This window comes from Bidens hawaiensis, unplaced genomic scaffold (assembly GCF_021521415.1).
Source record: "Bidens hawaiensis isolate Kalapana, Puna unplaced genomic scaffold, B.hawaiensis_p1.1 tig00038185_1, whole genome shotgun sequence".
Classification (NCBI taxonomy): domain Eukaryota; kingdom Viridiplantae; phylum Streptophyta; class Magnoliopsida; order Asterales; family Asteraceae; genus Bidens; species Bidens hawaiensis.
The window spans coordinates 61,112-133,200 of record NW_027496705.1 but is presented as its reverse complement, the minus strand read 5'-3'; the positions used below and the strand labels follow the sequence as shown (position 1 = coordinate 133,200).

General features: G+C 37.5%; 1 protein-coding gene across 1 annotated transcript; it reads right to left on the bottom strand.

Moving 5' to 3' along the window:
- Positions 1-29,908: 29,908 nt before the first annotated feature.
- Positions 29,909-40,764, bottom strand: LOC143590150 (putative LRR receptor-like serine/threonine-protein kinase At1g53440). The gene is made up of 19 exons (XM_077070721.1): positions 40,497-40,764; positions 38,525-38,711; positions 38,181-38,255; positions 38,029-38,097; positions 37,859-37,930; positions 37,710-37,781; positions 37,557-37,628; positions 37,171-37,242; positions 37,028-37,099; positions 36,865-36,939; positions 36,724-36,795; positions 36,423-36,448; positions 31,721-31,763; positions 31,531-31,617; positions 31,351-31,413; positions 31,220-31,261; positions 31,046-31,137; positions 30,773-31,004; positions 29,909-29,993 (listed from the first exon to the last, which is right to left on the bottom strand). Exons 1-19 carry the CDS (start codon positions 40,588-40,590, stop codon positions 29,909-29,911), a joined length of 1,602 nt encoding a protein of 533 aa, XP_076926836.1. The 5' UTR covers positions 40,591-40,764.
- Positions 40,765-72,089: the final 31,325 nt, after the last annotated feature.

Below are 72,089 nucleotides of genomic sequence, written 5' to 3'. Positions count from 1 at the left end.
GGAGGTGCCAGGTAAGAAATCATCACCATTGTTTCGTTGCGTCGTCGGGTCGTTCCAAGGAATCATCACCATTATGGAGAGAGGAATCTACGAGAATTCAGGAGGTGCCAGGTAAGTTTTATACATTGAAATTACATAAAATGAGCATAGGAAAGAGTTGGTAATTTTCTAAAATTTTTCTAAGGCAAAAAGAGGCACCCAACACTCAAAACTTTATGTTAAAACACCCCGTCGCGCGCGCGACGGGGATAACTTTTGGCCTTGGCGCACGCGAAGGAAGACAAAAGAAAAAAAAATTGCCCAGCTCGCCCTAGGCGGCCCGCGAAGGGGAAGGCCAATTTGCCTCCGCGGCCCGCGGCGCCCCCACTTGCATAATCTGAAATTTTTATTTTTCTTGCATTATTTCACCATTTTACACCATTTTTTCACCAATTCCTGTTTTATCATTCAGGAGTGATTCCTTGTGTTCAGTTTGGTTTTTCGAGTCATTTTTTTTGAAGTTTAGTTCCGAGTCTTTTACGAGTTATCGAGTCGCTAAGGTAGTTTTTGTAGTTCGACTTTGTTTTGTGGTTTTGAGTTTTGCGAGTTTGAAGATTATATGAGCTAAAGAAATGGTCCCCAAGGAAGAATTTATTGAAAAGATAAGTGTGAGGATGGAGCAGCCGAGCCATATACTTTTTATTTATTTATTTGCTGCTAATTATTCACGTTTTATTTGTTGGGTTGGTGAAACACTTTGAATGCTTAATATCTATAATTTTGATAAGATACATTATTAGAGATGTTTGTTTTGTTTTGCCGCTTGCGTTTGTGTGTGAGATAAGGAGTTACCATTTGCTGCGCACGTTTGTAGTTGGAGGGCATTCATGGAAGAAGACTTTGGCATCATGTTTCATGCGCATATTACCAGCTAAGTCTTTTCCATTATCTAGCTTATTAACTTTTTTCTTTTGCTTTTGTTTTTATTTTTTTTAGGTTTTTAGTTTTTTATAGTCCGACTTTATTTTTAATTTTATTTTTATTTTGAGTCGTCCTTATCCTTGCATTGAGGACAATGCAAAATTTAAGTGTGAGGATAGGATATTTGAGTCATAGTTTAAATTGAGTCTTTGATTTTGCTTTAAAAATAATAATAATAATTATAATAATAATAATAATAAAATAAAAAAATTGAAAAATGTTTAAAAATGTCCCTTGAAGTTAGTTTTTGCGTTAAAGTGGGAGATGATGATATTTATCGAAAATTGGTTTTTCAAACTACTAATAATATGAGATAAATAAAAGAAAGCGCACTTAACTTGGGATGTGTCGGTAGGCTCAGCCTTGAAAATGAAAGGGCAATTTGATAAAATGGGTCGGAAATCTCTTGTGGGTAAAGCGTTTTGTCCGTAGAAAATAAGTAATGAAAGGTCAGCCATACTCAAGCCTCAATTCTTGGTATGAAAAGTGGAAATATTATAAAGTTTGAAAAGTTTAAAAAATTGAATACGTTATCATAAAATGCTTGGGTAGGTTTAACGTTAGAGTATGTCTTGTAGCCTGTGATATAAATCTTAAACTGCTAGTTTTAGTGTTTTACACATCATTGGCGTATGGTTTTATAACCTTAAATCTTGTATTGATGGGATGCCCCGGGTCCGGAGACCATGGGTCTGTATGCTGACTATTCATCTGGGTATTCACGATTCCAAATGGAGTTGTGAATATTTAAAATAAAAGCTAAAAAAAGAGCAAACCCTTATAAGTATAAACATGATCACAAAAAGTACAAATACATTACAGACTTGATCATCCACGCTGTTAGTCATGTGGGGTCCCCTTGCTCGCGTCTCATTACCATTAAGAAACGGACCACAAAGGACACGCTACATGTAAGCCCTACAGATGAAATTTTGCATACTCACCTATGGTGATGGTTTCGGTGTATTGCTTGATAACGGGGTATGTCATGTTGTGGGGAACACTAGCTATAAATTAATTGAACCTTAATAATATCTAATGGCTGTTTGGTAGACTTTGATGCTTAAGCTTAGGTTGATAAACAATACCCTTAATCGTCTTAACTATTCATGAAAAAATAGAGCAACAAAAAGTTTTAAATCTGCTAATTTTGAGGTTTAAGTCAAGTTGGGGTGGTCTGGTCCGGTAAAAGCTGAAAATAAGTGGGTCTTAATTGTGTAAACCACTGAGTAAAAATTGTCGGATCATATTTGTCCCGGTGAAGATTAAGGCATGGGTTTAAGTGGATAATAATATCGGTGATTGCAGTTTTTGCGTTTTTCTAAGCTTTAAAATTTAACCTATATGTTTGTTAGACTGTAATTTTCCGATTCTGATCCAACTGCATAAGACTTTTTCAGGGACGAAAAAAGAGGAAGTGTGGGTATATTTGATATACATGTATTTATACATCTCGAATCCTGTGTAAAGTTATGTTTATTTAATGTTTCGAGTTCGGTTTAGTTCATGTTTCGTTTATATTTCTTTAATTTAAGTTTTGAGTTAAGTATGTTATGTTTATCGTGTTTTATATCATTTGATGTCTTGCATGTTAAGTTCTAATTATTTCTATCATTTCATGCGAAGATTATGTTCGTTTTACTCGTCAATGACTACATGATTAGTACACTTAAAGTTTTGATTTGTTTTCATGTAGATGGTGGTTTGGTGGTCAAGGGAAAGAAGGCCTAGAAGGTTCTTTTCGTAGCTTGGAGTTCAAGAAAGATTTAGCGACGATTAAGCAACAAATAAACAATAATTAACATCAAAAATCCCCCCCTATGGCACGCCGCGCCGCGCGACGGCAAAGGGGCAAGGGCCTCCGCGCGGCGCCTAGGCCCCCTGTTCCATCCGTTTTGCAAAGTCCAAGCCTGATAACTCGTTTATATAAACATCTTTACATTCCCAGCCGAGGGAAGACATATTGCAGCCGAAATTGAGAGGTTTTACAAGGGTTTGTGAAGGTTTTGAAGCTAGGAATCAAGGGAGATCATCAAGCTTTCATACGGGTGTTCAAGGATCGATTAAGACGGGTTCTTTCGTTCTTTATCTTTTCCTTTGTTCATTAATTTTCATGATGTTTCTCTTTGTTCTTTTGTTTAGTTATTTGTCTTTGATTAAGATTATGCTAGGCTAGACTTCATGTCTACCTAGGTTTGATGAACATGTTTAAGACTTGATTCTTGCTTTGGACTTATGCTTTGATTATGGTTTCGTTGATTTAATAGTAAAAGACTTGATTTTGCTTTCATGATGCGTATAAGTGTTTATTATCTTGGTTGATTATTAAATATTGCTTCACATGGATCTTGTTTTCTATTGATTGTGTTCTTTAGATATTAGGGTTCATGTTTAATCTTTACTTGGTGTTTTGATTATTATGGTTGAATAGGCCTATTAGATCATAGAAGCTTCTTGATAGTTGGTTAGGGTTTTAAATGCTTTGCTAAATTCCAATAGCTGTAAGGTGACGAATTGTTCATGTGTCTTGGTCAATTACATGCTAGGATAGTTAGTGACAATATTCTTGCTTATTGCGTTGATCCATGTTCATGATGTCATGTTAGCTTATCAAGTTATCTAGGGTTTAGTGTTTCGTAAGATTGCTTACTTTAGATACTATTAATTAACCCTATTTGATGAATTTGCGGAAATCAATAATACGGATTGCTTAATAATCTAATAATTGTTCTTTGGGATTTCGTTTGACTTAGTCAAGTGTCCTTAGGGTTTTGTTAGATGAATATGTTTAGAAATCAGTTTCCATAATCATGTTATTTGTCCATTGCTTGATGATTGTTGATGCATGGGATTCTTACCTAGGTAGATTCCTTCTCTTATTGGTTTCGATCTTGTGATTAGTTGCTTGTTTCTCGTTTACTTGTTTATTTAATTTCCTAGTTTAATTTTAGTTTAAAATCCCCCTTAAAACATTAATAATAAATAGTTGTGTCGTAAGTTGAGTCTAATTAGTTAATTAACGTAATTTATAGAGTTCTGTGGGTTCGATATTCCGGACTTACTTAGCTTTAATACAATCGATCGGTTCACTTGCCGGTGTTTTGTTTAGTTGAGTCTTAGGTCTTGTTTTTATTACTTGTTTAATTTAGTTAATATTTATTGACTGTTTTTAGCACATCATACAACGTATCGCAAAACTTGTCTTTTTTCTTTGTTGTTAATGTGTACCTTGCAGGAGGAAGCCTAATGTTATTGCCGTCTCTCTTAAGTGTTAACTCTGGCCATAAGTGCATATCATCCAAATCGAGTCGAGCCTCCAATCCATCTTTCGTCTTTCCCGGAATGTTTAACAGTGTTCCAACTAGACTCTCTGCCACATTCTTTTCAATATGCATAAAATCTATTACACTGGTTAACAGAATTCAACCGCCAATATCTAAGTTTCAGATGCCAAATATTATATTTCTTCCAGTAGTGTTTACCGTTGCTGCCTTGTCACACCCTCAAAATCCACTCACGGAGTTTTACCGTCAGAGGGTGTGAACCGGCAGAATCGGAATCATCAGTTATAATCAAACCATAAAAACGTTTAAATGCAAATAAGTGCGGAAGCGTAAAAACCTTAATTCAAAAGTTGCGTCACGCATGACGACTTAAAACCAAAGATAACTGTTAAAAATAAGTTTGCAGAATAAAAGTGTTTTCATTTAATGCATGCTCCTAAACCGCGCGCCCGCCTCGGCTACCTGAGAATAACATACTAAAAGTGTCAACACAAGGTTGGTGAGTTCACAAGTTATATAAGATAAATCGTTTAGCGTTTGCATTCAGCGTTTACGTTAAGTGTTTTGCGTAACCTCGTTACGGCGTTTAAGCGTTTTGCGTAACCACGTTACGGCGTCTTGCGTTTTGCGTAACCACGTTACGGAGTTTTGCGTTACCAGATAATGTTATGTCAAATTATATATCGATAGGTAGCTAATCTATACAACAAGTATTACTAAGTGGTTCGACACCGAAGCTGACTGTTTATCAAGTGCCCGTCACCAGGTCAATCCAGACCATGGTAAGTGTTAGCCAAAATTACACCCACTCAACCTCCAGTTGAGCTTAGCGTCGGGTGGGGTTTGTCAAACCCAGTAGTACTACTCAACAGTGACTCGCTATTCTAAATATTAACCGGTTCGATGTGTGGGACTTCAAATGTTACGTTTGCCGCTTAGTCTTTACAAGTGATATATAATTTATAACAAAATCTTAAATATGCGTTTATCTCAAAAATGCGTTTATCGGAGTATGTTATCTCCCCCAAGTGAAAAACGTTTGAAAACAGTTTAAGAGTGGGGTAAGTGAACTCACTGTTTGCGAAGAATATCCCGAATTAGATCACCAAGTGATGCGCGTCGTAGAAACTCTCTAGCGTTCTAAATAACAAAGAGATTTTCTAACTATCGGTATGTTTAACGAGTCTCTAGACTCGGCACATAATACCTATGCACGTAACATGTTTCGTGTTTCGTTTGTGAATCGTGTGTGACTTAAACAAGTACAATTGTGATACGATACGTGAGTGAACAATTACTTTTGTGTCATGTATTAATAACATACTTTACTAGCAATTATCCCCGTAAGGGCATTTTGGTCAACAAATAACAATTACTAGCCATTATTCCCCATAAGGGCAATTTGGTCAAATCATGGCAATCAATTTGCAACTATTCCCCGCAAGGGTATTTTGGTCAAAACATAACAATTATATAAGAAATATCATATTTCATGCATTTATACACAACTCAGCAGCTAGTTTCACTGTGACAGAATTTCTACTTGAAAGATTGTAATATTTCACCGATCATATCATCTCAATTAATTCACCAAAAATCACCACTGAAACATACATGTCTTAGGTTTCCAGAACATATTTTATCTTATTTTTATTACATATAGATTTCTCATAATGATCAAAACACTACAGTAAACTCATATCAGTCAGATTCATGCGCAACAGAATGTTATTTGCAATTCCCGTTAAACGAAAAATCCAATAAATGCAAGACTACTTGGGTTTGGTTCCTAACTCAATGAGTCAACTTCCAGAAGTGGAACCAACCCAATTGGTCTCGTAGTTCATGAGATATAACATTTACAACATAACCTAACAGCAGGTCTAACAGCTCAGCTTTGCACAACGTTTTTGTAAAATCATAAAAGTAAACTTCTACTTATCCAAAAATTACAAACTTATACTTTATAGAAACTAGACTCAACCTAGTTTACTGCAGTACCCACAATCTCAACCAATTTTCACGTTTACACTTCGTTACAGTCACTTAAACATCGTATACACATTCTGTCCAGAATCTGTTCACATCAAAACTCAACAATTTAACTATCTATGGACCATAAATCAATCATATAACATGCTAGACACTACAACCACTATCCATGCATATCAATTACACCATACATACAAGATTAGGGTTTGTGTTTTAACTCAAATCAAAGACAACAATCAATCAAGCAACAACATCAATACTAGTTATCAATCATCATGAATTCAACAACCATCATGTTAACTCATACATACATATAAAAATCGGCTGCCTAGGGTTCTTAATTAACCCATTAAACATCAAAATTAAACAACAAGAAGGTAAAGGATGATCAATTATACCTTCCTAGCACCTAGTTCTTGGATTAAACACTTGATTAGGGCTTGTATGTGTGTGTGCTTGTGGACGGCAGCCAAGAGGGAGCAAGGGAGGGGCCGATCGGAGCTTGTAGGTTTATAATAATAAGATAGGGTTAAGTGTTAAGGTTATATTTATAGATATACAAGTTACACTCTAGTCCCTCTACTTTCAAGTGTTGTTTTTCTAGCCTAACTAGCTTGTTTTCGTCTTGAGTTAACGTTTATAATCATGTTATCACATAACACATAAGTCTAACACATAATTATCACATAATTATTGTTTTGACGTTTTTCGTTTATTTATCAATCGTTTGCGTCAACTCGTTTGCGTTTCGGTGCAAATCCCGAAAGACTACACATGTAGTAAGTGTTAAGCGTCATTTAAACCCTAGTTTAAATGTAATGATGTGTGCGTTATAGATTCAATGATCTTAAAGTTTGAATTGACGGAGTTGAGTTAACGGAGTTAACCTGAAATTGACGATTGTCACATGCCTTCTTCTGTTGCATCTGATTCTTTTGTTCCCCTTAGTTTTTTTATTTTCCCACCTCTCCCGTTTGAAGCTTGTTGCATGGCTGATGCATTGTTCTTGTGGCCCTTACCCCAAATGTTTATACAATGTTGCATCTCGTTTATATTTCTTCCCCGTTCTTAGGTATTGGTTCACTTCGTAACTCTTGTGTTTCATCGAATCCCTTCTTTTTCTTTCTGGACGGATGGTCATAAGGTATATGCCGTCTGTGGCCACCATAGCTTTGCTTATTTGATCTTCTAAGTCTAACACAGTTTGTTTCTTTACCACAAGCTACACAACCAAAGAAGCCACTATGTGGACAACCACAAAGTGTACCAAGGGCGGGATAATCGTTTATGGTCCATAAGACAATAGCCCATAGCGTAAACCTTTCTCGGGCGTATGCATCATATGTTTCTACCCCCTTATCGAATAATTGTGGTAGATCTTTAATCAACGGTGCTAAAAAAACATTAATATCGTTACCCGGTGTCCCCGATATCAATAACGATAGCATGATGAAATTCCTTTTCATACAAAACCATGGTGGAAGGTTGTGAAGGACATCTAAAACTGGTCAGACACTGTGGTGTCGATTTCCTTTATTAACATCCACCCCATCAGCTGCAATGCCAAGCCGCAAACTTCTTGGATCTTGTTTAATGAATTCATATATGTCATCTATAGCAGCCCATATGGGTGAATCCGTTGGGTGACATAAAACACGTCCTTTATTCTACTTTCCCCGTGCCATCTCAAATGTCGTGCAGTCGTCGGTGACTGAAAAGGTCGTTTAAGCCGTGGAATTATAGGAAAGTAACATAATACTTTTGCTGGAATTCTGTTGTATGTTACTTTTTTAATATCATCCACCTTCCATTTTCATTTTTCACAAGTGGTACATACTTCATATTGTTCGTACAATCCCCTCTAAAGAATGCAGCCGTTAATACAAGCGTGTATTTTGTTATAACCTATCCTCATTGCTTTCAATGTTCTCTTAGCCTCATATGTACTACTAGCCATTTTATTACCTTCTGGTAGCATCTTCTTAAAGACAAGAATGAATTCTATAAAGCATTTATCCGAAAATCCGTACTTGCTCTTCACGTTGAAAAGTTGTACTAGCGCAGGAAACTTCGTGAAGTCAGGACAGCCTTTGTAAAGTGGCTTCTCAACATCTTCAATTAGTTTTACGAAATTTTCATAATCACGGTCATCCATGAAGTTTTCTTATGTAGCTTCAACCATATTTACTTTTTGGGCGACATCAGTTGGTAATTCCGATGTAAAATTGGTTGTGTGCATTTCATAGTTGACTTCCAAAACCGGATAACTAATTTGTGGTTCATCCTTATCTCCATGCTTAGACCATATGATACAGTTTTGATCTATGCCATGTTTGAATAAGTGATGTTTCACATCGTCCATAATGAGTGATATGTGGTTTAAACAAGTCTGACATGAACACAAATTTTTTTTTATTGGCTTATTGCTCGATTTCTTTAAATTGCTGACTGCATAATCTAGAAAACTTAGAACTTGTTGGTGCATAATGCCAGTAGTTCATTTATCTCGTGTTTAATTGTGTCTGTAATCATTATACTGTTCTGATTGTATTGAACTTGTTAGTTTGTGTTTGTGTTTAACCGAAATTGAGTAGGTAGCGAAGTTAGGACAACTTCGCCTAGCATGTTAGGCGAAGTTGTCATGATATATATTCCTAACTTCAACTTACATAGACATAACTTTTGATGGCTGTTCTTATGTGATTCTCTGGGTCACGTGTTTGGTTTTGGTTATTACTCTTTGTAATATAACTAGTATTCTCTTATATACTTGTGTGTTGCGTGTGATTTACGTGTTCATCGTCTTAGCACTCGTATCGTATACGTAGGGGATTCCGCACCCTAGTGTTACGAGATACTCCTGTGTAGATCCGGCAGGGAACCTACAATTGGTATCAGAGCATTGTGCTTGTGATTGTGTGGTTCGGGATTATCACACGAGTGTTAAAATTGCTCCGTTCGACTATTCATGCAACTGTTTTTCGTTGAAATACCGCTACTCTGTCAGTTTCTCTACAATACTCATCAAATACACCTACCCATCATCCCCGTTACCTTCAAAATCAGCTGTTTCTAGCCTACAAGAACAAGCCGTTTATGCAGCGAAGTTGTCGTCCCACAAATTAGGGTTTTTAGCGAACATATAGGGTTTTGGCGAAGTTGATAATAAGCGAAGTTGCGTCTAACATATAGGGTTTTGGCGAAGTTGATAATAAGCGAAGTTGATAATAAGCGATTTGTTAACTAGCGAAGTAGTAAGCGGAGTTGTAGACAAGCGAAGTTGTACTAACTTCGCTACTCACCGTACACAGAATTTTATTTGTGAGTTCTAAGTCTTGTCTCGTTCAAGTATGACTTCGATAAACATCACAGAACTGGTAAAGATGGAGGTTGAAGCTGGTTCAGCAACTAAAGCCCCAAAACTGCTTAAAGGTACTGGTTTCATTGCTTGGAAAGATAGGTTTGAACAGTATGTGAAGTATCAAGATGCAAAGATGTGGGTCTGCATTCAAGATGGATACATTCCACCAATTACTGAGTTTGAAGGTCATGAACTGATTAAAAAGTACAGTAAGATGGAGGATGATGAAAAGAAAATGTATGAGGCAGAAAGTAAAGCACATGAAGCCATTACAATTGCACTTCCTCAAGAGATTCTCCATACTTTCAAGAAGTACAAAACTGCTCAAGAGTTGTGGGAAGCACTTGAAAATCGCTATGAAGGAAATGTTGGGATACGTACCTCTAAGACAAAGCTGCTGAAAACTCAATTCTCAGTATTCAAGTATCTAAAAAATGAATCACTTGATGATATCATCACACGATATTATCATCTGATGATTGAGTTGAATAACTACTCCATTGAGTACAAGGAGGAAGAGATAGTGGAAAAACTTCTCGATGCTCTCCCACCAAAATGGGAGATGTACACAGTTCTGATGAGTGAAGTTAAAGATTTGAGAAAATTGATTTGGAGACGGTGGTTAATAAGTTACGTAATTTTGAACTAAACATGGCTCGAAATGAGACTCCTACTGATCAGGTTAGGATCCGGGAATGTATGGTGCTAAAGTCTCTCCAAAATCGAGTTCAATAACAGAATCGACAACCTACTACTCAAAGGGGGAACCAAACTCCACTCAAGATGCTCATGTGGTACTAAATATGGATGGTGACGTATGTTTCGTAGCGGGTGGAAGTAACTCTTCAAAATCTCAGTCCTCAGCTAGTAATTTCTCAAACAGTACACCTAGTAAGAATTACACACAGATGCCGATGAGTGTGAAATCAGCTGAACAACAATTTTCTCTCTATGCCTCTTTCATTGCCTCTTATGAGAACTACATCAAAGGAAAAATAGTCGACCATGCAACCTTGGATGAGGACTATGATCAGATCGACGCTGATGACTTGGAAGAAATGGATCTGCAGTGGCAGATGGCTATGATAGTAAGAAGGGTAAAGAGATTTATGAAAAAAACTGGTAGAAAGTTTGTTTGAGAAAGACCGGGATTTGACAAGTCAAAGGTTCTTTGTTATAACTGTCAACAAAATGGTCACTTTGCTAAAGAATGTACAAACGAGAGACTTGAACGAAGTCAGAACAGGCCTTCTCAACAGAATGGAAGTGGAAGTGAAAACAAGGGTATGGTATCTCAACAGAACGGTGGATACAACTGGAATATACAAGTTGAAGAGGTGTTCGAACAGGCATATCTGGTAAATATCGAAATTGTAAGATGCGACAAAGAGCCGGTGGAGGATCAAGCATACATGGCAGAAGTAAACGATTAGCTCTCAGAGGTATGTTCTGAATCTCATTGTGAACAATGTGAAAAACTGTCTAATCAATTGAAAGCATTAACTGATCAGTTTGTTAGTTTGGACGTTGAATTAAAAAATTTAAAAGAAGAACATCACTATTCTAAAACTAAAGAAAATAGCTACTCGGTAAAAATAAAAGCTAGTGAAAAGGACATCAGAAGTCTTAAAGCCACCATAGCTAAAAAAATATAAGTAATTGATCTTAGCTATGAAGTATTAGAAGAAAAGACCAAACTAATAGCTGAAAAGGATAAACAGATAGTTGATTACCAGGTAAAAGTGGTGGAACTAAACAGGAAAATTGAACAATTTAGAAATTCTTCTGCGATGCTAGACCACATTCTAAGTGTTCAACGTTCCCCGGTTAACAAAGGGGGAATTTGTTTCACAGAAGTTCCACCACCATATAACAATAACTATAATTATAATCCTAGTAATCAGCAATCCGTGAATGTTGAAATTAGTCAGACGGTTTCAATCAAAGTCTCTACTAAAGAAACTAAAGTTAATGAGAGTGATGCGAGTCAGACAAGTTCTAATGTCACGAGTTCTGTCTCGTCAAATTCGGAAAAATCGTCCGAATCGGGTGGGATAAAAGAAGAGGTCGAGTTACTAAAACAAGGGGAGGACTATCAGTTTGATGAAAAGAAATCTTCCCTAAATCCGTTTGTTTCACCGTATGTGAGACAAATTGATAATAACACAACCTCATCATCTGGAACAACTTTTGAGACGAATGTTCAAAACAACAAGAATAGTTCGAACAGAAGTTGTTTTAGATGCAACAGGATAGGATACTTTGTTAGTGACTGTCCTCTGAAACAGAGGAAATCTAAAAATATGAGGCCGACTGAAACTGAGAATAAAACGAATACTAAATATGATGCTGGTATGAATGCTAACACATCAAATTTCAATAATTGGACTAATCCAAGATTTCAAAGAAACCAGTCTCGTGTTTCCCAGTGAATCACCAAACCAACAATTATAATTCCATCAATACTAGAAATTCTCGAAGGTTTGTATGGCCTCATAGCCGGTCATCTAGAAATTTTCCTTTCAGAATATATAGAAACTTTCCTCAAACTGACTTTGGGCAACCAAGGTACTGGATGCCGGATAACAGGTTTAATCAACCCAAGACCAGAAGGTCTTGGGTCCCTAGATTTTAATCTATTTCTTTAATTGTGCATGAACAGTCGAGCAGGGCTGTAAACAATATGTGGGTTGTTGATAGTGGCTGTTCCCGGCACATGACTGGTAACAAGAAATTGTTACGTGATTGGAAGACTGTTCAAGGAGGAAGGGTTAGTTTTGCAGGAGAAAGTGGAGGAAGAATTACTGGTATTGCGACTGTGACAAATGGAAGAATAAAGTTGGAAAAGGTTAATTTTGTGGAAGAGTTGAAGCATAACCTGTTGAGTGTCTCCCATATTTGTAACAAAGAATACACTGTTCACTTTACTAAAGATGAGGCACTCGTGCTTTATCCTGGTTTCAAGATACTAGAGAATTGGATCGTGATGAAGGCTCCAAGAGAAAAGAACACATATGTAATGGATATGCGGTCAACTGACATGGTGACGGAAGAATCGTGTCTTCTGTCAAAAGCAACAGAATCTGAGTCAGAATTATGGCACCGAAGAATGGGTCATATTCAACTTCGCAAGATGAACTACATTGTCAAGAATGGTCTGGTACTTGGGGTTACATTGAAGAACTTCAATTTTGAAGACCAATGTGTGTCCTGCAAGAAAGGAAAACAGCACAAGAAGCCACATCACTCCAAGAAGGTTAACTCAATTGTCAGCACCTTGGATTTGCTTCACATGAATCTCTTTGGTCCTGTGAATGTAAAAAGTCTAGGAGGAACCGTCATACTATTTGGTGATAACCGATGATTACTCACGATACTCTTGGGTCTATTTTCTGAAGGCAAAAGATGAAACAGTTCAGTTGGTAATTAACTTGATTACCAAGGTGGAAAATATTGTTGGGAGAAAGGTTAAGTACATCAGATATGATAATGGTACAAAGTTCAAGAACTATCAGATGCAGATGTTTTGTTTGCAGAAAGGGATAGAACATTAGTACAGCGCTCCATACACTCCACAACAAAATGAGTAGCTGAAAGGAAGAATAAAACTCTAATCGAAGGCGCCAGGACCATGCTGGCTGATGCTAAACTTCCCGTGGTGTTCTGGGCTGAGGCTGTTACTGCCTGCTATATTCTTAATCCTGTTTAAAACTGTTAAAAGATTAAATAAAACCTAATATGAACTTATGCATGGTAGAAAGCCAAACTTGAAAGGTCTTGAACCTTTCGGGTCCCCTTGTTCGATATTAAAGACTAACTCGAAATTTGGTGAGAAAGCTGACGAAGGTATCTTAGTTGGCTATGTTGTTGGGACACCCAACAGAAGAGTCTTTAATCTATCAAACAGCAAGGTTGAGGTGGTCTGTAACACTGACATTACTAGTTACAAATCACCAAGGCCTAGCATGGGACCAGCAGAGGCTTTCGACTATGATAGGCTATTCAAATCTTTTAATGTGCCTTACTTGGATTTTGCCGACATTGATGAGAAAATGGCCACACAGATGTTGTACGACGAAGAGGAGGCCATTGTACAACGTCAGTAATATAATGAAAATCTACCAATCTCGTCAAGTGCGGTTGTAACTCCAGCTGTCTCGAATGAAGATGAATTCTACAATCCATTTCACACTCAGCATCACTCTGACGAACTCTCTTCAAATCTTGAGAATGATCTGGAAGTCGGTCCGGTACAGACCACCAAAATTCATAAGAATCATCCTTTGGAAAATGTGATTGGTAATCCTTCTGATGGTGTACGTACTAGAAGAAGTTTGGATGAAAACACATGTGTGTATGCAAGCATTAAGGACACGGGTATTATAAATGAATGCTTGTACGCCTGCTTCATCAGTCAGATAGAACCAAAGAATTATCAAATGGCACTGAAGGATAGCTCGTGGGTTGAAGACATGCTGGAAGAACTGGCACAGTTTGAAAAGATGGAAGTATGGCAGTTAGTTGAAAAACCACAAGATGTGAACGCTATCGGTACAAAGTGGGTATTCAAGTGTAAGAGAGATGAGAAGGGGGTAATCATTGGCAAAAAGGCAAGATTAGTAGTCAAAGGGTTAAATCAACAGGAAGGAATTGATTACAATGAAGTGTTTGCTCCCGTGGCAATATTGGAGGTAATTCGACTGTTTCTGGCCTTTGTTGCACACAAAGAGATGAAAGTGTTCCAGTTGGATGTGAAGAGTGCGTGTCTTAATGGAAAAGTCGATAAGGTGGTATATGTCGAACAACCTCCGGGTTTCCCTGGCCCAGATTTTCCTGATCATGTGTACAAACTGAGCAAAGCATTATATGGGCTACATCAGGCACCTCGAGCTTGGTATGCAACTTTGTCAGATTACTTGCTAGAGAATGGGCTTGAGAGAGGGAAGATCGACAGTACTTTGTTTGTAAAACGGAAAGGAGATGATTTTCTACTACTTCAGGTTTATGTGGACGATATCATCTTTGCTGCCTCAAGAGTTTCTATGTGTCAGGAGTTTGAAGCATTCATGAAGAAAAGGTTTGAGATGAGCGCCATGGGTGAATTAAATTTCTTTTTGGGTTTACAGGTAGATCAGAAGAAAGATGGCATGTTTATTCATCAAATGAAATATGTCCATGATGTGCTTAAGCGCTTTAAGATGGATGATAGTACCCCGTTTGACACTCCAATCTGCGTCAACCACAAACTGGGTGCTGATTCCGACAGTGATGAAGATGTGGATCCCACTCAATATCGGGCAATCATAGGTTCTTTAATGTATCTAACTGCATCTAGACCTGACATTATGTTTGCAGTTTGTCTTTATGCTCGTTTTCAGGCCAGCCCGAAGGAATCGCACATGAAGGGAGTGAAGAGAATCTTGCGGTATCTTAAAAGAAAGCCTAAGTTGGGACTCTGGTACTCAAAAGGGGGAGAACTGGATTTGGTAGCATACACCGATTCTGACTATGGAGGTTGCAATCAGAACAGGAAGTCAACAACCGGTGGATGTCAGTTTCTCGGAGGAAGATTGGTGTCGTGGCAGTGCAAGAAGCAGACCTCTGTAGCCATATCCACCTGCGAAGCAGAATACATGGCAGCATCGAACTGCTGCTCCCAGGTTTTATGGATACAACAACAAATGCGAGATTATGGTCTGAATTTCACTCAAACTCCTATTTGTATTTATAACACTGCTGCTATCTCAGTAACTAACAATCCCGTTAAACATAGTAAAACTAAAAATATTGACATTCGTCATCATTTCATACGGGATTGTGCTGAGAAGAAATTAATTATGCTTGAAAAGGTTGATTCATTGGATAATTTTGCCGATCTTTTTACAAAAGCGTTTGACCGATCCCGTTTTAAAAACTTTGTTGAACTTAGTGGGATGATCAATCCTGAGTAACCCTGTTTTCTTTTTATAAAAAAAACATCACTATCGCTTAAAATTTTGTCGGTTTTTCAAGTTTGAAGGACATATTCCAAGGATATGTTTGGTCCTTCCATCTACGTGTAGATTATAAGGATAGCCATTAACCAGATGACTGAAAGTGACCGGGGCGGTTTATGATGGGTTTTTATTCTTTTGCTTAAAATTAGTCGTTCATACTTAGTCAGAGGGACACATATTCGTATGTGGTCGGTCTGGCTGATCCACTGGATCTTCAGGATATCCGTTTACCTAAAGACTTTGACTTGATCGGGGCGTCTGAATTTAAATTTTTTTTGGGGAAATGATATAATTTTTCAGTCTATAACTTCGCAAGAAGTTTCAATATTGGTGTTAAAATGAAAATTGATCCAACCTTGGAAAGTGATAGATAAACTGATTTTGTATGCTTAACCGGTGAAGTTATTAGGCCTAAAAAGACTCTAGAACAGTCATTGTATGTTATGGTAGCTTTCTATGGTGCGTAAAAGTAGAAGTGATACAAACTAAATCTTCTCAATTTACAGTGGAGAGTCATTTTGAGCTGTGCATGTCTCCACATACATATCTCCGAATGATAGGCAGAAAAGTGATTACCCAGTCATACACGAGCCCGTAAGTGTTCTGATTCCCGCGAAGATAGTGTTATGTATCTGCAGTGATCCAGATTCGGGACTTGCAATGGTATTAGACTTGCAGTTGTATTATTGTTAAAAAAAAATTCCTTGTTATTATCCTTAAGCCTTATGAAGATTATCTAGTTACAAATATCAAGAAAGAGGCAAGAATGCATATTTCAAAGTATAAGAAAGTTCGGGAAGACGACTCGGAAAGTCGACATGTGAATATTGATTGATCAGACACTACGGGTCGAAGTCAACTTGGGATGACTCGGGGAAAGCCAAATACGCCTTGAGAATAGATAGGAGGCACACACTCTCTCATGTGATGTCCATCTAAATTTTGAGCTTAATTGAACCTAATTCATATCACCGAAGCAATGAAAACCATACTAAGTTTTATACCTTCTTACAACCTGTTTCTCTATGTCATAATACCGCTGAACATAGATCTGTGTGATAGCCTCTTAATTAGTATGATTCCTGTTCGGATCTTTTCTAAAACATGCTGGGTTTCTGCGAGACTGAAATTTGATCCCATTTATTTAGTTATTTAACTTTTGTTATGTATTTTGGCTTATGGTTTAACTTCTTAAACTTTTGGTTACTCATTTTTGATCGTTTATTTTTAAACTTTGTTTTAATTAACTTCACTACTGGCGAAGTTAGATGAAGAGCGAAGTTGACTATGGGTTGACTGAGGGGAGAAGTTGGATAAAGGGAGAAGTTAGGTTAACTTCGCCCCTGAGATTTTTCAAAACTATATAACGCGAAGGGAGGGTCAAACCTAGTCAAACTTTGCAAACATCAAACCCTCGGTGAATTTATCCTTGAATCAACGTCTTCCGAATCCATTTATCATCTGCTTTTAAGGTTTCTAATGTTCTCTTGATACATAATTCGTGTCACTCGGGTATCAACGTATTTTAGAATGTTATCTTGAAGTCGATATTAGTAAACCCTTAACCTTTTTGTTTTATCAATTTGTGTTAAGATTGTTTTGGTAAAAATATGTGTTTTGGAATCTTAATCGGACTACCATATTCATATTATCACACTCTGATCAGTCATTCTTCTTATTAACAATATGTGTTGATACGAAAATTACAGTGGCGAAGTTAGGGTTTCAGCGAAGTTAGACGCAACTTCGCCAATGTACTAACTTCGCCTTGGTTTTGCAGTTGTGCTTAAGTGTTACAGCTCTGTTATATTTTGGGTTTAAAGTTCTATACTCAGCGAAGTTCTTTATCCAGCGAAGTTACCAACCTTGCTACAGCATAACTTCGCATCTGGTAAACAGCGAAGTTATGACCTATTGATGCAGAAATCTAACTTAATTCGTTTGTTTTGCAGATATGGCTGTAGTGGCTGGTGCTAGAGGTACTGGTGGTGACGAAGGAGGAGGTGATAAGAGACAGTTTTTCCCGAGTCACAATATGTATATCACCTTGGATCCAGATGCTCGAGGAACTAATGACTTCCGTGAGATCATTATGTTTCTCATTCGCTCAAGCATTTTTCACGCCATTACTACTACTCTTCCGATCTCACTACCGAACATTGAAGATTTCTGGAACACGGTTGAGTATGACTGTCGTGTTGACCCACCTGTGATGCGTGCTACTGTTAACAATCAGGTGGTACAGTTCTCAGCCAATCAAATCAAGGAAGCTTTACAGTTTGGGGTTGAGACTACTGACGACCCTACTGACTTTTCAGCTACTTTCTGAAATGGTGCATTTGTTCGTATGGGGTATTCAGGTCCTTTGGGGGACTCTCAGAGGCGAAAGGGGTTTCTGTTAGATCAGTGGAGATTTCTGATGCACGTGATGATTGTGTGCATGTCTGGTCGAAAAGCTGGTACAGATGGTATGGGTGCGACAATGCAATCGGCGATGACTGCGTTGACTTATAACAAGCCTTACAGTTTCAGTCAAATGATATTCTATGAGATCGATCGTCAGCGCCGCGCAGTGGCAAGGGAAAGATTTTTGATGTACCCGAGATTCTTACAGATGATACTAAATCATATAGCTCCCAATCTGCCACAACGATGTCCTATTTCTTATGTAGAGAGTGTTTCTAAGAGAATTTTTGCTCAGTGTCGTTCATCGAGTGCACGTAGCAGGGAAGAGCTACGTCCTAGGCACACGGCATTGTTTGGGTACTTAGTGAATCCTGCTTATGTTGCTCCTCCAGGAGATGAATTTCTTGATCCGGCACCGCAACAGGCCGATATCCCTCAACCACCTCCTATGGTTCAACCACCACCTCCTGTCGGTCAACCACCCGTGGTACAACAAGAACCTGTTGTTGACCCTGTTGCAGATCCAGAAGAACAAGTTGATCTTGAAGTTGCCTTTGGAGGGCAAGGTTTCTTTGATATGGAAAGGCTTGATCCAGTTGCTGAAGTTCAAGCCTTAGTAGTTGATGTGTCTGGTGTACATGTTTCTATGGTCGGTACATCTGTGGCGGATTCTGAGGGAACTGTTTCTTATTCCTCTACTGACGATATAGTTGAAGCACAGCGAGTTCTTGCCAGACAAGAAAGAATCCATGGCAAACGAAAGAAAGACTCAGATGATAGTGAATCAGATTTTGAGGAAGATTTGTATCGGTTGGTATGAAGATCAAAGAAGGCAAAAGTTGGTGAAAGTTCAAGGGTTGGTGAAAGTTCAAGGGTTGTTCATTTTTCCCCACCATCGTTATCAGGTATGACTATGTTACCTGCTTCTTCAACTGTCACATTGCCGGTAACCTCGAGTGTACCTTTGGTGAACGTGTCGTCATCATTTGGTATTCCTTCAACTACGTTCCAGTTTACAGCACCAGAGATTGTTTCTTTACCGCCTCCTACACTTACTCCGTCAGAGGTGGTTGCTAGATTTGTTGAATCGACGCTGGTAGTGACTGCTGGGTTACCTGTCTCTATACCACCCATGGTTACTATTCAGCCTACTTCTGATATTCCAGCAAGTTTGGGAATTCCACCGCCGTATGCTCAAGATATTTCCCATATGCGGTTTGACTTTGATGCTACTCTGTCTGACTCTGAAAGGATTGCGGCTCTTGAACGGGTTGTTGCTGAACAGTCGCAGATTAATCTCATTCAGACGCATTTATTCAGCGGCTTGTGGCAGAAAATCAGATACAATCATTCTCATTGAACACGGTAAACTCTTTGACGCTCTTAAACAGTTCTTAGCATCTCAGGGGGGACGAGCTGCAAAGGTGATGAATTGAGGACAAAGAAGAGGCAAGACAGAGACGATGATCCCAATGCATCGAAAGATGCAGGTGGTGAGTTTCCAAGAACTGAACAAAATCTTAGGACTTCCACATCTCAGGGGGAGTCTGCTTGTCCGTCAGGCAGTACGGGTGGTGACACAGTGGTGGTTGTAGACGATGAGGAGTTGTTGGGTAATGATGAAGATGATTTAGTTGATGATGTATTGACGGCTAGTGAGATTGAAAAGATTAGGGAACAGATAGAAATTGATAGTGAGTTAGAAGAAGGGGAGATAATTGATGATGGTGTAGAGCATGATATTCCAAGTGTGGATGAGGTAAAGCTGGGTCAAGATGAAAATGTGTTGGGTGATTCTGAGTGGGAAGAACAGCTAAGATGGAAAGAAGGCTGTGCTCAGTGGTTCTTCAAGACAAAGAAGCCTGCGGTACCGACAATGTTCAAGAAAAGTTACAATATCAAGGGCTATGCTGAATCAAAGAAAGGGATTATCTGTTGGTTGTATGATGAACAGCTAAAATTGTTTGTGATAAAGCGATATGATGGGGTTCAGTATTTTAAGAAGGCTTTGAGATCACTCAACACCTTTCCTGAGTGTGAGGTGAAAGATTTGGCTCAGTTGAGATTGATTAATAGAAGTGATGACAACTTTGCGAGATGGGTTGGAAAGATCGTGTGGAAGGAAAGTGTGAAAGAGAAAAAGTTTGAGTTGTTGAAGCCTCAAAAAGGAAAGTTGGTTGAATATAAGGAACGGGGTATGCGGGCTGATGTAAGCCCTGGATGGTGATGAAATACAAGCCGATTCGATGTTTGAAAGAGGTTCCGATGAAGCTGATGCCCAAGGATGTGTTGAAGGATCTCAAGTGGTGGTATGTTGACTGCCAGACTGCTGAAGCCGTGATGGAAGATGAGGATGAACAGGAGATCCTGAGAGTGTATGATCCAGTGCACTTGGTTAATTTGTCTCAAGCTGATTTGCAGGTACTTAATGATAAGAAGATTTTCTATATTCCTGCGTGGAAGGATGAAGCAAAGAAGTACCAGAGGGTTGTCTCTGTCTGTGTGGGACAGGGCATTCATGCTTGAAGACGGTGGGTACGTGATTTTTGGATTACAAGACACGAGAAAGAAGATAGAGAAATGAAGCTACTGCCAAGGGGGAGTTTGTTGGTGCATGATGCCAGTAGTTCATTTATCTCGTGTTTAATTGTGTCTGTAATCATTATACTGTTCTGATTGTATTGAACTTGTTAGTTTGTGTTTGTGTTTAAGCGAACTTGAGTAGGTAGCGAAGTTAGGACAACTTCGCCTAGCATGTTAGGCGAAGTTGTCATGATATATATTCCTAACTTCGGCTTACGTAGACATAACTTTTGACGGTTGTTCTTATGTGATTCTCTGGGTCACGTGTTTGGTTTTGGTTATTACTCTTTGCAATATAACTAGTATTGTCTTATATACTTGTGTGTTGCGTGTGATTTACGTGTTCATCATCTTAGCACTCGTATCGTATACGTAGGGGATTCCGCACCCTAGTGTTACGAGATACTCCTGTGTAGATCTGGCTGGGAACCTACAGAACTCCATCCATATAAACCTTTCTTGTGAGAACCGAGCCCCCGTGCGGAAGCGTGAATAATCGGTATTAACGGTGGAGCTGGGATCCGGGTTAGGATCGTAACATATATTCCTCTTGAACGATAATAATGGACGGATGTGGAGAGTTCGTTTCGATTAACAATAATTAATAAAGTAGGATGGACAATTGTATGTAATCGAAACACAATAGATAGATGTAGTAGTATAATTTCATTAACCGAATGATTGTCATGAAGAACACTCATACATACATTCATACATACAAAGGAACGGCCACCCGGGGAGATCTCTTCCCTGGGGCAAACTCTCCTAATACAAAAAATAAATCTCACAATGCACACATGACCTAAATAAATGACCTAAATCATCTATTTATACTAGTCTTGTTCCTTGGTCTTTACTCCACCGCCACTTGGATAAGACAAAGGGATAAAATATAATATAATATTTAACACGATAAATGCTTCAACTACTCGTTATAATATCTTGTTGTCTTTCTTTAAATTCTTATTATAAACAAGTAACGATTCGATGCGTCGGTCTAAAATATAATACCCAACAATCTCCCCCTAGACCGATGCCATCGAATCACTTTCACAATCTCCCCCTAGAAATTCTCCCCCTCACAATAAGCGTCTCCCATTTTTCGTTTCAAATCATCTTCTCTTTATCTCTTTCGGATATAGTTGTATTGGCATAAGATCGAGGATTCAAACTTCAATGATCAACTGTGAGTTAATCCGAAACCACCAAACGAAATAAACTCAGAATTTTCTTTAAAGTGAGTCTTTTACTTGATTCGACAAAAATTTGCAATGAAATTCCATGTAAATTTTCTCCCCCAATTTCGTTGCAATGTCTTAAACGATTGTGTCTTTAAATCAAGTGCGGGTGAACATATTCAATTCAAACAATCTTGACCATCCCTATCAAGAATTGTTGATAATTATTCAAAATAAACGAATTAAAAGATACCTTTTGTGGTTGAAAATTGACATTTGAAATGATCAACTCTTGAAATGATCCGGATAAATCAACCATCTTGTTCTTGTAAGCACCTTGTTGAAGTTGTGAAATTTTTGTGATTTTTGCCCAATTTTTGCTCAAAAATATTCAAAAATGACCAAAATACCCCTCGTGGACCCGATACAGTCAACGACTGAGTTGACCAGAAAAGTCACTTCCAAACGATCACTCATACTTGGGCAAACAATTTTCATTTAGAACTCACGACCAAAAAGTCAACGGATAAACGAGTATACGTTCCTTTCTTCATCTTTAACCGTTTGACTTTGAAAGTCAACATAAAATAATCAGCCCGTTAACAGCACGTTTATACAGCAATTCCAGCACGTTTTAACAGTAATTTCAGCATGTTTACAACACATATTAACAGCAACTTCAGCACATTAACAGCACGTATTAACAACAACTTCAGCACGTATTAACAACAACTTCAGCACGTTAACAGCACGTATTAACAGCAACTTCAGCACGTTAACAACACGTTTTAAGAGCAATTTCAGCACGTTATCCACAAATAATCAGCTCTAACAGCACGTTTTAATAGCGGTTTCAGCACGTAATAACACATTTTAGCAGCAATTTCAGCACATTAACATCACCTAATCAGCTCTAACAGCTTGTACATTCAACAGAAATACTTGCAACAGCTTGAAACCCCTGAGAAATGTGCAGCAGTATCAGCTCAAAACAAAACAGTGCAGCAACAATAGGTATCTATTCGGGATTAGCAAACAACTTGTGAACTCGTGAATAAACTTTAGCAACATTTTGCTGCCCGTGTAGAATTTTGCAGCCCTAAACAGCTCGTGCAAATCAGATCAGCAGTTGTAACAATAGTAAAATCCCCATAATGCCCTTGTTGTATCAGTTTGTGAATTAAGATATCAGCAGCTGCAGTGTACGTAAATAACCATATCAGCAACATTTTGCTCATGAATACGCATATCAGCAGTAAAATGACAGTTCTGCCCTTCATCTCAACAATCTGATTTGTGAACAGCAAGGTTAAATTTTAAACGAATGTGCAGCAGCAGCAAGTTGACTCAGTCCCAAACCGTTTAATTTTTCGATCATACAACAAGCAATACGGTGGTATAACATATACCAACAGCAAAATAACCTTAACGTCCACGCGAATCAACAACGACACATGGCAAAATAGTGCAGCAGCAACAGTAACCTACATCTGCTCTTGAATAATTTGTACGAAAACAACTAGTATTATCTGCATATTTACACAAATGTCCCTACTAACTTCTTCATGTTAACTGTTCATGTAGTCTTCAGAAACACTGTTGCATTTGTTCGTGTATTATCCTGATTGACTCGGTTAATTATTCCAATTAAGCTCCCATTCAAACCAATTCAAACAATTTTCAAATCCGGTCTACTCTTCCAGAGACAGTCAGCAAAACATTCAATTCTACAAGCACATACTCGTGACTTTAACCATATCAGCAGACAGTTACTCGATCACTTATACTAGAAGTCATTGGCTAGAACACTTATCAAACTACTTTTGTACTATTCAAACTCAGCCGAAATAGCAATCCATAACCAGCAGAAGCGACTCGATATTGTTCAAACTCGTTAGTTGAACTAATGTTCCAACCCATTGATTGATTAACTGTTCGATACCAAACTCGAGACAAATTCAAACTGTTCATAAAGAAAACATAGCAGCAGCAAAACTAGTTGTTAAAAACTGATTTATTCCTAGTGAAAAACCATATCAGCAGCTGCTGCTCGAAAATAATCTAATAGCAGCAAAACTAACTGTTTGGCCCCTGCTATTATCAACTTGTAATCAACAATTATATCAGCAAACTGGTCGTTTATAACCACATATCAGCAGCCATATAACATTTGCAAAACGACAAATCTGCCCTCTTCTGCTGAACCACTTGTACTAGCAGCCAAAATTATGAACCCGTCCTTAATATTTTGCACCAGCAGCCGTATATATTCGTGAATCAGCTGCAAATCAAGCAAAAATTACAAGACTACCCCTAGCTTTAACTGTTCGTGTTTAAACATCTGCTGCAACATCTTCGAATCTGAAACTATCAATTCATGATATAATCTGTTTGCATCAAACTTATCAGGAATTAACATTATGTATCAGCCGCAGCTACTCAAACAAATAATGAATATGCTCGTGAATGAATCCATTAGTGGCAACGTTTTCCCCAAATTTCTACCTAATGAACCCTAATTTCAAAGATCTGCAATTGTACCCTGATTACACAAAATTGGTCATTGAAATCAACCCAAATCATCTAGAAATCATCCTTCTATTATCAAGCATTCATCAATTTCAACAAATAGTCAGATTTATAGAATCAAATAAAAACGGGTTCGAACAAAAAACAAACCGAATGTTGTAGATCTGGACAAAACTGAATACATAAACATGAAATTGATGTTGAATCTCCGAACTAATCATCAACCCAAACATCAATTCACATATATCATCCTTCAAACATCAAATTTCGTCCAAAACTCTCAAAAACTTCAACAAACTTAAGGTTTAACGTCCATGGGGGATTCAAGAGCGAATTGAATCTAGTTCAGCGGTTAGTCTGAACGATTCAAGGTCTAGCCTATCCTAATAACATCAAATGATCAGATAATACACATAATCAAGCAATAAGCTTACATATTCAAGTAATTCAAAACAAAAAAAATACTCATCCTAACATCACATACACACATCAACTAATAAACATGCACAAACATCAATCATATCAAAATTTTGCACTCAAAATAAGTTAAAGCACATATCAGTCAACAAATCAAGTAACATAATCAAGCATATTCACTCAACATTCATTATGTGCAACCTCTAACAATATAATCAGTTAGCACATAGAGGTACACAACTAGGCACATATCATCAATCAGATTTCATCAGAGTTGATCATTCCCAGGGCTTTCAAAAGAAAGTTGAATCTGGTTCTATCAAGTGGCTTGGTGAATAGGTCTGCCAAATTATCACTTGTATCAACTCTTTGCATTTCAATCAAACCTTTTCCACTACAATCTCTTATGAAGTGATGTCTGATTTCAATGTGCTTAGTCTTAGAATGTTGAACTGGATTCTTAACAGTAAAATATGCAGCAGTATTATCAACAAGAATAGGGGTATTCAGAAAATTCAAACCATAGTCCAGCATCTGGTTTTGAATCCATAGAACTTGTGCACAACATGCAGATGCAACAATGTATTCAGCTTCTGCAATTGAGATTCATGCAGTGGTCTGCTTCTTGCACTGCCATGACACTAGCCTGTCACCCAAAAATTGACATCCACCTGAGGTTGACTTTCTGCTCATGTTACAGCCATCATAATCACTGTCTGTGTAGGCAATAGATCAAAAGATTTATTCATTGGATACCAAATTCCCAAGTCTGGTCTTCCCTTCAAATATCTAAAAACTCTTTTCACAACATTCATATGGGAGACTTTTGGACTTGATTGGAATCTTGCACACACACATACAGCAAACATAATATCTGGTCTTGTTGCAGTAAGGTACATCAGGGATCCAATTTTGGCTCTATATTCATGTTCATCCACAGGCTTCCCATTTTCATCAGCAATCATCTTTTCTTTTGTGTCCATTGGAGTTGAAGCAGTCTCGAACTCATGACAATTGAAGTTATTCAAAATGTCCTGCACATATTTGGTTTGATAAATGAAAATCCCTTCAGCTTTCTGTTGAACTTGCAGTCCAAGAAAGAAGTTCATTTCTCCCATAGAGCTCATGCTGTATTTGGATTTCATTACCCATTCAAACTCCATACACATTTGTTCATTTATGGATCCAAAGATGATATCATCTACATAAACTTGTAACAGAAGCAAGTCTGATCCCTTTCTTTTATAGAAGAGTGTCTTGTCAATGGCTCCTCTTTGAAAACCATTTTCAAGAAGATGATTTGACAGCTCATCATACTAAGCTCTAGGAGCTTGATGCAATCCATATAAGGCTTTATCTAACTTATACACCCTGTTTGGATACAAAGGATCCTCAAAACCTGGAGGTTGAGTAACATACACCTCTTCATCAATCTTTCCATTTAGGAATGCAGACTTGACATCAAGCTGGAACACCTTAATTTTCTTTGAGGCAGCATATGCAAGAAAAATACTGATAGCTTCAAGTCTTGCAATAGGTGCAAAGACTTCCTCAAAGTCTATTCCTTCCTCTTGAAGACATCCCAGTGCCACAAGCCTAGCTTTATTCTTAATCACCAAACCCCTCTCATCCCTTTTGTTTCTAAAATTCCATTTAGTTCCAATTGCATATCTGTCTATCGGCCTATCAACAAGATCCCACACATGTAAATCTCTGAACTGCGCCAAGTCCTCCTGCATTGCTTCCACCCAAGTATTGTCTTTTAGTGCTTGAGCAATGTTCTTTGGTTCTATTTGGGATAGAAAACAGGAGTATAAACAAATATTTTCAATTTCAGAATGGCTTCTTGTGACTCTTTCATATACATTTCCAATGATGTTTTCAGAAGGATGATTTTTCTCAACATAAGGGGTTTGAACAATCATATCAGCAGACACATTTGTGTCTTGATTCATTGAGATCTGGTTCTTCAATGATCAAATCAGTTTCTGCATCATGAAACTCCGGTGCTTCTTCATTATTCTGTCTTGAAGTGGATGCACCATTGTTGTCCATAGTCAATCTTTCAAACAGATCTTGAAATCTTGCAGTTGTCACTCCTTCTTCATTGTTTGGTTGGTTGCCTGAGTTTCCCTCATCCTGAACTAGATCATTGTTTGTTTTTTCATTTTCTTGATTCAAACCTACATGATCTTGTTCTGGACTTTGATTGTTCTCCTGATTGTTGTCTTGAACTTGTTCAACAATATCATTTGAGGGAACTTTTACAAATGTATACTCATTTAGCAACCTTCTTCCACAATCCTTCCAAGTCCAATATTTTCTTCTTTTTCTCTTCAATTACACTGGTCTTGTAGAATGAGTCATCAAAGTCTTCAGGATAAATCTTGAAGGACCTTATCAATTTCTCATGATCAAACAACCATGCTGCACCATCAATAGTGTTGAATTGATTCTCATTAAAGATGATGTCAGATGATTCAATCACACTCAAATGGTCTTTCACATATACTCTGTATGCTTTTGAATGTATAGAATATCCAACAAAGAAACAATCTAGGGATTTTGTCTGAAACTTGTTCAAGTAATCTCTAGTGTTTAGAAGAAAACATTTGCATCCAAAAGGTTTGAAAAACTTGATATAAGACTTTCTGTTAAAGAAAATCTCATATGGAGTTTTTGTTATGACTTTTGTTGACAAGTACCCTATTTTGAACATAGCAGGCTGTATTTATGGCTTCAGCCCAAAATGTAACTGGTAAATTAGCATCTGCTAACATGGTTCTTGCAGCTTCAATCAATGTTCTGTTCCTTCTTTCTACAACACCATTTTGTTCAGGAGTTCTAGGAGTTTAGAATTGTTGAATGATTCCCTTTCCTACACAAAATTCTTCCATAACTCCATTTTTGAACTCTGTACCATTGTCACTTCTCATCGTTTTAACCTTCTTACTCAATTTGTTCTTAGTCATTGTTACACAGCCCTTAATCAACTCTGCAGTCTCATCCTTGGTACTTAGGAAATAAACCCAAGTATATCTTGAATAGTCATCAATGATCACAAGACAATATCTCTTATTCCTTATACTTGGCACACTCACAGGACCAAAGAGATCCATGTAAATTAATTCAAGTACTTGATCAATTGAATTGATGAGCTTTGTCTTATGAGAGGATTTGTGCTGTTTGCCTTTCTTGCATGAAGTACAATGATCTTCCAATTTGAACTCTCTTGTAGGTAAGCCAATTACATGCTCACATTTGACAAGTCTATTCATGTTCTTCAAGTTCACATGACACAATTTCCTATGCCATAATTTTGACTCATTTTCAGTGGCTTTAGAAACAAAACATGCACGTCCTCTTGAAACAGCTTCTTTCATGTTCAACTCATATAGATTACCATTTCTTGGGGCCATCATCATAATCATTTCTGGTGGGATAACGAATTCAGGTTTTAGGATGAAACAATGTGAGTCATCAAACCCAACTTTGTAACCCTTATCACACATTTGTGATATGCTTAGCAGATTGTACTGTAAACCTTCAACATGAAACACATTATCAAAGGAAACTTTTCCATTTGTTAAAAAAATTCCTTTCCCAACAATCTTACCACCATTTTCATCACTCCCAAAAGCCACAAGACCTTCAAACTTTCTTCATAATTGACAAGTGACCTTCTGTCACAAGTCATGTGCCTAGAACAACCACTATCCATGTACCATATGTCATTCAGAGGAGTGGACTGTTCCTGCACAAAAGAAAGAATTTGATCAGTTGAATGATAAAGTGCAAGCTATATCAACTTGCAGCTCATCAGATTCAGTTTCAGTGTAGGCTTGGAAAGTGAGTGTTGTTGGTTCAGGATCTTCATGAGTGACTTCAATATTTTCTGAATTGTCTGTCTCATAACCACTCTCTCTTGGAGTTTTAACAAATGAGGTTGAGCTCTGGCATTCTTCTGGTGTAGTGTCATACTCTTGTACCACATAGTCTTTCTTTTATGAGTATTCTCTTACATCAGTAACTGAATTCACTTTAGCTTCAACCTTAGGTTTCCATAGGAATCCTTCAGGTTCATATCTATTTTTCATTAAGAACTTCTCATCACCAGTAAGTTCAGTTGGTTTCTTTCTAGGAAAGACACCTCAGATTTTTGTCTTCTCACTGTTTGGTGATCCTTGAGAGCTATCAGGTTTGACTGATTGTGTATCCCTTTTAGGAATGATTCTCAAGGGTTGAAAGTTCTTCTTGACAACTTTCTCATGCTTCATAGGAGACTTACTCCTTTTAGTTTGTTCAGCCACATATTTCTTGGCTTTCACTGATGGTTTCCTATCCTCATTCAGTGTCTCCTTCTGATACACCTTTCCCATTCCTAGGTATTTGTCATACTTTTGCTTGTACATAACAAAGTCTTGTCCATACATTGTTTTATCTGGGACATGAAAATGATTGAATTTGAGTCTTCATTACAAGAATCTGTGTGATGGCCATACTCATCACATTTCTTTCACCAAACTTTTCCTTCGTATTTCTCATGATCACTTCCCTTTCTGAACCTTTCACTTGGTCAAGGTTCTTTGACACCAATTGTCTTCTGATTTTTTTGACTATCAAAATTAATTGAGAAAGGCATAAACTCCTCAATCTTGATGTCTTGTCTTTCAGTCTTGCTCTTTACAAACACAATTTTTTTCATATTCAGTGGTTCTTCATCTTGACTCTCTTTATGTCTTGATTGCCTCTTTTTATATTCTTCCAAGGTTTCCACTTCTCCAATGTCAAACACCTCATGACTAGAGAAAATAGGGTAAACTGGGATAAAGTTCTCAATATTAACTTCTTCAGTTGCTCTTTTCTTTTTGTTTTTACTTATCCTCTCCAATACATCCATACTAGGTGGCTTGACTGCATTGTAGTTTACCTTCTTTCTCTCATATATATCAAAGGATACATGTTCTCTTCTGATTCTTTCATTCATTTTCTTCATCTTGGGTGTCACTGGTGGAAGTTGTGGCAGTTTCTCAATTGAATCAGGTTTCTTGTACCTTCTTCCTCTTTCAGCAGCTTTAATTTCTTCATAAGTGATTTGATCACTCAAATCACTTAAATCATCTTGATTCAAATCATCAGAACCAAAGTCATCTTCAGAGACTTGAACTCCAATTGACTTGTCTTCTTTCACATCTTTCTTTACTACAAATTCTCTACTACAAATTCTTCTCCTTCCAACACCTTTTGCTTCGTCCGCAATGTTGAAGTTTTGTCGTTTCCGAACTCCCTACATGATAGGCAAATAAAAATTGTAATTAATTCTCTAACTGAAGGTGGAAATTTCATTCCATTTGGTTTAAAATGGGTTGAACGGAAAATCAAGATGAAAGTCGTCATCCTGCCCAAGTGTAAATCTAAGTTGAAAAAGAAACAAAAACAAAAATAATCTTGTGGCGGCCCAACTATCAACTTGCAGCCGACGGAGTGATTTCCTGAGGGAACACCCAAGGCAAACTCTAAAACCAGCATATGCCCGGTTATGAAATCATAGTCTGGCCAGAGTGGGGTAATTGGGCTCTTCAAATTTGAGGAGTGAAATAGCCAAAACACAAGAAAGTCGCTGTTTCTAGTAAACGTTAGTATCATGACTGGAAACTCACGGGACCCATAAATACCCCAATAACCAATGAGATCGGAGCTTGCAGTGCCAGGTGTCCTTCAAGGGGTTTAATTCCTAAAGGCTGAAAACATGAGATATCTCAAGCGCTTACCATTATGCCATCCTTAAAGCTACTCTATAATTATTTTAGTTGGTTCAAGGAAAGACTAACCATTTAGATATTTTGTCAAAAAGTGTTTCAACCTCTTACAAAAAAATTACTGTTGTGCAGCTTCTAAAATATACAATCTAAACAATGCTGACAATCTGACATGTCACTTACTTGTATGGATATATCAAAATAGCGTCTTCCAAGACTACTATAAGTAGTGTCATTCGTATAACTTATTTCAGCAAAGTGAAGCCTCACTTTATAACTCCCTGACCACAAACACAGTCCGTAGTACCTGAGTGTCCTGGGAGCACCACGAGTTGTCCTATATATTTCACCAAGTGCCACATTTGACCCATGGACAACAAATGGAACATGATCTTTGTAAATAAAAGCACCATTTGCGCTGTAAGCCCATCTCTCCGGCTTATAAAAATAGTGAGATTCTTCGTCCGTTGTGTCGTCTTCATATTCATTTCCTTCAAACTCTGTTGTGCCTCCGCCGCAATTAATAAATAAAGAATGGCCTACAATGTATTGCATTTGTGAATATGTTAGTGATATATACCGCAAAAAATGTAAAGGAAATGCCTAAATTTATTATCACTCTTACGGTTGGGATTTCTGCAAGTAAGCTGGTCATTCAAACACCAATCATCTCTATAAGATAAAATCAAGTTAGGTCACTTCATTATATACATTAGACAAGTGTATATATGTATAGGTTGGTGAATGGACATACTCGTTGCTCGTTGCTGAAGCCGAAAAGGTTGCAACTAAATTCCTGTGGTAAAGGTATCCAGTGATAAGCGAAAATATAAAGTAAGGTTTGCATATGTATAATATAGAATTGGATATAAAACTTAAACTTACAAATTAGATGTGTCACAGCTGATCTGTTGTTGAGGTCGTGCAAAGTTGTTGTAAGATAAGTCGCTACAATAAGAAAAATGGAAGTAATATGAATCATAGGTCATTACAATATTGTCACAAAGACTAAAAACACAAAAATGAAATTATAAACTTATATCACAATTAAGGAGAGTTACTAACATCTTTATCTTTGCTTGTCTTGAATTTTTTTGCTTTGAAAATACCCAATCCGGTATCTTTCCCGACAACAAGTTGTTATTTAAAAATCTACATCCATGGAGTCATAGACAACATTTATCTCAGATTTATATCTCTAAAATAAATATAAACATGTAATTTAAGTATAAAATATTTCTAATTAGTTGCATACAAGGCATCAAAGTAGAGGTTCCCAAATGAATTGGGTATTAAACCTATAAAGAATATGGTAGAATCAACCTCAAGAATTATTGAGGGATGGAATTGATATTTATAATATATTGTTACAAGAGTTGACCCAATAATAAGGAAATAGAATAACTATACAATATTAACAAATTTTATCAAATCCATCTAATTATTATCAAATATACGCCTAATACCCCCCTTCAATCGAAATGGTGGTGGTCCGAGCCGTAACATCGAGCGAAAAACTTCAAACGGAGAACGCGGAAGGCTTTTGTTGAAGATGTCAGCCACCTGAAGATTGGTAGGAACAAAACGTGTATACAACTTCCCAGAAGTGACCAATTCTCGAATGAAATGATAATCCAGATCAATATGCTTTTCACGCTTATGAGAAACCGGATTTTGAGTCATAAATAGAGAACTTTTGTTGTCACAAAGAAGCGTGGGTCGATCAGGAGGCAGAGCATTAAGCTCCTGCAACAGATGAGTTATCCAGACTATCTCAGCAGCAGTGTTCGCCATTGCATGATATTCTGACTCACAACTTGAACGAGGGACAGTGGGTTGCTTCTTTGCACTCCAAGACACAAGATTACCTCCCAAGAATATCGAATAACCATAAGTGGATCATCGTGTCTCAATGCAACGAGCCCAATCAGCATCCGAATAACCAACCAATGAGGTTTTGTGAGGCTTACTAAAAGTAAGGCCAAAGGATAGGGTGCCTTTAACATATCTTAGAATACGCTTTACTGCTACGAAGTGATCCACTGTTGGAGCCTGCAAAAATTGAGATACTTGATTAACAGCATAAGAGAGATCTGGTCTCGTGATCGTTAAATATTGTAAAGCTCCAACAAGGGACCGAAAGAGAGTCGGGTCTGAGAATGGTTTACCATCCGAATGAAACGATTCATGTGGAGCTAGTGGCGTAGTAATTGGTTTCAAATCAAGAAGCTCGGCTCGTTTCAATATCTCGGTGGCATACTTTGATTGCGTCAAAAAGATACCCGAGTCGACATATATTACTTCAAGGCCCAGAAAATAATTAAGATCACCTAGATCTTTAGTTGCAAATTCAGTATTAAGCCTTGAAATAAACTTACCAATCAAGATCTCGTTGTTCCCGGTGAGAATAAGATCATCAACATAAACGAGAAGATACATGATGCAAGTATCTCGTTTGTATATAAACAACGAAATGTCGGCACGACTACATACGAAGCCATAAAAGACAAGAAACGAGCTCAATCGCTGAAACCAGGCACGTGGGGCTTGTTTGAGACCATATAAGGCTTTAGATAACCGGCACACATGATTTGGAAACTTTGAGTCAACAAACCCAGGGGGCTGCTCCATGAATACGGTTTCATTGAGATTGCCATTTAGAAAGGCATTCTTGACATCAAGTTGGTGTAATCTCCAACCGTTTAACACCGCTAGGGAAATAACAATGCGAACTGTAGAAGCTTTAACAACTGGACTAAAGGTATGAGAAAAGTCAAGTCCTGGAACCTGGGTGAAACCTTGAGCCACTAAACATGCCTTGTAGCGTTCTATCGAGCCATCCGAGTGGTATTTGATACGATACACCCATTTGGACCCGACCACATTAGAAGAGGCGGGTCTTGGAACAAGAGTCCAAGTTTGATTCCGTTGTAAAGCATTAAGTTCTTCATGCATTGCATGTAACCATTTTTGGTCTTTCGCTGCCGATTTGAAGCCACGTGGCTCAGTAACGGAGATCAATGCCATGTGGAGAGGATGACTTGAGAGGGAAGCAAGGTCGGCAAAATGCCTAGGTTTGAAAATACCAGATTTGGACCGAGTATGCATATGATGAGTGGAGGCATTCGGTTGGTTTGAATTGGAAGTGGTAGGTTGGTTGGTTTGGTTTGCGTCTGGTGGGTTTGGATCGGGCTGTGGCATGGGCTGCGGGCTGGAAGGAGTAGGTGGGCTGGGTGGTGGAGAGTTCAGTGGAGTGGGCTGTGGGCTAGGAGGAGGCGAATTCGGTGGGTCCGGCTGTGGAGCAGGTGGGCTTGTTTGTGGTTTGGATGAAGGTTCACACAGATCACAAGGTGAGAGAAATGGACTAGGTGTGCTGGATTGAGGAGTTTGTGAACTTGTGCATGGGCTTGATGAAGTACTATGTGTTGGTTTGATTGGGTTCGATGGTTGGTCTGGAAGCTGTAAATCATCCAAAAATGTAGAGATCTCCAATTTATTAATGTCATTAGCCTCGCCAACCCCTTTAAAAGGGAAGACCATTTCATTAAATCTCGCGTGACAAGTTACAAAGATCCAAAGATCCGAGAGGATGACGGATCTAGACACCGATAACCTTTATATTGAGAGTTATTGCCAATAAAAATACACGGCACACTACGAGGAGCAAGTTTGTGTTTTGAGTAATCCCATAGATATGGAAAAACTTGGCAACCAAAAACCCGAAAATTTGCATATTGAGGCTTATGATCAAATAAAGCTTGAAATGGCGACCTGTGATCTAATAAAGGAGTAGGTAGCCGGTTTATGATGTATGTTGCCGATTGAAAAGCTTCTACCCAAAATTGAGCTGGAACATGTGCATTAAAAAGCATGGCAAGACCCGTCTCAACAATGTGCCTGTGTTTACGTTCCGCAAGCCTATTTTGTTGGGGCGTGTATGGACATGAAAAACGGTGAAAAATGCCATTGTCTTCAAAGATTTTGCGAACCGTGTGATTCACGAACTCTGTCCCGCCATCACTTTGAAAGACCTTGATCTTTCTTCCACATTGAGTTTGTACAAGATTAATAAATATTTGTAGAATGGCATAGAAACAGGTCTTGGTTTTCAATGGATAAAACCATGTGAACCTGGAGTGATCATCAATAAAAACAACAAATAGCCATCTTTTTACCCGACTGGAGAGGGTCCCCATAAATCACAATGAATAATATCCAATGGGTGTGAAGACTGTTTTAAATTAACATTAAATGAAAGCTTCTGACCCTTGGCCATTTGACAAGAAACACAAATGTTTGGTTTGGGCAAAACCGAAGTAACAGACAACACACCCAACTTATTCAAAACAGAAATAGTGTCAAAACAAACATGGCCCAAACGAGCATGCCAAAGTTCAAAAGATGCCCGATTAGAAACTAAAGCAACCAAGGCTTGAGGAATCTCCTTCAACACGTAAAGACCATTTTCACACACCCCTTTAGCTAGTACCTTTTTTGTTATCCGATCCTGAATGTGAAAGAACGGTTGAGACAAAAGTACATCAACCGGGTAATCAGATGTTAATTTACTAACCGATAAAAGTTTCTTGGTCAGATTTGGAATGACCAAAACATCCTGTAACTTAATATGACCGGAAATAATTGAATGACCCGTATGAGTGATAGGGAGCGACTTACCATTGCCAAATAGAACACTTTGATTACCTTGATAAGGGGTTGACTAGTGAAGAGAATCAAAGTCCGGAGTCATGTATGCAGTTGCCCCCGAGTCAACATTCTAGTCTGGGGTATTGTTAGTAACATGGCACTGAGCATGAAACGCCTTTGCCAAGGACTCATCGGAAGGTGCGTGTTGCTTAGCATATTTAAGCAAATCTGGACAGGAGGTGGCAGAGTGGCCATGAGTCTTGCAGATTTGGCAAAGAGGAAGACGTTTCTCAAACGAACGATCCCGACTTTGAGAGTGTCCCCCACGGCTATTTTGGCCCCTGTATGGCCGATTGTTTTGACCTCTGTTGTAACCCCCTCTTGTTTGTTGAGCCGTGAAGGCAGCAGGATGAGGAGTTGTACCATGAATGGATTGCATAAAGATCTCGTGACTTTCGTCTTGTGTAACAAGATCACGGAATAACAGGGCCGGTTTAGTGGTTCGTATAGAAACAGAAAAATTTTCAAAAGCCGGCCCTAAGCCACAGAGAAACCAATGGAACTTGTCCATTTCAAGAACTTGGTGATCGATGGCTGCTAATTGATCACAAATATATTTGAATTTCCGACTATACTCCGTGACAGAAGAAGTGCCCTTGGTAAGTTGTCGAAGGGTGTCACGAAGTGAATATACGCGTTCAACAGAGGAGTTGCTAAACGCGGATTCCAGAGCTAACCATATCTGCCGAGCACCTGCTATGCCAAGTACTTCAGAAGCAACTTCCTCGGTTAGGGATGCATTTAAGATAATGACGGCCTTTTGATCTTGAGCCGCCCAAGTAGCGAGATCGGGGTTGGGAACAATTTTGTTGTCATTGGTGATAGTGGCTGGCGGCTTGATGGATGAACCATCAATATGACTGAGCAAGTTTTGAAAGGCAAATATGGGTAACATATGGTTTTTCCAAACAAGATAATTAGTTGGGTGAGTTTGAGGGTAACGAGATGTAGGAGAGTGCTCATGGATAAAGAGTTCGATGAGGAGGAGGAAGGGGTTTCGGCCATTGAAGGGGATGAAGAAAAGGCAGTGGACAAGAAGAGGGATAGAGAAAATATAGGATCAAGATTTGGCTGATACCATGTAAAGAATATGGTAGAATCAATCTCAGGAATTATTGAGGGATGGGATTGATATTTATAATATATTGTTACAAGAGTTAACCCAATAATAAGGAAATAGAATAACTATACAATATTAACAAATGTTATCAAATCCATCTAATTATTATCAAATATACGCCTAATAGAACCATCCAAATTGTTGAAGCTGAAGTCTCTGCAAAAAAAGAAATATTTCTAATTACAACCCTTTTCGAGTGGTGAAGTTCATATCAAAACGATTAACAAACTCAGTTTGGATAACTCCTAAACGTTAATTAACAATAACTCAGTTTACATTGACTCGTTAGCCTCTAATACAAATTGCTAAATTATAGGATATAACCAACTTGTTATAATCCAATTCGCACACCACCAAACTTGTTGCCAAATAATACTAGTTATCAGAAATTACCAACACCTTTAATATCCCAATAGATTAAAAAAACTTACATAAGCTTCAAGTTGTTCGGGTTTCCTATGCCTTCGGGTATTGGGCCAGTAAGTAAACAATTTCTTAGTACCCTGCGGTAAAATCAAGTTAATAAACTCATTATTTTGATTCTTTTGTTGTTCATTCATGCAATAACTTACAATCTAATCAATTGTGTCATATTTTGTAGTTTAGGAAATTGTGAGCTTGTTGTTCCAGCCAAATCAGATATCCTCCTGGCAAATTTAACTAATATATGAAAATAAATAACAAAAAGAAAAACAGAAAAGAGAAAACAAACTGGAGGCTTAATAAAGTGCTCACAATTCCTTCAACTTTGTCAACCGGGATATTGAAGGAGGAATCGGCCCTTCCATTGAAGTTCCTTCCAAATTACTGCACAATAAATTATATATAGTGAATATTTTGAAGTTGAAGTAGTTTATATAAAGATAAATAGTACTCACAGTATCGAGAGGTTTGTCCAACTTCCGATAAAATCAGGTATTCTCCCAGATAATGAACTCCCATCTATCAAACTGCAAGAAGAATATGGATATTTCAAATGTTTTTAATAAATTGTCTATTGAAACACATTTTGGTCAAATTCTTAATGACTGTATGTTAGTCGCTTAGTATGGCTTAATACGCTTGAGCTGACACGTGAGGTTGTTAATTGTTTGTTTACAATAGGGTTTGTAGTTAGTTTTCCAATTTGTTTCTTTCGTTTGCAATTTGCTCTCGTTTTCTCTTATAATCATTTAATTAGTATGCCGCAATGATGTCGTTCCATGATTGTACGTTTCTTTGGTGCAATTCACTACATGGTAAGAAGAAACGAAACACGACTTACAAATATTCAAAACTGCTTAGATTGCCATACGATTCTGGTATTGTTCCTGTAAAGTTATTTGCAGAAAGAAGGCTGCAAGAAAATGGTAAGTAATTTAATTTATTCATGGACAAAACGATAAATTATACGTGGAACAAGGTCAAGTAATCATACAGTCTTTTCAAGCGGGTTAAGCGGCCAAGATTTTGAGGAAGCGGTCCTTCAAGCAAATTGTCTTCTAAGGTTCTGTTGTAAAGGTCAAGATTGTAATATATAAGCAATGAAAGGTCAAAACTGTATCTAGAGTAAGGATCTTTACTTACAGCTCCTCAAGTGTAGAAATATCACCTATTTCTTCTGGTATGGATCCACTGATTCGGTTCGCCAAAAGATTCCTGTGGAATATAAAGTGTCAAAAAGAGTAAGTTCACAGAGTTATGGTGAACATAAGAAGGTAAAAGGTGAAGCAAATAAAATAAATAATAACTCTTACAAAATGCGAAGGTTAAGCCGACTTAAACTGGATGGGATAGTGCCATTTATATAGTTGCTAAGTAGATCTCTGTGTAACAAACAGTTTAAAACTTATATTCATATAAACATATACACACAATGTGATTTATGTAGTGAAGTGAGTCCACTTACATTTCTTTAAGATAAGGGAGATTTCCAAATTCTTCTGCTGGTAGAACTCCTCCCAAATTGAGTCTTCTTAGTTGGCTGCAAATATATAACATGCGTGGAAAGATATCGAAACAATGATTAGCACTAAAATGTTTGATGGAAAAGTGAGTTAGAAAACAAATTACATGTGAGGTTCAAATGATAACCATAAAAAAATAATTAGGAATCAAAGGAAACCACATTTTAGCCTATTGATCATGTATCAAAGGCTAGAAAGTGGTTTCTTTATTAGTTCCTAACTGTTTAGTGATTGTCATTTGAATTCAACCCCCAACCACATTATACACAAATTAAGACATACATACATTGTCGATATATGGCAAACAGTGGCGGTACAGTTGCAAGTTACATTGCTGCCTTGTTTCATAATCCCTGTGTTCTCCACGGAAATTATGCTATCGAACCCTGAACTGCTTCTTCTGATGCATGAATCACTAGCAACATTCCAATTCCTATATTGTAGTTTTGAGGCTATCAAACTCATGGCTTCAACTGTTACAAGCAGAAAAGGATATATCTATGAATTGGCATAAAAAGATGTAAATAATCAGATATAATCTTGTGCAAGAAGAAGTTAAGGCTGTGCTCAATAAAAAAATTATCTTAGAAGTTCATTGGCACAATAACTAGTTTAAATTTATCAATGTTTTTGTTCAAGCGCAAGTATGTTCACAAGAGAGAAGTGTTAAACCACGTTAGGCAATGGGTACACATTCATGCTGGCCCCTTAATTTCACGTAGGCGGCAAGTCACCCACTTTACTCATTCTTACTTCATCTTGCCTAAAGGAAATTGTTTCACCCCGCTTAATCTCTCTCAGTTTAATTTAAAAACAATTCTTAAATTATTGTGTGTAAGTCTAAGGATTTTAAACCCCGTTACCACTTTAACTTAGTTTGCCTTTATTACCCCCTAACCGATGAAAGGGTGATATCGTACTTACTAACCACTGTCAAATCAGCTTTAAAGCTGAGGGCGTTAAAGCATACCCCGGGCTATACCAGGCCAGCCCAGAACCAACAATATATATACGTGAAGAGAGAACAAAAGACATCCAAATTATTTTTTGCATGGCCATAATTCTATGAAAGAACACAAACCCTCTACAATTCTAAACGACAAAAGCATGGATGCTAAAATAAATTATTGGAAAGTCATGAAAATCAAGGAAAACAAAACAAAATTGTACAAGGGGTTCTATTATAGCTGATACGGTAAAGGAACCATGTTTTCTCACAGATCAATAATTTTGGTTACCATATATTGATAGTGACAACATAACATACGATATTATCTTATCTAATCAAATAAAGGTGTTCGATATGGTAATGTTATGATTTAGTGACGGATCTAGAATAAAAATTAAGCGGTATCCCAAAAATATTTTTGAACATAGCTAGGACTATCCTAATATTTGATCAGGGGTATCCGAATACATAAATGGGCAAGAAAAATAAAACTTTTGCACTAGTTTCACAGTTCACCATGAAAGTTGAGGTGTATCTCGGGCACCCCTAGATCTGCCCCTGGCTCCGGCATTGCTACTGAAAATTACCTAAGAATAACAAAACCAACTAATATTGAAACTGAAAACACAAAATTGAATATGTGGGATGTTTTTCGGGTGGTATTGATTAAGTTAGTTGTGTAAAAAATAACATGTATACAAATAATAAAGTTTAATTACAATTTCTTAAGTACACCAAATTTGTCTAATGATAACAGAGAACCGGGAAGATACAGTCATGATTGTATATATAACTCCGTATTTCAATAGAACTATATATTTATTTTTTATTTTTTTTAATTAACGGACGCAAGTTATTAGTAATAATAATTAAAAAAAGAAAAAAAAACAAATAATACTACTGAAAAATGGTGGTTTTGGGTACAGACATTTCCTATAGTTTTCCTACAATTTGAAACTTCTTGCAAGTTTCCCACAAATTATTGACAAATAAAAACAAAAACACAAAAAAAAACCTTAAAAGTTGTTTACTAGTAGTGAGATGCATGTATCATAAACAGTATGTGTGAAAGATAAAATTGTTACATAAACTGAAAAGGTTATCCAAATGCATAGAACGCACTGTCCAAATTAATCAATTATCCATATACATAAGAAAGTAGTCTAAATGCACAAAGAAGATACAATAGCTCCAATTAAACAAAATCATTTATGCGACTTCCAAAGTTAATAAGAGAAGCCAATTTTGCTAAAACAATTAGAACAAAAATCTGATGAATGAAAAAAAATTATATTGAAGAGTCTTGTACCTTCTTCATCAGGTAATTGTTGAGCAACGGATTTAATATCCCGGAGACTCACCCACAAAAGCAAAACAAGCATGAAGAACTTGAATTTCGGCATCGTCCCTCGAGACAACTCCAGATTAATGTGACTTCCGTTTGTCAAATTATTTCCTTAGTTGCAGTTGAGTTTCATAGTTGTAAAGAGATGGAATAACGTTAGGTATATAAAAAATTGTCAAGTTGTTTAAATATAAGTTGACGAAGAAATTATCACCATGTGCTGAGATTCAATCGTACACCGTGTATGATGTTTGTCAACAGCACCTTTGTGAATGCTGACTTTTCAACTACTTCAAATATTCATATTTATATTAATATTTTATTAGGGCGTTTGCCAAATAAGTTAAGAAACAAACACCGATTAACGTGGTGTTGTTCGGCTTGAGCCCCGCAGAAGCCGGTTTTAGTGTAACTTAACCTTCGTAAAAAATAAAGAGCGTTATTATAGTCATGACTCATGTGTAGTTTTACGAACCGTATGACATACAAAAAGTATTGGCCACATAAATAACGAAAATAATCATACGACAGGTCATATGGGGTGTTGTATGACATACATGAGTCATATGAGCCGTATATATAGCATACACTATAATAACTTATATGACCACCGATAACGTGTGACCATTTCACCGTGGATCAATGATAGATCCCACATTTTAATATAGTACGACGACAAAAATCAGAGTAATACATTTTTAATTGTGCCGGCATCAATATTCGTTGCTAATTATGATAACATGGAAGCCGTGTAGGACCTTAATGACTTGTAAATTTGGTAAGACTTTCTTAAATTACTGTCCTTACTACGATAAGTTCAATATCAAATATATATTCCATAGTGCGCAACTCGGGACCCTAATGGCTTACGGCTTAATACCAACTCTTTAGTGATTGAGAGAGAAAAAAGTAAACGATAAAAGAGGAAACTCTATCCGGACATATATGCTCCATCACCACCTACAACAGCGTTATTATGTGTTTGTAAATTGAGACTAAAAAAAGAATTGGAGTTTCTTTAACCATGATAAAAATTAATAATTAGTTATCAAATAAAAAAATTTATGATGATAATGTCCATATATTATATTAGGGTTAGGATAATATGAGAACTCCTATGAATCGTGAGAACTTTAAGAACCAACAAAAAAAAATTAGAGAAAATTATGATTTGTGTCCCTGTACTTTATGGAAGGGTGCACTCTATAGGTTTGATTCTTAATTTTAACGATTTGTGCCACCTAGTTTTAAGACAGGCACATGTTAACTCCTTCTGTCATGACTTCGTCCAACTTTATATTGTAATAACTATTTTGCCCATTTCTGATACTCCTGTTGCAGGTCCTAAGAACGGATCAAACAACAAGTTCTTGAATCAATCACACTTACTTGCTAGCGGAAATCACTAGTAAGCAACCGAGATCTCGAATCTTGTGGGTATTTGTTTATTGCCCGAAATAGAAAGAAAGGAAGAGTCGGGAGAGAGTTGGTGAGAGGATAAGGTTATGAATTTGCAAAAGGTTGTTTTGCATGTGTATCACATTTGATAGGGGTATTAAAGAAATTCAAACCGTAATCCACAGCTAATGCTAGATCCATATCGCTTGTGAGCAGCAGGCAGACACGGCAATGTATTATGCTTTAGTTGTGGAGGTGGATACCATGACCTGCTTCTTGCATTGCCAAGAAATTAACCGGTCTCCCAGGAATTGACATCCTCCGAAAGTTGATTTTCTGTAAAGATTGCATCCCCATAATCATTGTCGGTGAATACATGCAACGCTAAAAGAGAGTCGTTGGGGGTACTAAAGACCAAGCAAGACTTTCCTTTTATATACCAAAAGATACGCTTGACAAAAGTTAAGTGAGATTATTTTGGATCACATTAATATCTTGCACACTGACTGACATGGAACATAATGTCCGGCTTTCTTGTAGCGAGGTACATCAGGGCCAATCATTGATTGATAAGGGTGTTGATGGACTGACTTTCCAGATGGGTCTAAAGCTGACATCGGTCTAGTAGTAAACGGAGTGATATAGGAATGGACATATTTGAAATTAAACTTCCGAACAATTTCATGAACATATTTTTCCTGATGAATCAAAATCCCGTCCGTCTTCTGTTCAACTTGAAGGCCCAAAAGAAAGTCATTTCCCAATCAACTCATTTCTAAGCGACTCTGCGTGAACTTTGCAAACTCTCTACACAACTTATCACACGTTGATCCAAAGATAATATCATCAAAATAATTGGACAACAATCTGATCGTCCTTCACCTTCTTGATAAAGAGTGTTTGATCAATAACACCTCTTCTATAGCCATTCTCCAAAAGATATTCTGCTAAACTAGCATACTAAGAACGGGGTGCTTGATAAAGGCCATAGAGAGCTTTATTAAGACGGTAAACGTAGTTTGGATGTTTAGGATCTTCAAACTTGGGGGTTGCTTGACATAAATTTCATCTTTTTACTTTCCCATACAAGAAGACATTCATCACATCCATCTGATACACTTTAAAGTTCATGTATGAAGCATATGTCAAAAAGAGACGAATTACCTCGAGCCTAGCAACAGGAGAATAAACCTCATTGTAATCAAGCCCTGCAGCCGAGAGAAGCCACGATAACCATCCGTGCTTTATTTCTTATGATTACCCCTTTATCATCCTTCTTATTTCTAAACACCCATCATGTACCAATCGGCTTATTATTTTGTGGCTTCTTATCCAGATTCCATATGTTGAGCTTCTTGATCTGTAACAGCTCCTCTTGCATAGCTTCAACCTAGGAATTTTCCTTGAGAGCTACCTTGTAGTCCTTAGGTTCGACTTGTGAATAAAACATGCAAAGAGACATATGTTAACGTTACCAGATTTTCTCCTTGTTTGGATGTCGGCTGAGGGAGAGCCAATGATGTTTTCTGTCAGGTGTGACCGATGAATGGGCAACTGAGGAGTGTCGTCCATATGAGCGATAGGTTCCACATGAAGATCAACTGTCAGGCTCTTTATGGGATGGAATATGCGTTGAGTGTTAATTAGAACAACAGTGGCTGGCTGAATGGTGTTAGGCTGACCAACCATATGTTCTTGAGCGATAGGACCACCCTAGAGATTTTCAGTGAAGGATAAACAACTGCAGAAACATGAGTGGAAGCAGCGTTGTCAGAAGCACCAGCAGCAGGCTATTCAGCACCAGCAACCTATATATTGTCATTTGATGAGGGAGGTATGGGAACAGGTTCGACCACACCAGGTATTTCTTGAACATTTGTTGCGTGTTCTGTCTGATTTGGAGAAACATGAGTGGAATCAGTGTTGTCAGAAGCACCAGCAGCAGGCTATTCAGCAGCAGCAACCTATATATTGTCATTTGATGAGGTAGGTGTGGGAACTGGTTCGACCACACTAGGTATTGCTTGAACATTTGTTGTGTGTTCTGTCTGATTTGGTTCCACATTTTAGATGATAAGATGACAGGAACAAGTCATTTGAATCTGAATCAGAGGCATCTTCAACAGTTACCAAATTGGTTGTATCAACTGGTTGAAGAGCAGGATTAACGATAACTGGTGAAGGATCCACTAGCGGTACTTTTCTGTTTGAAGGGTCAGCTGAAATATTGATATCATTCAAGCTGTTTTATATTGCTTGAATCAACACTGGATCGGGTATAGAAGCTGGAAGATGAGCACTTGTTGATGGGGAGGTAGACATGCCACGAAACTGATTGAACAGATAGTCATAGTCAAACAACCAGTTGGGTCTCGTGCGTGCATCAGTGGGGTTAAGCTCTTGCCAGTTAACATTAAAGAATTCCACAATCACCTGTGTCTTATTATTGTAGACATGATAATAGGTTTTGTTGGCTGCATACCCAACAAAGTAACACTCGTTAGCCTTCTTAGTAACTTTGTGATATGGGTGAGCACTAGTATGAAGCAGAGTGCATGGACAATTAAAGATTTTAAGTAGTTAACTTACGGCTTGGTCTTATAATAGACTTCAAAAGGAGTCTTCTTTAAGCGCTTATTGATTATCACACGGTTAGGTATGAAGCACGCAACATTTATTTCTTCACTCTAGAAAAACAATGGAAGCTTTGAGTCTGACAACATTGTTCTTGCAGCTTCGATCAGAGCTCGGTTGCAACGCTCAACAACCCCATTCTTTTGTGGAGTATACGTGGCACTGAACTGGTGTTCTATCCCCTTTAAATGACAAAATTTATCGACATTTATGTTACAAAACTTAGTTCCGATGTCACTTCTAATACACTTCACTTTATGATTAGTCTTATTCTCCACAAGAGTTAGGAACTTGATTAAAACTGTACGGTCTACTCCATGTGCCCTAGAAGTAAAGTCCGACTGAAAAGTGAGAAATCATCAATAACAACAAGACAATGGGTTTTCTTTGCCAATTGCCAATGGATGAATGGGACCAAATAAATTCATATGTAACAACTGAAGAATGGAGTTAATGGAGTTTGCAGTCTTGGGCCTGTGAGGAAGCTTGTGCTGCTTGCAATTAGAGCACGAAAGACATTTTTCAATGAAAGAGAAAGTTTTAATAGGCAAGCCCCTCACATGTTCACCTTTGACAAGTTTGTTTAAATGTTTAAAGTTCATATGACCAAGAGGTCTATGCCACAATGATGAGTCGTTCTCCGAGGTGTTTGAGATTATACATGAAGCAGTTTGACGCGAGTATAAACTGTTCATCTCCAATATGTAAAAATCGTTATGCCTTGGAGTACGCATCAAAATTGATTCTTTTGGGACTTTAAAACTCGGTTTTAGAATCAATCATTCATTTTTTGTTAATAAAGTGGAGAATTTTCTATTGCAGATTTGAGAGAGACTAAGCAGATTATGGTTAAGTTGTTCCACCATATTGATATGACCAAAAGCTAGGACGCCGTTTGAAACTTTCCCTCCCATGTCACCAGTAAAAGAAACGTGTCCACCATCGAACGATTGAACGTAAAACATCAGGGACTCATCTCCAGTCATGTTTCGGGTGCAACCACTGTCCAAGTACCAAATACTATTGTTTGGCCTTCTTGACTGACCTACACACATTAGCAGTTAATTAGACATGAGTTTCCGAGATCGACTTAGTTTTCTCAGGAAGGTTAACAATAAAATCACCAAGTTAATATTGAAGAAGATTTATTTTCATTCACAAAGTCCATCCTAAAAAAGGTCAGTGGGTTTATCAGGTCACAGAATTGATCGCCCTCCCAATCTGGTTCAGTTGTTGTAGCAGACTGAGTGATAAAATCCTTTGAATTTGAGCTTGAGCCAAAGTTTCCTTTTGTTGAGTTTCTTTGACTGATTCGGGGAAGTCGTTGATTAGAAGAGCTTTTGTGATCAACTGGCCTTTTTCCACTCCTCTTCATGCCTTCGTTGTCAGAAACCTCTATGACCTTGATATCATTGGTAGGCTTGGTCGGGTTTGTGTACTCTATTGCAAAGTGCCCAGTTTCATTACAGTTTTAGCATCAAAGTTTGTCTTTCTCAAACCCAATCCATTTCCCATCAGAGTCGCTGAAGTTGATTATCATATATTTTCTCATGAAGTTTGATGCACGGTGAAAAACCAATGTCATATGGTACTTAGATGTCCATCTTCTTGATATATTTTTTGTTGATTTCAGGAATGTCTCCTTGTTGGAATGAAGAAGGCAGGAGTTTTCCTGGCAACAACTCCTCATGACTTGTCATGAATGCATGAAACAGTACAACATTTGAGTGGAGTTGGATAATCCACCAGCAGGTTTGTTAATCCCATGAGCCTTGAGAGCTTGTTCAACGGCTTTGTTTACCGCTTGTTGAAATGAACTGGATAATGGTTGCTGACTTGCGGTGGACATAAAGGCATTCTTATGTGAAGATTGAACATAAATTATTTTACCCCATTGACTGAATGAGCTGTTGGATGAGCTTGGCTGATGTAAGGCCCTGAGCCCGGTGCCCTACAATGGACGTTGTAGTTACTCATATACACAGTTTTAAATTATCAGATATAATTAAAACTCTTAGCGGAATAATAAAAGTCAACCATTTTTTACAAATCATACAATACTTGTCTTAAGTATCACAAATTATCTCAACATAAAACATAAAAATAAAGCATCATGTCTTCCTTCTTTAGATGCCAACCACTCAGTCCATACCATATGCCATCATCAAGCCAACTCCTTTGACATATTTACCTGCGTGCATACAAAAAGTCATCTACGCTAAGTGAGTTCTAATTAATCAGGCGACATACATTTAATACACATACTTACATATACACATTCGAATATACATATTATATACTTAACATGTTCTCCTTTCTCTCGTACATACATACATGCATGCATGCATGCATACATACATACATTCTTTCATTATGCATAACTATCTTTACCATCTCAGATATTAGTAGGGTCTGGTTCCTTCTATTTCAAATATTAATAGGGTCTGGTCCCTTCCTAGTCTATCTCAGATATTAGTGGGGTCTGGTCCCTTCTATCTTATATATTATTAGGGTCTGGTCCATTCATTACATACAACCATACACCCATACATACATTTCGTTATATATATGTATATATATATATACATATACACACACACACACTTTTATACATACTCTTAACCTTTTCTATATCATTCATCAAGCATTCCCATATCATACACTTACCACTTATGGTAAGTGCATTAACTAATCACATCGAGTATGCACACATCCCCGAAAACATAACAAGGAAATGGGGCTAGAAACTCACATGTGTCATGTTTCTCTATGAGTTAACTAACTTTAATACCCCTTCTTAACTATGCACGGCTAACTATGTAATAAATATAAGTATTAATTAACTACGTCTAACTATATGATACTTACGGGTTAGTGAAACCCTCAACGAACGGGGTCCGGGGGAAATCGCCCCTGGCAGCGGGGTTCTAGGTAGGGGTGTTAAAAAAATCCGAATCTGAAACCGAATCCGAAATATCAAAAAATTCGAATATCTGAATCCTGGATATCCGAAAATTCGGATGCAGATTCAGATAGTAGTTTTGAGATTTTTCGGATAGTTCGGATATCCGAACTATCCGATATATTAAGTTTTGTTTTTTAGTATCATATATTAAAACTTAAAGATAAACCCCCATTCTAATTCCAAACACCGTCGCTCACTTCCCTCTCCATCTCCGTTCTCTTTCTTCTTTCCAAGAGATCAAAGACCATAGCCAACCACCTCCGGCTACAACTTCTAGTCCTCGTCCACCATCACTCTGTCACCACCTCTAGCCCGTCATCACCACAGCCTCGTGTCTCCATTCTCAAAGTATTTCAATGATTTGACTTTGCTTTGTTATTTTTTATTAAGACTTTGATTCTATTACATATTATTAGATTACATACTAGGCTAGTATAACAGATTTATAGATCACTTGTTTTTATTTGGACAATTTGTGTATTTTTTGTTGGATTTAAAACATTGGATTTTCAAGATATAAGTTTATTTTAGAACATTTTCTTTTTTTTTTCCAGATTTTCGAATATCCTATTCTCTATCCAAACGGATATCCGAAGTTCTATCCAGTTTTCTCTTACAAAAGCACACACTAACACTCACATTGAAGATCTAGTGAAGAGTTTGAAGGCTTGGAGGTCATCACCATCAATCATCATCACCAACCATCATCATCATCATCATCATTAAGAAGGAAGATTCATCTACATTTGGTTAGATTGTTCTAGTTTAATCATGTGTTTGTTATCATCATCCACCCTAATGTTAATCATCATGCTCATTATGAGCTAAACTTCATTTACCATCTAAAATCTATGAAGAAGCTTTGTTTTACGTGATGATTATTTAAAACATGTGGTGTAGTCTAGTAAAGTACATGGTTATCTTACAATTATCTTTTGATGAGAAATGTCTCACCATCTTAAAATACTAATTCAAAGTTGGTGATTGTTAATTGTATTGGCAATTTTTCATGATTGATTCATGTTCTTGAAAGATAGAAATACTTTGATACATTATCGAAACATGGATCCTTATATTGTACTTAGAAATGATGAGATATAAGTTATGATGTATTTTTCTAAGTCTTGGTAATCCGAAAATGGCTTTGCTTAGGATATCATGCTAGTTTAAGAAATCATATGCTAACGGAGTGTGTAATTATAACCTGCATAAATCAACCAAGGGGAGGTTGTGTGACTAAACTACAACCACCTGAAGTTGTTAGAATTGGTATTTGAGAAATCAAATTCAATCCTAATCTTTCTACTTTACGAAACTACTTGCCAACTTAAATTGACATCATTGAGATGGCATGACATTAGGAAAGGGTGGACTTTAAAATGCGCATGCTACCTCCTTAGTGCCAAAGATGTTCACTTAAGGCTTAAGGATCTATCTATCATATATTGCTACGACAAGTTTACCACATGTTTGAATAATAATTATCAATGCTAAAATGGAGTGGATTCTAGATATTATATGGTAACCTTCATGTAATTGAACTACTCATTTAGAATCTCTTGTCCTGGTCACCTATATATTATATATAAGTATTTATATTTTATAAAAAGTTCAAAAATTAACTCCAAAATGATTAAAACCTCCGATTAATATAAAACAACGATTTATCATTAGAAACATTTGTGTCCACGGATCGATACTTGGTTCTTACCAATACTATTCTACATATACGATAGGTACACTTGCCTATTTTGTGTGTGTTTAGTCTTTGTAGAAATCACTTTTATAAATTTAAAACACGATCTTGTGCAAAAGAAAATCATTCCATCCATCATATTTTATACAAGCTACGCCAACACATTAGATTCGGATAATGAAATCCACTATCCGAAATGTCCGGATATCCGAACCTGGCTCATTCTAATAGAATTGAATTTCATTCTAATGGAATCGAGTTATCATTCTAATTGAATCGAATTGCAACTTGATTCAATTTGTTTCAATTCTATTCGATTTGTTTCATTTTGATTCGATTCGTTTCATTTCGATTGTATTCATTTCATTTAGACTCATTTATTTTTCTACCAAACGAAGCAAGTTTCTTAGGAACTAGATTCAAATATGTTTTTATATGCCTTTCCATTCTAATCACTTTCTTACATCCCGTTATGCATGATTTGCTGATAAAACGAGTTTTGGACCGTAACAACTTCATTTTCTTGCTTTAACATGGACCGAACAATACCCGGATGTCCCGTTTCATTCAAAACAACTTGTTTAGGATCAAGTTATGTTTTTTCTTACATTACACAGCCCGATTTGCCCAAATATAAAATCCTATGGCAAACCAACCTGAAATACCTGACCTTTACAATAAGAACGTACCTTTCTTGGATCCGGTTTGGTTTGGATTGGATTTCAGTTAACACGTGATCTAGACGGTTTCTGTTGTTTGATGATGCTTGAATCAAGAAATCTTCCTTTCTTTAGCCAGATCTGAATCTGGGTTGGATGAGATTGTTTATGTGTGTTTTGAGTATGTAGGGAGGCTGGATGAAGGAAATGAGGGTTTGATGGAGGTTTAGGCGTGTTTATATACCCCTAAGCCCATGGACCTAAGTGCCATCACCATCCCATATTCCATCTTTTATTGTTCAAGCCCACACTCTATTATTTTTATTTAACTTAACTAAATAATAACACACCATTAAGTAAACGAAATTCTATTATTCATTATTATCAAAAGTAGGATGTTATAACTGAGAAAAGCAGTGTTGATCCCTGACCCAATACAGATTCCTGCATGATTGAGAGATGATATGATTATCCAATCTAAGCTTGTCATCCATTTCAAATGATCTTACGGTGCTAGTCAAGTCAGACAACGATGTTACGTCCAGATTGGTTGCTCTCTTGATGGTAATAACACTGTTGTTCTAGGTTTAGGGCAAAAAGTTCAACAGGTTGTCATTACTTTCAGATTGACCATAAACGATCCCGTCATTTCTCATCTTGGTGACTAAAGTCTCAAACCTTTTAATGAGAGTTCCAACAGTTTCTCCTTGGATATGATTGAATGTGTTGAATTCACCCTTCAACATTGCCTTTTTACTATTTCTCATTTCCAAGTTTCCTTCAATCTTATCAACCAGTGCATCCCAAATTCCTTTGGTAATAGTGTGCTCTCTCAAAGTTTGAGAGTATTTCAAGTGACAAACACACACTAAGGGTACCATAAGCCTTTTGATCATCAAGTATCATCCTTTTGTCATCGTCATCATAGGCTAAAACAGGCTTATCAACTGGTCCATCAACTGTCATAGTGGTTGGTTAGTGAGGACCGTCTTCAATTGATCTAAGAAAAGCAAAGCCATTGATTCTTAGATAGTTCTTGAACCTCCGCTTGAATTCTTCAAAATTGCTATTCCAGTTCAGCAGATTTGGGGGCTTATTGGTGGTACCAGTTTCATTTTCAAATATAAGGTATGTTTTCAATGTCTCGGGAGCAGTCATCATCTTGCAAATCAAAATTCAAGTTAAACAATTCTTCAACAGCTTCTGTCAAACTGTGCCAAGTACAAATGAACCGAATCTGTGTTGAAAGGAATCAAATTCAGAAGGAATCGAATCGAATGGTAAACAGATTGAATTGAATAGAATTGAAATTTTAATCGAATCGAATTGAAAAATGAATCAAATCTAATAGAAAGTCGATTCGATTGGTTTTGGATTTCGATTTGATTGGTTTTTAAACTCGATTCGAATGGTCTGTAAACTCGATTCAATTGGTTTTCAAACTCGATTCGAATGGTTTGAGACTTGATTCGATTGGTTTTTCCAGAAAGCACAATTTTCACTTTTTGCACAATTTTCACACAAGTACACTTTTTGCCATTTTAGGTAACTCGATTAATCTAAGTAAGAACCCAATGAACACTGTCAATCTTCAAACACAAACTTCCAAGCTTAAGCAAACACACTTTTTGAATCCAAACACTTTTAAGAACACAAAGAACAAACTTTCTAACACCCGAATACTTTCAACACACTTATTTAAGCTTGTAAATACGCTAGTAAGCCTGAAACTAACTTCAAACAATTCAAAACAAGTGTTAAACACACAAACAAGACCAACAACCAAGGTTGTGACCCAAGAAATACAACTAGTAGAGCCGAAAGCTCTGATACTAGTTGTAGGTCCTAAGAACGGATCAAACAACAAGTTCTTAAATCAATCTCACTTACTAGCTAGCGAAAATCACTATTAAGCAACTAAGATCTCGGATCTTGTGAGTTTTTGTTTATTTCCCAAAATGGAAAGAAAGGAAGAGTAGGGAAAAAGTTGGTGAGAGGATAAGGTTATGGATTTGCAAAAGGTTGTTTTGCATGTGTATGCTTCACCTTTTATAGGTGAAATAGTGTCATGCTTACATCTAATATTCACGGTCCAATAGCTCAATATTACATGACCTTAGGCCCAAACATACAACAAACTAATCGACAATCTAACTTGATACGTCGTAAATAGAATAAACAAATAGAAAAGACTAATTAACAAAATCGGGCCCTATAAGTGTTTTTTTAAATTATCCCTTCAAAGTTGTGGAAAAATTATTTTTGGCCCCTGAAAGATTTTTGTACAGTTATCAAAGATTAAATATTTACGATTTTTAACGAAATAATATCCAAATTTTAACTTGAAACTTACAAATATAATGTATTTTTTTTTAATTTTTAGAAAGTTTTCAACCAAAAGACCCCAAAACTTCAATCCAATACTAGTTTTTTCACACTTTTCAATGAAATAACATCCAAATTTCAACCTAAAACTTTAAAAAATGATTTTTATATGGTTTTCAAGTTAATGAACTGAAACTAGTTTTTTCCATACTTTTCAACCAAATAACATCCAATTATCAACCCTAAACAAGCTTTTATTAAGTTTCCAATCAAATAACATGCGACCCGAAACAATATCAAACATCCAATATAATATATTAACGTAACATACAAAAAATTACAAAAACCACAGGAATAATTATGAAACGAGATTAAAATAACACTGGTTTACTACTAACATTAGATAAGTTAATACTAAAGCAACATAATTGAACCTTATGTAAATAAACGGAACCACTAATTGCGCATAGAGAAACCGTTCGAAACCATAGTCAACGAACTGGGGAAGGACACTCACTCCAAAAAATATCCGAACCTACACACGTGTTGGTTCCACCTTCACACACAATCCAACTATAAAACCAGATGGAAAAAAACTAGAATTAAACGGTATCGATTAACCGAATATATTTACTGGAGAGGTAGGTAGATAGCATCTCGGCAACGAACTTATAATCCATGGATGGAGTCCGGGCCTTGACGATTGTGTTTGACAGGTGTTGACTTGGGGTTTGACGGGTGCTCGGGTCATGCGACAGCGACGAGGTGCGGCAACGGTGGTGCTCGAGGCGACTGTCGTTCTCGGGTGATGTGAGGGGCCAATGGTGGGAGTGTCCGTTGATAGAGTTTTGGGTGTTGGAGGTGGAATTTAAGGAGTTGGAATTGGAAGTTGAGATGAGGAATAAATGGCAACGTTTAGGAGGAAGAAGAAGAAGAAGAAGAAGAAGAAGAAGAAGAAGAAGAAGAAGAAGGTATAGACAATGCTAATAAAATGCAGGAGCGTTCATATATGTTTCTAACAGAAGGAATTAATCTATCTCCGCCCTAAAACTACGATTTGTCACTCAAATCACTACTAGAAAAAAGGCTTTTAATGACATGCGCACAATGTCACGTGGTGATTTATGACACGCAAAAGTGTGTCATTAAAAAACGTCATATTTTTAAAAAACTAGAAGATTTATGACACTCTTTTTTGAATGTCATTAAACCAGTGTCATAAATGAATAAAATAAACGTGCGTGTCATATATGTGTTTCATCTTATAATTAAAATTAAAAATTTAACCCACTCACAATATTTTTTTCAAAATAATGCCTAACTTATAGTCCATCTCATTTGGCCATCTGATCTTCTCCCAACTGAAAGCAATGTAGGGTTCATCTCCTCCGGCCATCGATCTTCTTCATTAGTCCCTCTTTACACCACAACGCCATCTAGGGTTCAGTCCACCACGACACTGCACCACCATAGCACGTTCTATATGCAGTCGGCTAGGGTTCAATCAGACTGAAGCATTATTTGAAGTAAAAATTTTCAGTGTATTGAAGGGTTATTTGAAAGATTTCATCTTCTGTGAGGTATATGCCTTCAACTTTAACTTGTTATACTGTTAATTGGCTAGGATTTAATGGATTGTTATTATAATGTTTGCTTTCAAATCAAGTTAGAGATTGCTTGCCAAAACATCTTTTTTATTTGTTTTATAAATGCTGAAATCCGAATGCTCAGTATAGATATTATGCTTAATTATGAGGAATATTAGGGTTTGAGCATGTATTATGTAAAGATTCTGATAGTTAATGCGGGATATTAGGATATTGGTGTTGTGCAATTGAGTGTTGTATGCTTGCTACATGATTATCAAAAATGCAAGTTATAGAAACTTATGATTTGTTTATGACTTGACACTTGTTGTATAGTATAAAATTTTCATTTAGGTATAAGGTTTAACATGTCAAAATTTTTGGTCAACGCGCAGGTCAGTTGCAGGTCGGTGCACACAGTTTTGGCTTTTGCTGATGCTTAATCGACTGTAAACAACGCGTTGAGGTCAGTTACGGGTCAGCACACATAGGTCATAATTTTTTAATCTGTTTTGTAACTTTATTGTACCTTAACTGTTTTAGTAATGCAGATTCTGTTTTGAACTTCTCCAGATTCTGGTTTGAACTTTTAACAATGAAATTGATGTTTGTATTTCTATAGGCATAAGAATATAAGACATACAATTGTTTTGTATTGGGTAAATTTTTAAAAGAATAAAAAATAAGAAAATTGTGATTAGTGCCACTTTCTTATGCACGGGTGCACTCTATAGGTCTGATTCTTAACGTAAAGAAAGTGACACAAGTCACAATTTTCATATTTTTTATTCTTTTGAAAATTTCAAAGAGCTTCTATTCACTTTTAGGGATGTTTTTGTAAAAATAATGCCAATACAATTTCTTTAAAATAAAATTGACAAAAATTACAGTTATCGCATGTCATATATGTTGTATTCATTTTGGCATTAGGTGTTACATATGTAAAATGCTAAAGACGGGACTTTTGTTGATTTAACAAATAAATTATACTAAAGACGGGACTTTTGTTGATTTAACTGGCGCTTAATGTTTTTAATTATTTAGTTTTCTAATTTGCTATAAATTTCCAACAAAATATAATATTACAGATAACAGAAATAACTATATTTTTATAATGTTTCTCAAAAATATTAATAAACAAAACTAATAAATAAATTTTTTGTTGGAATTTTGTTCTAGATTTAACAAAAATTCTCCAATCAAAAACCGTATTGTTACTACTTTGTTGTAAACTGTATCAAAATCAACACTTTTTTTTTTTTGAAAATCCATTTAAAATTTGTTACAACCACGTGTTGTAGGAAATTTTTGTAACAAAAAATGAGATGTTTTCAAGTAGTAATTTGTCACAAGTAATAGAGGTTTGCATGGGTCTGATTGGTTTGATTTTGGGCTAAAATCAACCAAAAAACTAAAAATATTAGGTTTTAAGTTTTAAACATGTTTGGATTTGGTTTTTGGTGCGGGTTCATTCCAGGCTTGAAAACTTATGGACAAAAAAAAAGTGACTGGCCAAAAATAATCTATTTTTGGTGCGGGTTCATTCCAGGCTTAAGCCATTCCTACTTGTTGTTCATTCCAGGCTTAAAAAAATGACTGGCAAAAAATGACCGGCATGAATGTACTCAAAGCTTATACTTTTAGAGTAGTTGAGAAACTTTCAATCATCCATTTGACCCCACAAGGCCTGCAATCATAGACCAAGCATCCGAGTCGATCACAAGTTCGGCGCCGCTAAGAAGGAGAGAAACCGAATTGTTGTTACATTCGATCGAACGAGTTAGGTTCGATATTAGTTTGTTGTAATTTGCTTTCAATCTCTGATTAGATGGGTTGAACAAGAAAGGAAACAAAGTGACGTTATTTTGACTTTGGAGCTATTTTCCGTGGCTGTGATGTTGGGTATTTGTTGCCTAAGAGAAAGCGAACAAATATTATTCTACATGGGTGTTGTATATTATTATTGTTAAGTAATAAAAAAAGAAGAAAAGAAAAAAACATACATATATGTTTTCACTTTCGGATGAGCAGATTGTGTGTTGCTTTTGAGCCCACTTGCCCATGACAAACAAAAGAGTTTATTCTTTGGTTTTGGGCTTAACATGAGCAACAAATAAAAGAAACAAAAGGGTTTACGTAACCAACTTCACAAAAGGAAATAAACAGGCTCACAATTTTTTTTCTTGGGATTATTCTTTACTGCCATCAACAAAATAACGAAGACTAAGAGAAGTTTTGCTCCATAGTTTATTTTGGTGTTTTGTGAAGATAAGAGACATTTCAAAGATTGATTCATTCTTTTGTTGGTGATACATCTTACTCGTATTATTTTGTAGTTTGATTCCATATACTTGAAGATTGTTTGTTCCAAGTTTATGATATTTTGTATATGCCTCTAGTTTTACCTAGAGAAGACTTTGTATTGCTATTTTTGGTGATAGTGGATTTGAAGCGGCTCTAGTATTCCCGTGGTTTTTACTCTCTCCTTGAGAGGATTTCCACGCTAAAATTATTGTGTCCAATTTACTTTTAGAATACCCTATTTGTTTGCAGCTTCACAGGTTCATTCGGGTTGGGAAAAATTTTAGCCAAACGAAGATTAATTCCGCAATTTGTGTTTACCGTTCGTGGCTAGGTGGTCGTTTTCCAATAGAGTGGTATCAAAGCTTCGGCACTTATTCTTGGGTTAAGAGTTGTTTGAATGATGGCAGCTAATGCAGGTAGGATGGTGAATTTGAATGGTTCTAATTATCATGTTTGGAAAGGCAAGATGGAAGACTTTCTTTATGTGAAGGATTATTATTTGCCTGTGTTCAGTACCGATAGATCTGAAGATAAAACTGTTGAAGAGTGGAATATTTTGCATAGGAAGGTTTATGGGTATATTTGGCAATTGATTGACGATAATGTTTTGAACCATATTAGCGGGGAGAGTCATGCTCGTACTCTATGGACCAAGCTTGAAGATTTGTATGCTCGGAAGGCCGAGAACAATAAGTTGTACTTGATTAAACAGTTGTTAAACTTGAAATACTGTGATGGAACTCCTGTTATTAATCATTTGAATTTTTTTCAGGGTGTTATTAATCAGCCTGCAGGTATAGGTATTAAGTTTGAAGACGAGATACAAGGTTTATAGCTTCTTGGTACTTCGCCGGATTCTTGGGAGACTTTTAGGACATCATTGTCCAACTCCACAGCAAATGGTATATCACTATGGAATTGGCTAAATGTAGTATTATAAATGAAGAGATGAGAAGAAAGTCACAAGGTTCCTCTTCACATCCAGATGCCTTGGTTACCGAAAGTATGGGGAGAAGCCATAGTATAGGCCCGAGTAATAGACCAAAGCACCGCAGTAAGTCCATAGGTAAGTCTGATGATTTTGGGTGCTATCATTGTGGTAGAAAAATGCACACAATAAAATTCTGTAGACAATTGAAAAAGGAGAACAAGAAGTCCAATTACAACAATAAAAAGAACAACCACAAGAAAGAGGACAGTGATGAAGGTAATTCTGAAACTAACATTGCCACCGAAGAGTTTCATATTTGTTGTGATTATGATAGGGAAAACATTGTACGTGATGATTCGAGTTGGTTGTTAACGGTTGTGCTACTTGTCATGTGACATCACAAATGGATTTTTATTCATCTTATACTCCTAGTGATTTTGGGAATATCAAGATGGGTAATAATGGTCTATCAAAGATCATTGGTGTAGGGGATGTTTGCTTGAAGTTTGATATTGGGATGGATTTGGTTTTCCACAATGAAAAACATGTTTCAGATATTAAACTTAATTTGATCTCCACAGGCACACTAGATGATGATGGTTTCCACGGTACCTTTGGTGGTGGAATTTGGAAACTCACTCGTGGTTCGTTGATCGTGGCAAAAGGTAATAGAACTTCAAAGTTATACATGGCACATCCAAAGATCTCCAGAGACTCAGTTCATTCATTGACGAATTCTAATGTGACTAATCTATGGTATAAGAGACTGGCTCATATGAGTGAAAAACGGATGTCTATTTTTTTGAAGAAAGACGCCTTGTCCAGTGTGAAAGATGTTCATTTGAAGAAGTGTTCTCATTGTATGAATGGTAAGCAAAAGAGAGTTTCTTTTCATAGTCATCCTCCTCATAGAAAAGAAAGTATACTTGACTTGGTGCATTCAGACGCATGTGGTACTATAAAGACTAGAACACTTGGGGTTTACTTATATTTTGTCACATTTATAGACGATCATTTGAGGAAGGTATGGGTTTATACTTTAAAGTCTAAAGATCAAGTATTTGATGTGTTTAAGCAGTTTCATGCCCTAGTTGAGAGACAGGCTTGGAAGAAGCTCAAGTATATCCGTGCAGATAATGGAGGTGAATACATTGGTCCTTTCAATGCTTGTTGTAGAGAGAAAGGTATTCGACATTAAAGGCCACCTCATAAGACACCACGGTTGAATGGTTTAGTAGAACGAATAAACAAAACTTTAGTTGAAAGGTTTAAGTGTTTGCTCTCACAAGCAGGGTTTCCTAATTCCTTTTAGGGAGAAGCTTTAAATACATCGGTACATGTTATTAATCTTACTCCTTGTATTCCTTGCATAATGATGTTCCAGACAAGGTTTTGAGTGGCAAATATGTTTTGTATCGTCATTTGCGGGTCTTTGGATGCAAAACATTTGTGCATATTCCCAAATATGAAAGATCAAAGCTTGATGTGAAGTCCAGACAGTGTATATTCCTTGGTTATGGGAAAGATGAGTTTGGATACAGGTTATATGATCCGGTTTTACAGAAGCCTGTAAGAAGTCGTGATGTTGTGTTTGCGGAAGATGAGAGTTTGAAAGATACTAAGAAGACGAAGGTAGTTCCTCAATACAGTTGTCACACCCCAACCTATGGCGGAAATGTTGGGACGTGAGCTGATTTCTCACAGCTCTCAAGTTACTATTATGCAATATTTATAATAATATCATCTATTAATCAATTTCAATAATTTAACAAAGTTCGAATAGACAAATTTCAAAATTTCCATAAACAAAACGAATAAAATAAAGTCTAAATTTAAATCTTGTATCTTCTTCTCTAGCATGCAACCCTAAGTTTTCTTCAAAACAAGCTTGAGAATCACATCACACGATGACCTACATATGCGTTAAAAATGCAAATAGGTTTTGTCAACACTAGGTTGAGTGAGTATAACTCCAGATTTAAGACACTATAATAATAATATAAAAGAGCAAACAGTGTCAAGTGAGATAAGTAATTTAACCAATGAGCAAGTAAATAAGGTTGTCGGTAAGCTCGATGCTTGATGAAACTGAACGATGGCTAGCACGACGAGCGTATGATCTTACTAGACTGAGATTATGTTGGACCTCTCTGACATGTATTCAAGTAAAGCATATAAGCATATAACACGTTAGGTATAAACTATTAAACACACATGACTAACAATTGCAAGTTGAGTAATATATGGTATAAAAATAAATAGAACGCATATGTCCCCAAAACAATGAAAATAAGTTAAAAAGAGGGGAATGAGATACTCACCTTAGTAAATAAGCAAAGGTTGGAATATGATAAGGAAACAGATATTATGAGTCACATTTGCCGAGATGAGTCAACGGGAAAACCCTAAGTAATAATAATAACGGAGAATACTAGAGATTAATAAATGAACTATATAAAGTTTAAAGGATATTTGAGATGGGAGAACGTGAGTTTAAACAATTACTTTAACGTTTATTCTATAAAAGATTGCTACAATTTTAGTAGTAATAATAAAATAAATCCTTTTCTATTACAAGTATTATTTTAATTTAAAGTTGTGAAAATAAATACTAAATATTTATAAAAATATTCAACCAATACTTAAAACAATTAGATATATACATATTAATTATGTATTTTTAAAGAAAAAAACTCTTTTTAATTCTTTTATTTTAAAATCTTTTATTACTATTTTAATAACTATTATATACATGTATATATATATATAAATATTTAGGGCCTAGAAGTGTGACCAAGAGTTGGTACCGGTTTGTAAATATATCAGAGTTGTGGGTTATTTTTAGCGGAAGTTTTTAATTATAATAGAATGCTAATTTACATTGAAAATTTACTTGGGAATTTAATACCCAAGTATTCGTTTACAAAAAACTTGTTTATATTACAAGGTATTAGTTATCAAAAACTAAGCCATCTTGTAACACGAGCTTCTATCTCCATGATGACTCAAATCCTTGCTATTGCTTACTAATACTTAGTTACCTGCAATATGTGGGAAAAATACGTCAGCTATGTGCTGGTGAACACGCATGACTCTAAAAATATTCAAAAATATGTTATAATACAAATGTAGTTTTCTGTACATGCTCAGCAAAAAAATCCATTATTTTTGGGATTTTGTACAACTGCCGTACACACATAATTCAAGAGTTCTCTGGGAGCTGTTGCCCATTTGAGAACTGATTATGACTGATTTTTAGCATGCTGCTTTGTTCAGTTATGTTTGGATCCAGACACATGTGTAATCGGTCTGAGTTGCTTTTATTGTCTATTTTGTATTATAACATTTTAAAACCTTTGCATGAACTTTTGACTGACTCTTTTAAGATATACAACCCGTCTATCTTTTATAAGTATAAATCTGTCTTTGACTAAAAATGTTTAACGTGTTCACCTGTATCGTCGGTGTGCATTTGAAAACCTTCTTTATTGTGAATGATAAACATATACATAAATAGGTTCTTATAAATATTTGAATGATATTTCTTAATTAAGCTATTACTCTTGAGTTTAACCTTGATAAAGTTTTCAACTTTAGTTTTGAATAAAAACACTTTGTTTTATATGACATTTGATATAGCATTCTTTGGCTTAATAGGTTCTAACACGTTGGTGAGTTTCTCCAGGTAAGTAAGCAGGTCTCGCGGTTGATTGAGATTTATACGAATTACTTTTCCTTAGGCAAGAAACTCACTACTAATGATATCCCCCTTACAGTATACTACATGCCCGTCAAAAATATAACTTTGTTAACATTACTTCATCAAAAGAAGTAACGTTTATGAAAATTCTTTGTGAATGTTATAAAATACTTTCAAGGTTAAGGGCCATAGCCTCAATGAATGTCTAAGCTATAACTTAAATAACTTAAACATAATTCCTACCTTAATGAGCACTCTGAATACTAATAACAAGAAAAGAATGACGACTTTGACGGCTAGGATCTTGATATAAGCTCAATTAGATGATTGATGACTCGTTTGGGACTTCGTTACTTGCACATACTTCGAGAAATGGAACGTCTGTTCGTCGTAGTAATCGGGGACGCTTCCCTTGGCTAAGTGTGTGAAAAATGAAGGTGTTTTGGGATGAAATGGGTTCAATCCCGTAACTCCCCATTTATAGGCAATTTCAGTATCCCATCACGATACACGATAGAGTTTATTGCTAGCCATCGTGTATCGCGACGCCGCAATTCTGAATGAATGTCACGTGTTGCCACATGTCCTGTCACAACGTGCCACGTGGTGACACGTGGTTGGACACTTGTTCCTGGTTACTTAATGGGTTCATCGCGTATCGCGAAGCCACCATTTTATTGGTTTCAGTGAAGATCCATCACGTTACACGATGGCTCTTATGCTTGTCCCATCGCGTATCGCGATGGGTCCAAATTTACATAATTTTTATTTTAAGTCCCTAAACTTTAAGACTTGGCATTTTTGGCTTAATTCTATAAGGTAATTTACATGGTGTTACATATGGAACCCAAGAAAATCACTTTTAATTTATCCACAAACTCTATCGGCCGTAATGGAACCGCCCACTACATTTAAATACCGTCGTTAACAATCAAACTAATGCGACTTTTCCAACCATTGTTTCTTCCGTCGATTGCCACCGTTTCACACCCCGGGCATCGCCACCAAAAAGCAGCAGTCATGTTTCAAATCATGCATGTCAACATTTTCCAAATTATCTCGAGGCATGTGAATTGCCGTCAGAATCTAGTGAAGTATAGGGCAAAACGTTGAAGTGGAATAGGCCGGTTGGTTGTGACCGGAGTTACAGAAGATAGCCGGAAAGTGATATCATTCAATAACTCTCTTGGAATTCAACGTTAAAAGGGTTTTTTAAAGAAACAATTTATAATGATTATATCCACCGATATATGTAGTGTGATATATGTGTATTTTTACCATACCATGCAATTAATTTACTTGCAAACTGTTCATTTAGGCAATAGTTCCTTTTTACCCTAAACTTAACCTTATTTAAACTAAAAAATGATTTGTTTTGTAGTATATATGTATTATATGACATCACTTATAAGTATTCTTTTTTCAAATTAAGTTACATAATATATATATATATATATATATATATATATTTGTCTCAATTTTTGCATATAAGTTTTAATAATCTTTTTAAATATTTTTTTTTATCTTTTATTATCCAACTATAGGCCTTATTTTTCGTTTGCATAGATATATGCTTTTGTTTGTGGTTGTGTATTGAACTATTGTCTATTGTCTTTAAGAACTATATTTTTTCTTCATAAAAAATTAATCATTGTATGGGTATGCTTTTGTTTATGGTTGTGCATTATTTTATATAACACTTTGATGTCTGGACTTTTTTAAGATAATAATATTAATTTCTTGAAGTGACGCAATTATATTCAAATATAACTATTGTATGTAACACATGATATTATTGCTTACACCATTGAAGAGGTAGGTTCCAGCAGAGCCCGGTTGGACCCGCAAGACTCACCTTGAAAAGGGACGTCTGCGCAGCTGAACCCGCAAGACTCCTTAACGGACGTCTGCGCGGTTGAACCCGCAAGACTTAACTTAAAGGGACGTCTGCGCAGAGACCAACTGGATCCGCAGGACCCACCATGCTCAGAGACGTGACGTCCTTACGCGCAGTACGCAAGCTGTCCCCGCAGGAAACGCCTCCCAATGGTTTCCAAGTACTCCGCCTGTTCCCGCAGTTACGGATACCAGCCATCAGGGAAAGCTACCCGCGCAGCAAGGCTACACGCACAAGGCTTAACACTCATAATAATTCAGTAGTCACCTGAAGAAGGAATGAGCAAGCCGGGAACACTCCCGCACAAAGGCGGGAGGGGGAATACTCCCGCCCAAATGAGCCAGTCCGTACGATACTGGAAGATCTTTTGTACTGTACCTGACGAGGTATGGGCAAAAGATCTGACCAAAGATACGACAGCTCATTGACAACAGTATGGCGAGCAGCATGCTCTTGTACTGTATGTCACTATTAGCCGCTACCTACTCACCAACTCCTGTCACACCACGTGCATAGCCTGTAGTTGGTGGAAAAGGAATAGTAGACAGCAGGCCTGGTCACTGTCAGCCGCTGCCTACCCACAGTTGGTAGAACAGGAATACTATTCAGCCGGCTATACCCTCTTGGAAACCTACCTTCGGCTATAAATACCCCAAATGGTATGATCATCTCATCTTATCTTGTATCTTACATCATATACCTGATAACTGCTCTAGCAATCTCTTAATATACACTTATATTCAAGAGCAATCTAGTCTGATTCTCACGCCGGAGGGTGGTCACAAGGAGGTACCCCCCCCCCATTCTCAGTGACGAGCTCACGGTGTCTGTTTTGCAGGTTATCAGAAGAACCATCTTTGCCGGATCTAACCCCTCGTGGGAAACAACTATCTAACCCCCAGATTATCCGTAATCTGCCCGGAGTCGATTAGTGTTTCTTCATTGGCGCCATCCGTGCGGATAGGTCGTTCCCATTCGTGTCGACGCTGAGAAACTGTCTAAAGAAAACGCACTTCCGCTGGACACCAGAAGCGGAAGCAGCTTTTCAGGAAATTCGGTCACGCTTGATCGAACTCCCAACGCTCACAGCACCAGAAGCGGGAGAGGAATTAATCCTATACCTCTCCGCCACAGATAGAGCAACCGGGGCCGTCCTGTTAGTCGAGCGAAAAGGCATCCAGATGCCAATCTACTATGTTAGCCGTCTCCTAACAGACGTCGAAACTCGGTACTCTACCCTGGAAAAATTAGTCTTAGCACTTGTACAGGCTTCACGCAGGCTAAGACGATATTTCCAAGGTCACCCAATCACTATTCTCACCAACTTCAAACTTGCAAACGTTTTAGTCAAACCCGAACTGTCGGGACGCCTAGCCAAATGGGCAATAGAATTGGGAGAATACGCGATAAAATACAAGCCAAGGCCAGCCATAAAAGGCCAGGTCTTGGCCGACTTTATTGCCGAAGTCCCCGCATCGCGGGAGAAAGAGTGTCAGGACGAGGCTCAACCCTCTCCAGCACAAGACATCGATGATGTCTGGCGACTTTACACTGATGGAGCGGCCAGCAACGAGGGCTCAGGCGCAGGGTTAAAACTAACCAACCCAGCAGGCCAAGAATACACTTACGCTATTCGACTAGACTTTCCAAGTACGAATAACGAAGCTGAGTATGAAGCATTCTTGGCCGGGTTAAGGATTGCGCGTAAAATGGGAGTAAAGAACTTGGAAGCCCATGTGGATTCCATGTTAGTAGCCAATCAGATAAACGGGACGTACACGGCCGTGAACGACACAATGGCCCTGTACCTCGCTCAAGCAAAAACCCTCATGCGCGATTTTAACGATTGTAAAGTCGTACACGTCAAGCGTAGCGAAAACAAATCTGCGGATGCGTTAAGCAAGCTTGCGTCATTGGCTTTCACCCACCTGGGAAAGGACATCCGCATTGAACTCCTTGGAGCACCATCAGTCCCCCACAAGAAAGTCTGTGTCATCCAAACCGGCACAGAAACGTGGATGACACCAATAATAAATTACCTTGCGGCGGGTATACTACCAGAGTCAAAAACACAGGCAAGAAAACTACGCTGTAAAGCACTGAACTATCAACTCATCGATGACATCCTTTACAGACGTAACTTTCTTGGCCCCCTCCTCAGATGCGTTGACGACCAAGATGCCAACTACCTCCTAAGGGAAGTACACGAAGGCATCTGTGGGATACATGCAGGTCCACGCACAGTTGTAGCTAAGCTAAACAACGCGGGATACTTTTGGCCAGGGATGCATACGGATGCGCTGGCGTACATCAGAAAGTGCAGGTCTTGTCAGCTCTACGCACCCAACACGCATCGCCCGAAGAATGAACTTGTTCCAGTCACCTCTTCATGGCCATTTAAGAAGTGGGCCATCGATGTGACAGGCCCATTTCCTACAGCAGCAGGAAATGTTCAGGTCCTAGTGGTAGCCATCGACTACTTCACCAAGTGGATAGAAGCAAAACCCTTAGCCCAAACAACCGCGAAACATATCAAAAAATTTATTTGGGAATTTATTATTTGTCGTTTCGGGCTTCCACATAACTTGGTGAGCGATAACGGCACCAACTTTGCTGACAAGAAGCTACAACAGTGGCTTAAAGAACTTCAAATCACCCACACCTTTACCTCAGTGGCGCACCTGCAGGGTAATGATGAGGTGGAAAGAGCAAATAGGAGCATCGTCGACGGCATAAAGAGAAGACTATTGGAACACAGATCCGGCTGGGTGGACGAAGTTCCACACGTACTTTGGGCACACAGAACGATGAAAAAGGCAAGTACGGGAGAAACCCCGTTCAGCCTCACTTATGGCACTGAAGCTATGGTCCCGGTCGAAATTGGTCTACCCTCACCAAGGGTCATGATTCAACCAGAGGACAATGATGCGGAAAGACGGTTAGACCTTATGCTAACCGAGGAACGCAGAGACTTAGCCGCAGCGCGTGAAGAGAACTACAAACGACAAATGCAAAAGTACTACAACACGCGGGTAAAACTCTGCAACTTCAATGTAGGAGACTACATATTGCGTAACAACGAGGCTTCGAACCAAGAGCGCCCAGGAAAGCTGGCCCCTGTCTGGGAAGGTCCGTACGTTATCAAAGAAGTTCTGGGAAAAGGCGCATACCGGCTCGAAAGGCTCGATGGAACTCCCGTCCCACGAACATGGAACGGAGCTCAATTACGCAAATGTTACATGTTGATCAATTCCAAATTTGTAAAGGCCCAGAGCCACTTCTAATGGAAATGATTCTCCTTAGAACATCGACGCTGATGATTTTACATTTATACTTTATGAACTTTCCACACGGATATGCCGGTCTTCACCGCATACATAAGTGTGAAAGAAAGCCGTTGCATGGGGAAGGCGGTAAAACCCGCATAAACCCAAAAAACGCCAAACCTTCATGCAGGTCAGGTAAAGGTAAAGTTCAGTCATCCCACTAAATGAAAGTGCCGGTCTATCCGCACGAATCATGATAAGAGGAAACTGCACTAACCTATTAACAACCGCGCGTCGAACGATAAATTTATTCAACACTGATATGCCGGTACTCACCGCATAATTACGTGAAAAGTCGTTGCGTGGGGAAGGCGGCAAAACCCGCATAAACCCAAAAAACAGCAAACCTTCACGTAGGTCAGTCATAGGTAAACTTTGGTCATCCCACTAAATGAAAGTGCCGGTCCTAACCGCACAAATCATGAGAGGAAACCAAACCTATTGACAACCGCGCGTCGAACGGTTAACTTATCCAAAACACTGGGAAAATTGCTAAAATAAACTAAAATATGCATACGCAAGTCATGTAACGTTTATAACGCAAGTCCCAAAGATTCAAAAGTAAGCGGGACTATACCCCTTACCTTGGCAACCAAGTAACTATAAGACGGGTGCGGGTACAGTGTCAAGGCAAAACCCTTCACATACTTAGCACCCGCAGGGAATTGAAGCCAAGAATACCTCGGCAACCAAGTAACTATAAGACGGGTGCGGGTACAGTGTCAAGGCAAAACCCTTCACATACCTAGCACATGCAGGGAATTGACGCCAGGAATACCTTGGAAGTAAAGTAACTATAAGACGAGTGCGGGTACAGTGTCAAGGCAAAACCCTTCACATACCTAGCACTCCGCAGGGAAATGAAACCAAGAAGGATCTTCTGGGCCATGCTTGTGGAAACGGGAATAACATCCCCGCATAGCGGGAACGTCGAGAACTAGATTGTTTGAATCTTCAAGATGGAATTGGTGGTTTTAACATAATTGATCACTATGTTCAAAACTACCAAAACCTCATGGAGAATCCACACAACTAGGACTCAACGCTCCTGACTTGCGAGGAGGTTACAGACCTACCCGCATCATACCCAAAGATCAAGCAGGAAAGTCGGGAATTTCTGCAAGTGACATTAGGACTTCCGCGGGAAGAATCCCCATGGAAAACCTTAAAACTAAACCCTTTTCAAAAACCATTTGCTTAAGTCCAAAAGTTCACCTCACTTTATTAAACATTCATGAGAAGAACATTGGACTGGGGGGACTTGAAGAGGTAGGTCCCAGCAGAGCCCGGTTGGACCCGCAAGACTCACCTTGAAAAGGGACGTCTGCGCAGCTGAACCCGCAAGACTCCTTAACGGACGTCTGCGCGGTTGAACCCGCAAGACTTAACTTAAAGGGACGTCTGCGCAGAGACCAACTGGATCCGCAGGACCCACCATGCTCAGAGACGTGACGTCCTTACGCGCAGTACGCAAGCTGTCCCCGCAGGAAACGCCTCCCAATGGTTTCCAAGTACTCCGCCTGTTCCCGCAGTTACGAATACCAGCCATCAGGGAAAGCTACCCGCGCAGCAAGGCTACACGCACAAGGCTTAACACTCATAATAATTCAGTAGTCACCTGAAGAAGGAATGAGCAAGCTGGGAACACTCCCGCACAAAGGCGGGAGGGGGAATACTCCCGCCCAAATGAGCCAGTCCGTACGATACTGGAAGATCTTTTGTACTGTACCTGACGAGGTATGGGCAAAAGATCTGACCAAAGATACGACAGCTGATTGACAACAGTATGGCGAGCAGCATGCTCTTGTACTGTATGTCACTATTAACCGCTACATACTCACCAACTCCTGTCACACCAAGTGCATAGCCTGTAGTTGGTGGAAAAGGAATAGTAGACAGCAGGCCTGGTCACTGTCAGCCGCTGCCTACCCACCAACTACCAGCATGGCACGTGCGTAGGCCACAGTTGGTAGAACAGGAATACTATTCAGCCGGCTATACCCTCTTGGAAACCTACCTTCGGCTATAAATACCCCAAATGGTATGATCATCTCATCTTATCTTGTATCTTACATCATATACCTGATAACTGCTCTAGCAATCTCTTAATATACACTTATATTCAAGAGCAATCTAGTCTGATTCTCACGCCGGAGGGTGGTCACAAGGAGGTACCCCCCCTTCTCAGTGACGAGCTCACGGTGTCTGTTTTGCAGGTTATCAGAAGAACCATCTTTGCCGGATCTAACCCCTCGTGGGAAACAACTATCTAACCCCCAGATTATCCGTAATCTGCCCGGGGTCGATTAGTGTTTCTTCAACCATGCCACTTGATTTGAGTATAATATCTAAGCATTGAATATAATACCTAAGCATCACCAAATAAAAATGATGTTTGTATAAATATAATGCCTAAGCATCACAAAATAAAAATTATGTTTGTAACCAAACATAAATACACCACCGTAACACACGGGTAACATTGCTAGTTAAATCTATTTATAATTAAAATTATAATTATAAAATACTTTGTTATTAAACAAAATAATTTCTTTTTCTTAAAGCAAATCTATCCACTTAAAAGTCAGTTGGTCCATAAATTTATATACGGGAGATATGAGGGATGACCCTAGCTTGTCAGGGTTCGTGTCTTGATCTCACCCAGTTTTACCGGCTCCTCGTTGTCGTGCCGTTTGACAGACGTGGGGATCAGGTTTTATCCGGAGAATCCCTCAATTGGTGGACCGCTAGGGCTCCGTCCGTCTGGACTCGTGGCCGGCTCGGACTACCTTTAGCCAATAGAGGCCGTGTACAAAGTATCCAGCGTTATCTAATTGGTCGTTCTAAGAAAAAAAAAAAGTTGGTCCATAAAACAAATTACAATGGAAATGAGCTGGGCCACAGAATGAGAAAAAATAAAAGAGGAAGCCCCCACACGGTCACACCAAAATTAATTCCATGGCAAAAAGTAAAAGAATAAAAGGAGTTTTGACTTTTGATGACAATTTTAAGGCAGCTCGCCCGGACAGGGCGAAAACGTGCGCTGAAGAAAACGCAAATCTAGATACCTGTGTTTGTGGTCGGTTGGTGCAAGAAGAAAACGTAATCTTTTGATTTTAAATTTATTTTAGGGAAAGACCAGAATAAAAATTGATACTGTATGAAGAAAAAGTTTTTTCTTTTGATTCGCTATTGGCTAATAATTTATGATCAATCCTACGTTTAGGGTTTAGTTAGTAAGTGTAGTCGGATTTTTATTATAGTTGGATTTATCTGGTTTGTAATATGTTAATGTTTTGTGTTATCACTTTTAGTTTAACGAGCATCAAAGTAAGATTTTTCTTAATAAAACAAACTTGTGTATTCCTTTTTGGTTTTTTTAAGTTAACGGACGTAAATTATTAGCACTCGGTCTTGTATAGAATTGCGATTGAGTCGTCGTAAAAATAACTACATCATAACAACGTACTCGGAAGTTTATATTAAATAACAAAAAGGGTAAGCGGCGTCACTTCATACCACACAATGAGACTAATAAAAAACAGCACTAAACAAAGAAGTTAAGAAATTAGTCAGAAATAATTATAAGAGTAAAGTGTCAAAATTGTCCTTGAGGGTTGGTAAATAATTCGACTTTCATCGAAAAAGATTTTTTTGTGCATCAGTTTTATCGTGGTTTCCCACTTCTTGCCACTCACATCCAAATCGCTAACTTCGTTTAATTTCATCTTAAGTCAAAGGTAAACTGAGTTTTCACTAAGTTATAAAGGGGCATTCTGGTCTTTCTACATAAAATTATACAAACATATCTTTTATAAACATCCCCCCCAATTCCTCTATCAACCCCACCACTGCCATATATGGCCACCGTCGGTACCCCTTCCCCTGCTAACGACCAACCCCACCATCACATGCGACAACCTAAATTACCACCACATGGCGTGCTTCGTTTTCCACCGTATAGTCTCCACACACCCATCTTCATCAATAAACTCATCTCAAACCCCATCACAAACCAACATATTAGCTTCCCCTAATGTTTATCAGGTTCAAGTTCATCATCTTCCCAAACTAACCCCTAGAATTTTCACAAATTTCAAATAAAATATGTAGAATAATGAAAACCCCGTAAGATGTAATGTATTATTAATCAACTATATATAGAGGAGTACAATGAGATAAATACAAGGAAACATAATCAAATACAATCTCCTAATTATGGTAACGCTATTATACTAAAACTCTAATAATATATTCTTCTACAATATTCTCTAACATTCCCCCGCAGTCACTGCGATAGGAAATCGGACGCTCGGACTGGAGCGCAAAGCTTGTGAAGATATACGACCGGCTGTCACGTAGAGCAGAAACTCGATCGGTTATATGATCTAACAAGATCAGCGGTGTCTTGACCGTGGCCAAATGACGACTAGGTTTGATCATAGGTGCTTCGACTGCAACGGCAGGAGCTAAAACTGAGTCGGCCGAAGCAACGACTTGACGGCACAATGACGGCATAATTATAAAAAATAAATAAATAATAATAATAAAAATTAACGAAACACACGATGCAGAAGATAAGCTAAAGGAATTACTTAGGAGAAAACCTTCGTGAATGGAATAAAAAACTAGATATATAGATAGAAAAAAACAAAAAATATAAAAAATAAAAAATTCTAATTCTAAAAATAAGGTTATTGATGAGATAAAAGAATTTGCCATTGATGAGATCGGAATGTTTAATTTGCATGAGCTTGAAAATAAACAAAGTGTTTGGTTTGAATGAAATTAAACAAGTAAAAGAAAATTACATTACAAAAGGTAAAAAGCTAAATGAAAAAGATAAAGAACCATCGAGAAGATGAAAACAAATATATTAAAAGAGAAAACAAAATTGAGAATAAAGAATCAAATAACTCAAAAGTCAAATGCGATTCTCCAAGTTTAAAACATGATTTTGTATTATGCTTAGAACCAAAAGACAGAACCGGGTAGTTGGTAGTGTGTGACGAAGTGATGGCTTTTACGTATGTCCATTGTTGTCATGTGTGGGTTTGAGATAGAAAGAGGTGATCGGGATAGACCGTAGTCTATGGCGGGGCTGTAATTGTAATCTATAGCAATTGATTACAAAGCGGTAGCGGGTAGCCGTAGTCAATTATATATTCGTGTGCACAATCGTCCCGGGGTTGAACGAATGAAGAAAAGAGAGAGAAACAGGCCGGAACCTTAAGGCTCTGATACCATGTAGAATAATGAAAACCCCGTAAGGTGTAATGTATTATTGATCAACTATATATAGAAGAGTACAATGAGATAAATACAAGGAAACATAATCAAATACAATCTCCTAATTATGGTAACACTATTATACTAAAACTCTAATAATATATTCTTTTACAATATTCGACGATGGAGCAAAGGATGACTGTTGTTCGTGGTCAATAAGAAGAAATAAAATGATATGTGTTTAGAAATAATTAAGATTTGATTTGCTTTGAGGTTGAATATTGAGTTAAGAGTTGAGAATGATCCAAAGGTTTATAAGGAATTCGCAAAAAGTAAATTAAAATAGTAAATATAATAAAAAAAAGACATTTATACCCTTGGGTTAACGATCAAAATAATGGAGTTAATGACTTGGAAGAAATTGGCAAGAAGTAGGAAACCTCAATGATTCGTATGCAAAAAAATATTTTTTAAACGAAAGTCGCATTATTGGCCAAACCTCATGTATAATTTTAGCACTTTACTCTAACTATAATAAAATTAAAGTACGTACACACTAAATCTGCCACATGTAGGTTACTATTGGTTGTTCAAACAGGGATAACCAAAATGATATATTAGAACATTGAGATTCGTTACTCTATATCTATCTTTATCTCTAAAATATATAAATTTTATATATTTTGTATCTTTGTAGGAATTTTATTTTTCTATCTATATATATAAATATTATAGTTTAATAAAGAGTAATACGCTCAATATAGAGGTATAATATTTGTCACTCCTATAAATATGTATGATTATAAAAAATTAATAAAATAAGTATTTATGAGTGAGATAAAAATAAAATAAAGAACCTAATTTAATATTTAAATAAAATTTAGAGAATAGAGAAGTTGTCGTCAAC

Bases quoted from the DNA above. Each gene is read 5' to 3' on its own strand.
- LOC143590150 (XM_077070721.1), bottom strand. From the start codon at position 40,590: ATGCCGAAATTCAAGTTCTTCATGCTTGTTTTGCTTTTGTGGGTGAGT. The intron at 37,782-37,858 runs GTAAGTAAAGAT...CCTTTACAACAG, and splicing joins ATTTCTACACTTGAGGAGCT to AACCTTAGAAGACAATTTGC. The intron at 31,618-31,720 runs GTATGCAACTAA...CCATGGATGTAG, and splicing joins AACCTCTACTTTGATGCCTT to ATTTTTAAATAACAACTTGT.